General features: G+C 42.7%; 1 long non-coding RNA gene across 1 annotated transcript; it reads left to right on the forward strand.

Annotated features, from left to right (window-relative positions):
- Window positions 1-3,811: 3,811 nt before the first annotated feature.
- On the forward strand, window positions 3,812-35,727 carry LOC103891400 (uncharacterized). Its single transcript, XR_655644.4, has 3 exons — window positions 3,812-5,519; window positions 35,010-35,106; window positions 35,426-35,727. It is a non-coding gene; the product is annotated as an uncharacterized LOC103891400 (long non-coding RNA).
- The last annotated feature ends 36,362 nt before the right edge of the window (window positions 35,728-72,089 follow it).

The following is a 72,089-nucleotide window of genomic DNA, read 5'->3' on the forward strand; positions in this document are numbered from 1 at the left end:
ATGGATGAAGCTGGAAACTTTTTTTTAATAGAAGGGGCAGACATCAATTTTTTAAAAATTTCAATCTCTAGGTTTTGTTTTTAGGAACATTTCTCAGAGGTTTTTCATCATGGATATTTGAAAATGCTGATGTAAAGAGACACATCTCAATTTCAGTGCTGTCACAGCCATGTTGTCCTTCTTTGGAGAGTCTTCGAACTAGAGTAAGCCATGGAAGATGATAATATACAATGTGGTTGCCTATGATGACTCACCGACCTGTCCGGATTTGTAATCTGCATATTTTAATGTAAATTGAGTAGTTGATTTAGAGACACAAATTATTTTAAAAACCAGTAGACTATATTACAACAACAACAACAACAACAACGGCACCCTAGGATTTCAGCTTTTTCAAACTTCAAAGAGTACTGAAAACTGGTTTAGGCTCTTGTTCTGGGGATGTTCAGCTATGCAGAGGAGATGCTGAGATTTCTGGCAGCCATCTTGTCTACTACATAGTGAGACCTTATATGGAGAATGAAGCCGAGGAAAACCAAGAAAGACACAATCCTGATAGATGTCTAGGAGTCCCCAGACTCAATGTAAATGGAGCCAAATTAAGACAAGCAGAGCAGAGAGATCAGAGGGAGACATCCCTGATAATTCCACTGGAAGTCCAAATCCAGCCATGCTTGAAGTTATTGCATCCCTGGTTTTCCCATTTTCCCAGTTTTCTGAGAAATAAATTCCCCTTTCCTCTCTCGGTTCTGACTTTAACTAGTTTGATTTCCGATGTAATCAAATCACCTGTAACTAAAAACATTCTCTGTAATAAGCTGCATCACGAGGTTATTGGCAGGATAAATTGAGATTATATACATAAAGCAATTCTTGGCGCATAGTAAGTGTTCAATAAATAGACTTTAAAAAATAAAATCTATTATAATCTGAGAGTAGCTCTTGTAACTAACATAGGTCAGAGAGCAAGTAAGAAGTAGCCAAGATTTCACAGTTTAAAAGTTCAATACTTATAATTTCAGCAAACAGAAAGGATCTGGGATGGAGCCAATAATATGTGGTAGATAGAACTTGGGTCATAGAGTCAGATAGACTTGAGTTTGAAGTCCAGCTCTGCCACTTTGCCATCTGAATGACAATGAGAAAATTGCAAGCAATTCTGAGGCTTTATTCCCTCATCTTATAAGATGGGGATAACAGTGATAGTGGCAGGAGGCAGTCAAATGCCTAGGAAAATAGGGGCAGGTCCCTGGTGAAACTGGACCTTCAAACCAAAGAGAATTTAAAGCCTGAAAGCCAAGCTACAAGTCTCAGATAAATCCACAGACTGGATTGAGATCTTCTCTTCCTATTTGGTGTGCTTTCCTCTGGTTGATCCCCACCCTTCACCTATTTTACATATACCTACCCTTCCCTAATTTGTTATTTGCACTGTCATGCCCATCCTTGAGTGGTGCCTTTTTTCAGCCTTTTTTTGTATATTCACAAACCAATCAGCATGCACTCCCCCATTCTGAGCCCATAAAAGCCCCAGACTCAACCACACTTGGAGGACCTCCTGCCTTCAGGTGGGTGAGACTCCCCAACTTTGGGTAGGGGGAGGCCAACTCAGTCCCCATCTCCGCTGAGAGCTGTTTCATCACTCAATAAAACTCTTCATCTTGCTCACCCAACAGCTGTTAGCATAACCTCATTCTTCCTGGGTGTGGGACAAGAACTCAGGACCCGCCAAATGGTGAATGTGAACAGAGCTGTAACCCTGTAGCACTCCCCTCCTGCTCGCCAAGCAATGGGAGAGGGAGCTGCTGGGTGCCACATGCCCCAGTTTGTTGGGGCAGGACTGAAAGAACTGTTAACATGCTGTAATACCCTCTTAGGGGCTTTGGGGTAGCTGGCATCCCAGAGTTTTTCAGTTGCCACCATGTTCCCCTCGTCCAGATGCTGGTGCTGAAGGTGGGAGCAGGTCAAGACATGCCCGGCCCACCCACAGGCTGGAGTGGCAAGCCAAACACAGCTGCCGGGCCAAGTGGTGGAGTATCTCCTGCGGCGAGCCCAGAGCCAAGCGTGGCACTGGGCAGGGGCATCGCTGGCTGCAGAGGTCACCAGCTGGTGAAGCGACACCCAAAAAATCCTGCATCAATAGTACCTCCTTGTAATAATTAAAATAATCAAGAATGTAGCATTATTCCTGGCACATAGACTTTCAGCAAATGCTGGCTGCCTCCCTCCTCCAGCATCTGCCACCACTACAGGCTGGTCCCTTTTACAGGTTAGAATTTTATTTGTCAAAGCTAAGTACAAGGTTTACTGCCCCAAAGTATCTTCCCTTATGATGCTTCTGAAGGTGTGGTAAGGCTGTTGAAGAGTTGTAAAGAGGGGTTTATTGTTTTATATCCAAAGTGCTTTCTAATGAATATTTTATGATTTTTCTCACTGTTTGATAATTTTGTAGGATTCAAACAAGTGAGGAAACTTGATTTGTTTTGGAGAAAAAAAGAGAGAGAATCACTATAACTAATAACAGAGCCCATCTGTTCTGGGTACCAGAGAGCCCTGGTTAGTGACCCCATCCCTGACTGCAGCATTAAGTCCTGAGTCATCTATCCCAATCAGCTCGTAGCATTCTTCTTAATGTCTCCTATTGTTTAAGCATGGTCATTTGCCTAAATTGATACAATAAGACTAAATTAAAGGATATATACTTCAGTATTTTACATGCTTCAAGTAAAGATTTCTCACCCTTGCTGACATGAACATGGAGCACAAAGCTTTAAGACCACGGATTTTTTAGCTGCTGTCTTGGCACTATGAGGGGACCCATCCTTAGGATGAAGCCAGGTGCTGAGGACAGCAGAGCACAGGAATGGAAAGAACTCACGTCTATGATAACATCTTTGAACTGGTAATTATACTGCACCTGGATGCCTCTTACCTCCGGACTTAACGTTATGTGAGGCAATCGATTTCCTTATTCTTATGAAAACCAGTTTCTGTGAAACTGATCAGTATCAAGCGTGAAGCATGCTTCATGAAGCAGCACCAGATGGTAGAAAATACCAGGGCAGCTGCAGGTCACAGCCCTGAAATCTGGCCACTGGGGTTCATATCCTGCTTCCACTTGTGCTAGCTGTGTGGCCTTGGGGAACATACTCAACCTCTGGCGGCTTCAGTTTCTGCATCTGAAAAACAATGATAATAATAGAGTTCCTCACAGGATAAACGTGCGTAACACACATAATGTAGTGCCTGGCCCGTGGTAAGTCTCAATAAAATCTGACTTGTAATTATGGTTCCCTCTAGATGTGAAGATCATCTCAGGATCCACAGATTGATTCAAAAGTGGATTCCCAGTCCTCTTCCTTTCTGTTATTGACTCTGTGTCTCTTTATTACTTTGGGTTTTTCTGACTTTTCCTTTCCTAGTCTTCCTCCTCTCGTTCCTTTAACTAGCCAGAATTGGGATTGATTTATAGCTTTATTTGTTGTATTTTAAAATATGTAATTCTACATTTTCTCTTTTTAATTTAAGAAGTCAAAAGAATGGAACATTTTATATTTCCTTCAATAAAAAAGAATCTTTTTATTTGATTTTTTTTATATATCCCAATTAAATTTCATCTGCTTGGCTTTGGTCCAGTGTTCCACCCTGTCAGAATCATTTTCCATCTTGACACTGTCAGTTATTGGCTTTGCCATCCTTCCTGGCTTTATTTCATCTGCCTTTTAAACCTTCACCAAGATCTTGACAAAACCTGCAATTAAGGACGGCTCTATCAGTTATCAGGTGAGGTGTATGTGCTGAAAAACTCTAAATCAATGCTCCTCAAACTCCAGTGACCATAAGAATCACCTGGAGAGCTTGTTAAAGCACAGATTTGTGGGCCCCTCACCTGAGATTCTGATTCAGTGGGTCTGGAGTGGGGACTTTGCATTTCTAATAAACTCCCAAGTGATGCTGAATAGGGCTGCCACAAATAATAGGGGCTCAGTCAAGTGAGTATAATAGGATTTTTTTCCTCTTATGTTGAAGTCCATAGGCAGGTAGTCCAGCCTAGTACCAAGGTTTCAGAACCTAGGCTTTTCCCCCTCTCCTTCCTGCCTTAAATGGCGTTTGGTTTCCTACTCATGTTTCAGAATGTTTGCTTGAGCTACAGCCGTCATGTCCACATTCAAACCAGTAAGAAAAAGGAAGGGGGAAAGGATGTCTTCTCTCTTTTTAAGGACCTATCTCAGAAGTTGTATGTGACACTCTACTTACATCTTCTTAGCCAAAACTTCCTCACAAATCACACTAGCTGCAAAGAAATCTGGAAAATATAGTTTTTATTTGGGGTGTCATATGCCCAGCCAAAAATCAAGGTTTTATGATCAAGGCAGAAGAGAATGCACTTCTGACATTACTGATTTTTAATGTTACAACAAACCTTTCCCAACTCTCCAGCCAGAGGTTTGCAATCTAAAACCTGCAATGGGCTAGGAAATTCCAATAAAATTCTGAATTTCAAATTCTGATAACCCTTCTACATGTAAGTATTATTTCTTTCATTTCTGTGTTCAGGAAATTGAGTCTCAGAGAGCTTCAGTGATTTTCCTGAGATCTCTCGGTAACTAAATGCCCCAACCAAGATTTAAACACAACCCTGCCAAAGCCCAGGCTTCTAATGCGTCATTCTACATCACAGGAATCCCACATTTGTTTGCAGGATGAGCCTTGACTCAACCAACTACTGTTGCATGCTATGCAACCACAAAACTCTGAGACCTAGACACTTATTTTACTACCATGTCTATGAGTCAACTGGAGACCAGCTGCTCTAGGCTGGGTTGGACTGGACTCCTCCAAGCCACAGCTGGGTCTGGGTCTGCTCCGTGGTTGTCCATCTTCCTCAGACTTGTGGGCCTACCAGCGTAGAGCCTTCTCATGCCAAAAGCAGAGAAGCACATCTCACTGCTGCTTGTGGTGGGTCTGCTTCCATTCCCTTGACTGAAGGAAGTCACATGGCCAAGACAAAAGCTAGGCAGTACAGTCCTCCAGGAGGGAGTAAATATTTCTGAATATGTTCTTATTTACACCAAGCCCCTATGCAGATGCATTGGAATGGGAAGAGCCCCAGACTGAGAAGTAGAAGTCCCTAGTTCTAGTCCCAGACCTGCCATGAATGACTTGTGTGGCCTTGGACAAAATACTAGCCCCTTCTGGGCCTCATGTTTGTTCTAGAGATCTCTAAGGCATACGCAGGCTTTAACTTAAGAAGCTATGGCATGAAAAAACAAATCATTGCCTCTCAAAATTCTAATCTCCTCTGAATGTAGCTTAGTCTTTATGCAAAAATAAACACACACACTAGAGTCTCTTCAAAACCACTGGGCTAATAATGTTCATGATTCTGTTAATGACCAAACTGGAGCACAGTGCAGCTGGTCCTGCTGGTCACGGGAAGACCCCAGAAAGAAATGAAGCCATCAAGAAGCCATTGATTCTGTGACCTTCTGTTGCAGGCTGCTCCTCTACTTAGACAGGTGAGATTTAATTTTGGTGATTTATGATAATGCCTCTAAGGGCACGGGTAAACATGTCACAGTTTATTTTGCAGAATTAATGAAGTCTGATTAATCTCCCGGTCCCCAGCAGATTCTGCTCTGAGAAATGGAGCGAGACTGCCAGGCTTTTGTGCAAATTATGGCAGGAGGATTGATAGCATGAGAATCATCTGAAATCCACACAATCTGACCTTTTTAATCCCATGGATCCTTTAGTTGGATTCGTTGCCATCATACTGGATGACTGCTGGCCAGGGAGAGACCCTTCTATGAACACAGTGTGCAATACCACAATTGCAGCTAAAGTTAATCAAGCTAGTTCCATGCATCAGGTACTTCACATGGTCCTTTATCCCAAGGATTGAAAAAGCACATGCTTTTGACTTGGATAGATGGCAGTTCAAATCCTAGTCCCACAATTTGGAAGCTGTTTGATCTTGGATGTATAGTGCAGGCACTGTTGGTGTCTCTCTGTGTACATTCAACCCTGTGTCTTCTCTATCCATCTGTGTCCTACAGCATGGACAGTTTCAGCATGTTGCCTTTTCATATTTTGGTAGGAGACGTAAATATGTAAGCAACAAATTATATTGGAAATAAAACCCATGGATGACTCTAAGCTGCAGATGGGAAAACTCAGTTTATCCACAACACTGGGGTTAAATCTTTCTTACTAAGAATTGGAGGCCAGGCATGGTGGCTCATGCCTGTAATCCCACCCCTTTGGGAGGCTGAGGAAGGTGGATCACTTGAGCTCAGGACTTAGAGACAAGCCTGGGTAACATAGTGAAACCTCATCTCTACACACACACACACACACGCACATACACACACACACACACACACACACACAGCCAGGCATGGTGGCATGTGCCTGTAGTCCCAGCTACTTGGGGGCTGAGGTGGGAGGATCGCTTGAGCCTGGGAGTTCGAGGCTGCAGGGAGCTGTGATGGGGCCAGTGCACTCTGGCCTGGGCAACAGAGTGAGATACTGTCTCAAAGAAAAAAAAAAAGAATTGGAGATGGTAAAGATTCACAGCCAAATTTAGGGCTTTTGTGTGTTAAAATACACAAACAAGGTGGGATAGATTGTGCTGCAGCAAAAGGAGTGCTGTGATAGCCATCAGGAATCTGGATTTGAGTCTTGATTCTGCTGACTACAAAAGATGTGACTGGGGGCAAAGTTACAAAACTTTTGGAATCTTGGTTTCTTCATCTGTAAAGTGGGAATGATAATGCCTGCCCTGCCTATTGCACAGAACTTCTTGTGGAGATTTCGGAGATAAAAGCTGTCAATGATTAGTAACTCCATTTTACAGATGAAGAAACTGAAGACAAAAATGTAGGCGGTGGAACAGAGACATAGATCTCGTAGTTCTTCTCCTACCTCATCTTTTACCACTGTTTTTCCCACTCACTCTGCTCCAGCCACACTAACTTTTTGTCCTTCCCTTGAATAAAACAAGCTCGTTTTTACCTCAGGGCCTTTGCTGTTTCCTCTTTCTAGAATGTTCTTCCCCTACGTCTTCATGCACTTTGAGGAGGGATTGGCCTTCCTTTCTTGATATGCAGGAGTCAGTACAAACATCTCTTCCTCATAGAGGTCTTCCACAGACCCCCATTCAAGGTGATCTCTCTCCTAGGCTCCCTTTTGCATACCATCCTGTTACATTTTTGCTCTATCACTTCCTGAGATTATCACATTTATGTATTGACTTATTAATCATCTCCCACTACTCTCTCTCCTTGAGAAGAAAGATCCTGAATATCTCATTTTCTGTTACATTGTCAGTGCCAAGAACAGGACTTGGTATATTGTGAGCACACAGTAAATATTTTTTTGAATGAACAAATTAGCATGTATAGACTTATTTTTAATGACTATAATATGTTGCATGAATATACCATCATTCATTTAACCCGAGCTTTAGAGATGGATACTCAATTTTTCTTTTCTGCTTTTACTTATTTTTATTTTCAAATTATTTTGCTACAGCAAACAAATGAGTATAATCTGTGTATACTTACCTGATTTTATCCATAGAGCATATTCTTAGCAGTGGGATTGCTGGATCAAAGGGCATGTGCATTTACAAATTGTGATACGTATTGTCAACTTCCTCTATAAAATATTTTCATCAATTTATGCTCCCATCATCTGTGTATGGCACCACCAGCTTGGGGTTCCCTCTAAGTCCCCGCTAATAACACATTATTGCTGAGAAGCCTTTGCTGCCTTTCAACTTGCTCTCCAAGTGTTTTATCTACTCATTACCCAATGAAAGGCTGTGTGTGCAGCAGCTCTGCTCTGTTTCTCTGAGATCTAAGTGCTTTGGATGGTTTTCTCCTCTCATTTAATTTGCATTCTCTAGACTGCTGTGGCAAAAGAAGGGACATTTAAAATATATGGTAGTGTCTGTAAAGATTAGATTATTGTTCAGTAAATATTCATTCTCCTCCCCCTACCCTGTGGCAGGAAAGTACTTTCTATACTCCCTAACTTTGGCCTTGGCCTCGTGATTAGTTTTGGCCAGTAGGATGTTCACAGAGGTGATATGAGCGGAAGATTCAAATATGCTAGTATTGTTAGGCTTGCTCTCATGCCCTTGTTTTTTTTTTTTTTTTTGCCATGAGAATAACATGCCTTATTTATCTAAATCAGCTAGATCAGTTGAACTCCAGCTGTCATGTAGATGTGTAAACGTCTTGTCATATGACACCAAAATTTTTGTTCTTATTCGTTACACAGCAAAAGCTGATTGATACAAAGTCCAAAATGAAACTAGAGCTTGCATTTTGCAGCGCTTGGCACTTTCTATATTAAATATTAAATATTCCCTAGGGCAGTGGTAGGAGAGGAATATTTGAACCTATTGACATTCATCTTTGTGTGAGTTTAATTGAGTCTTGAAGAAAGTATAGGGCTAAATAAGTCCTAGGTGAGGACTTATAGCAGGAGGAAAGGTATAGAAGAAGGACTGTGCAAGGCCTCTCTTAGGACTAGTGAGCAGACTGAAATATAGGCTACATGTCAAAGAGTATTGTAGGAGCTAAGGTTTGAGTTAGGAAACAAAGAATTTGAAGAAGTTAGAGATAGCTTTTATTCTTTAGCTACTGGTTCCAGCAAAGAAATATAAACTGCAAGGGAACCCTGGATGCCAATTATGTGTCAATTATACCATAAGTCATTGACATTCCGAGGTCAACTACATAATGAAAACAGGTAAGAGCCTAAGAATAGTCTTGCTGTGCCAAATAGAACAGGCTGGCGGGCAGCTTTATTCATACTTGTATCATTTCCATTTAGAACATCATTATTAATTAAGCTGTATTTAATGTAGTACCAGCCCACGTTTTTGCTTCTTAAATATTGTATGACTATGGCTTTGTCTTCACAGAAAACAGACATCAATTGCAGTACTCAGAAGTTATTCTGAATGTAGCCTCATATTTATCCAGTTTTTGATAGCATATTGTTCTTTTTAGACAGGGTCTTGCTTTGTCACCCAGGTTGGAGTGTAGTGGTACAGTCATGGCTCACTGCAGCCTCCACTTCCCAGGCTCAAGCAATCCTCCCACCTCAGCCTCACAAGTAGCTGGGACTACAGGTGTGTGCCACCAGGCCTGACTAATTAAAAAAATTTGTTTTTGTAGAGATGGGGTCTCACATGTTGCCCAGGCTGGTGTTGAACTCGTGGGCTCAAGCAATCGTCCCATCTCAGACTCCCAAAATTATGGGATTACAGGTGTGAGTCATTGTGCCCAGTTGAATAAAATTTTAAACAATTATTTTGTGAGTAGTTTTTGATATTTAACCAAATCAATTGTGGTAATATTCGTTCATCCATTTTAAAATATTTAGCATCATGAGAAGTCATATAGATGCGAGTTTGAATTCCAAGTTCATCACTTACTGGTTATGTGCCCTTGAGCAAGTTATTTTACCTGGATAAGATTGTTTCTTCGTCTGGAAAAGAGGGTGAATAAAATCCACCCCATAAGATTGCTGTAATGATTAAATTAGTCAGTGTGTATGGAGCTGTAGTAGTCCATTTTCACGATGCTGATAACGATATACCCCAGGCTGGGTAACTTATAAAGAAAAAGAGGTTTAATGGACTCACAGTTCCTCGTGGCTGGGGAGGCCTCACAATCGTGGCAGAAGGTGAAAGGCACATCTTATATGGTGGCAGACAAGAGAGGATGACAGCCAAGCTAAAGGGGAAACCCGTTATAAAAACATCCGATTTCATGAGACTTATTTACTACCACAAAAACAGTATGGGGGAAACCACACCCATGATTCGATTATCATCCACCGGGTCCCTCACACAACACATGAGAATTATGGGAGCCTCAATTCAAGATGAGATCCAGGTGGGGACACGTCAAAACCATACCAGGAGCACATAGCATTGTCCCTGGCCTAAGGTAGGCTCAGTAAATGCCATCTCCTGCCATGCAGTTAAACATTTATTGAGAAGCATGAAGGGCTATGAGTCAGGTATCATGCTGGGCACAGTGAAGAAAGGAAACAGAATGTTTGTCCTCAAAAATCTCAAAGGCCAGAGACAAACCAGCCAGGGCTGACTTACAAACATAAGAAGGGAAGTGAGGGATAAGGCCTCAGTGTAGCAGTCCCTGCTTTTTTGTCTGTCTGTTGTAGAGGGAAGTCTGTAAGTAGTAGCCATGATTCAATCACACAGCCATATGCTTGGATGCCAGGTTCTTAAAACCCCGCCATCGTGACTGATCCAAAGCTGGGCACCTGACCCTAATGGGGTCAATCAGTTCAGTCTTCTCCAGAATTTTGTATTTATTCTGGATGGCAAATGGACTTACTCCAGGCTGCAGATCATTCCTTTATCTTAAATTTGATTTTTTGGTTAATAGGAGTATCATATACACCTTGAAAGCAGTACCAGATCCTTTGCTGCCTGCCCTACCTCTGTTCCTCCTTGAGGGGAAATGTGCATTTATTGGTTGGAGCCTGAAGTACAGATTAGGCTACACTCACGAGTGCCACTGGGTGGGTTCATTGTGTGTTGAAGGGTAGAGACTGGTTCTCATGTCCCTCTTCATACTTCCCTTTTGCAACTAGAGCTGGTTGGGTAAACTGAGCTTTGCCTGACCCTCTGAGACAGAGGGTCTGAGACTCTTCTCCCTGCTCTCTTTCTCTCTCGTGTCCTCTTGCTGCAATGGTGGAAATTGCCTACATCTGCACTGTCTGCTATGGAAGCCACTAGTTGTGTGTGGCTTTTGAGTACTTGAAATGTGGCTAATGTGACTGAAGACTTGAATTTTCAATTGTATCTAATTCTAATTACTTTAAGCCTAAATCTAAATAACTTCATGTAGCTAATAGCTCCTGTATTGGACAGCACAGCTATGCCCGATAGAAAAGGCTGGCAGGCAACCTCATTCACAAATTTTATCATTTCCATTTAGGGGAGCAGTATTAATGAAGCTGCTTCTAACATAGTGCCAGCCCACATTTTTGCTCCTTAAATATGGAGGAGAGAGTGAGAAGAGTCAAAATTGGATTTTTTTGGCCGGGGCAGGGGGTGGGGGCGAGAGAGGCTACACTTAGCCTCTGGTCTAATCTGTGTGTTTTAATTCACCTGTACCAGGGAAGATTGAATTCAGGTGCCAGTTGCTGGCTTAGCTAATAATGAAAAGGTTTTTTGTTTGTTTGTTTCCTATATGACCACTGTTTCTTGTAGATCTATCTTTCAGGACTTCCTTACTCAGGAAGGGTAATCGGTGGGGCAGGATTCAGGAATTCCCGTGGGCTCCAGAAATACTACCATGGCTTAGATGATATCACTCGCTCTCAAGTGCGGCTTTATCCAATGTGATGGGACAAGGCAGGCCGAGGAACAAACGTGTCCCAGGAGTGCTGGCCCAGCTTGGGAGTTTGAATTCCAGGTGCACCACCTATTGATTGCATGACCTTGGACAAGTTACTTTACCTTGGTAAGACTCAGTCATGTATTTATTATAGGCTGAGGGGTGGGGTGTCTTTTGTCTTTGCGCCAAAGTGATCTCCAGGTGAGATGACTCCAATTTGTCCAAGGGCCAGCCTCTGGAGAAGGCTGCAGGTGAGAGGTGTTAGCATTGTTAGCTACAACTGCCTCCCAATTTCTAGATCCCTCACCTTATTTCTTTCACCCATTTCTGCCGATCTTGACTTCAAAAATTTCCCCAGATACAATTTCTTATGCTTTCCCCAGTACCAGTTATTTTCTGTGATACCAATTCTTTGATTTAAAAAGTGATTAACACTCCCTAAAATTGTTGTTTGAGTTTCCCTCCTAGACATGAGCTCCTTAAGGGCAGGAATCTTGTTTCTTATCTTCATGTTTTATTCCAGTATGGAGAAATGTGCAGTGAGGCTCCATCATGAACCTGGTTTTCCTGGATTCTGATGTAATCCATACTCAGCTGGGGGCGCTCAGGACCTGTTTGGAATTAAGCAGACCCAACAGCCAATCATGGCTCTGCTGCTAACTAGCTGAGACTGGGTAGATGAGTTGGTGGCTCCAAGTCTGTTTTCTTACCTGTGGAATGCAGATAGATGACAGCTACTCAACAGTGGGGTCATAAGAACGGAATGTCTTCAGGTATGTACAGTACTTAGTAAGGTGCCTGGCACATGGCAGACACTTAATAAGTGGAGTTATAACCATAATTAAACATTTATCACCGCTTGCTTTTGTTAGAAATGAATACTAACATGTTGTCCCTCATTTGACTGTTAGCTCTTTGAAAGCAGTAACTTTGTTTTTTTCCTTTTGGTATCCTTGTTTATCCTTTCCATCCCCAAGCACTCAGCAAAGAGCTTGGGACATGGAGGGGATTCGTAAATACTTATTGGGTTGAAGTCTTAACACATGACAGTTCCTATAATAGGTGGAAAATCGAGTGGAAATAGGGTGAGACAGTTCAGGGAGATAATGTGAAAAGACCTCATGACAGTAGCATCTCCTTAGAAAAATATAGGAATGAACTTATCTATATACTGCATTCCTCAAGAGGAATTTTTGTAAATATACTTAAATGCCTTACGTTCCCTAAAGGGGACTATTTCAAACAGATGCAAATACTTGACTGTGTCTTCTAAAGGACTTGTTTACTTAATTCGAGAGATGAAGAGAGAGGCAGGTGGCTGAGATTTGAAGGCAGGGCTGCCAAGAATTCCATTCTGCGGCTGATGAAATGCAGCACTTTCTTTGATGGATGGTTCTTACTTTTACACAAGAGAGGAAGTTATTTTCAGGGCAGGTATTGTGTCCTTTTCAATTTTGTACCCCCACACCTAGCTCAGTGTTCACGTGGTATAAGATATTTTATGTTAGGTATTTGTTTAATTTTAATTTATGAGTATTGGATCAGTTGGATTGTGTTTCTTCATCTTTGTTTTCATATCCTAAGAAAGGGTTCTCACCCTAACTGCACATGTGGGTCTTCCAGGGAGCTTTTGAGAATACTAGTGCTCAAATCTGCTCTGCAGATGTTCTGACTTACCTGATCTAGGGGAGAACCTGAGCAGGTGATGGTCAGTAGCACCCCGGTGATGCCGCTGGGTGGTACGATGTTGGGATCCACTGGTGAGGACGAAAGTCAGTAGAACTGGGTTCCAGTCTGTGTCACCCACTTGTTATGTGACCTGGGGCAATGACTCTTTCTCTCGGTCTTGGCTTTTTCATCTGTAAAATGAGGGCATTGGATTAGAACAGGCAGTTTTAATTTTTCTAGTGCAGAAGCCAATTAAGAATGAGTTTTCCTTCTCTCCAGGAAAATAAGCATACTTGTGCAAAATTTGCATATATTTCAAGGAATTGATGAAATTTCCTGTATTGGTTAGGATTCTTTTCTTCACCAGTGACAGAGACCCAGCTCAAATTGGTACCTACCAAAAAGCAATGTAATAGTTCATGGTCCTCATAAAACCTGGAGTAGAAGTGGCCTAGACATGCTGGAACCAGGAGCTCAAAGATGCCAGGAGGAACTTAGGTCTATATCTTACCTCTGCTCTCTGAGTTTTCGGCTTTCTTTTTAGGAAGGGTCTCTCCCAGTGATGGCAAAGATGTCCATCAGCAGCACAGGCTGGTATTCTACCCACCTAGCAACCCCAATAGAAAGAGCACAAGCTTTTTTTATGGTCCTGGTAAATGTCTGGCCCAGCCCTGACACAACCCCTGTGGGTAGGGGGTTGGATGCTCAGCTGGCCCCATGCTTGTCACTATTACATGTAGTGGGTGGGCTCCAGTTGATCTTGGTGGAGAGCAGAATGGGGGTGGTTTCCCAAAAGAAAATTAGGCCATTGTTAACATAAGACAGAGGAATAAATACTGGGAAGGCAAGGATACAGATAACATCTTACCTTGGAAGGCTGCACATCTATGGAACCCATAGAGGTGCGTGGCCCCAGGTTGAAAACACCTGAACCCATGAGCTCTGAAGTCGCTCTTAGTAATGTGCAATGATAGATAAGCATGTTGTTCTTATTTTTGAGAGCTTTTGGATATATATATGACATATATAATATATAATTATATATCAATATTATATATATTATATAATCGATATTATATATAATATTTTAAAATTTATATGTAACAAGGGCTATTGATTTTCCTTCCATGTTTAATTTTATATTCCACTCACTTCTGGAGTGCCAGTTATGTGCTAGATCTGTTAACCCCATTTGTTTTGATGGCAGTAATGAAGCTTGGCAGGGGCTGGAAATTTGCAAAAACCCCACAGTGAGGAAGTATAAGAGCTGGGATTCAAATATAGGCCTCCCAATCCAAGCAAAATGCTGCTTCCAAGAAAATACTGCCTGGTGTCCTGTCCTGTTTTTTTCTGTTTTGAGAGATTCACCCTATAGAGTACTGTTCAACTTGAATGAATGGTTCCTCCTTGATCACTTAGGTGAAAGTGCTTTCCTAGCGTCAAAGCCTTGTAACCCGTCATGTGATGAAATGGGGTAGTTTTGTCTGTTTAAAGTTGACCTTTTTATTTTAAGAAAATAATACACCCAGTGATTTTTTGCCTACCTCTTATGACTATACTTATCTAGATCGTATTAGCCCCTGTTGTCTAGTATGTGAACCTCAGCCCAAGAGACATGCCTGCAACCAATGAGTGTGACAATTATTCCTGTGTCCAGAAAACCATAGGTGATTAGTGGAAGAGGGGTTTAGGTTTGGTGCCCTGGAGCACCTCAGGTTTTTTGAAATGCTAAGACCAGGATACATAACTTGTCATTTTAAAGAGAGTATAATTTTAAAAACAGTGGTCTAGCCCAAAGAAACTGGACATGACTTTTGTCTGAACTCTCAAATTAGGATCTCTAATAGTTATCTAATGAAAAAAGATTCACTGCTTAAGTTACCAAAAATGTATTGCTCATCTTCCACAGATAATTGGAGAATGAGTCTAAAGGAAGAACAAAACATGCTGCCTTATTATGTGCAGAAATATTGTTGAAGAAAAGGAATAAAATGAATGATCTAGAAAAAAGGCATTAACTATTAAAGTCCGTGGCAAAGTACATGGACACAAAGTAGAGGTGACTTCTCTAAATAGGTTCTCTAGGCCCATGTCGCAATTCTAATACTCCTTTGCCTTTGAACTTTTCAGGATATTTGGGCACTTACTATCACATGCAAATTCTCGAACAACTCACCCACATCCTCTCTAAACCGGGACCCAGGTTTAAGTCCTAGCTTTTGCACTTAGTAGGTCGAGTCAATGAACCACTATTAACATCTTGTGATATCTCCTTCTAGCCGTTGTCTTTAGCATTTTCAACCATTGAGATATTAGTGCATGATTTTGTATTCTGACTTTGTCACCAAATATAAGTTCTTTATTTTCATATTGTTGAAAGCTCTGTTTTCTATATCATTTTAAATAGCTGCATATTATACCTTTGCATGGATACACAATGATTCTCATGTTTCTTTCTCTGCCATCAGAAGAAGTTCAACCAGGGAGTGACATGATGAGATTTGTGCTGGTAGCTGCCTGGAGGGTGACTGGAAAGAGTGTGGGTTCAGAGGGGCCAGAGCTACTGAGAATTCCTTTCATTAAATGATTATTACAGGAAAGTCTGAGCAGTATCACTGAGGAAGACCCTAAAGTCTATCAGTACAACTTTCTTGATTTGTAATGGAAGAAATGGAGACTCAGATTGATAAAATGACCTCACCAAGGTCTCCCAGCCTTACCTGGGGGATTTCTAACTCTCCGTCCAAGGGGCTCTTTCTATTCAAGTTCAACCTCTACCACAGCCATAACATAACTGAACATAGGCTAAACCAACTCCCAGGGGACTGTTTCAGTAAGAAATAGAGATCTAGTCTTGAAATGCATTTAGCTGTTCATTTTTTTTTTTTTTTTTACAAATTGTCAGTGTTATTAGTGATTTACTGGCTGCTGGCTTCAAACCATTCCTTGCCTATCCAAACACAGCAAATTAAGGAGAACAAATGACGTAACCTTGCTTTTTAAAAAAGCCATTGAAATGTCCCCCAAAGAGAGGAAGCTATTATTATCCCAGACTTATTAATGGAAAGATGGGAAGAGAGAGGCTAGGCAACTTCTCCAAAGTAATCAGCCAGAATTAGAAGTCAAAATTCCTGATGTCCACCAAGGGGCAAGAGCTCTGCTGGCAGTTTGGCTTTGCCCACTATAGGGAGGGCCAAGTCAAACAGGATATAATTAAGGATAGAATTCCCATGCCTTCTCCTGCTCTGTGACCCCCTGACCAAGCAGCTCTTGCCAAGTTTCTTTGCTGCTGCTGACTCTCTTGCTGTCAGCAAGATGAAGCAGAAACAACTGGGCAGGGCTGACTCTTCCACTGCCTCCTAGCCGTGCCTCACCCACCAGTGGCTTCACCTCTTGGATCACAATGTTCCATCTGGAATTGGAGATGAGAACTAATTGCCTGCCCAGCTCCATAATCCAAGACATAAAGTGAAGGCCTGGCATAGGGGCTCACACCTGTAATTTCAGCACTTTGAGAGGCCAAGATGGGAAGATCATTGGAGCCCAGGAATTTGACCCAGCCTGGGTAACATAGGGAGACCTTATCTCCAAAAAAAAGAAACAAAAAACCCCACAAAAACAAAAAAACAAAAAATAAGATGTAAAGTGAGAAGTATGTTTTCAAAAGGCATTTGCCAGGACTTTCTTGGTGGCAGGTAATAGAATGTCAATTCATAAGAGATTAGGCAAAAGATAAATTCATAGCAAGAACTTTGAGCAATTTAGTGCCCACCTTTCCGTGCAAAACATAGGATAATAATAATAATAATCCCTGCTTATAACTGCATTAGATGGGGGCCTAAGCCATGAATGACTTGTCTCATTAAACCCTTGCAAACTCTGCGATGCCTAGATTTGTTTGTTTGTTTGTTTTTTAGAGATAGGGTCTCTGTTTCCCAGGGTAGAGTACAGTGGTATGACCATAGCTCATGGGAGCCTGTAACTCCTGGGCTCAATGGATCCTCCTGCCTCAGTCTCTCAGTAGCTGGGACTTCAGATGTGCAACACCATATTCAGCTAATTTATTTTGTATTAAAAAAATTTTTTTAGAGACAGGGTCTTTCTATGTTGCCCAGGCTAATCTCAAACTCCTGGGCTCAAGCAATCCTGCTTTAGCCTCCCAGATTGCTGGGGTTACATTCATGAGCCATTGAGCTCAGCTACTGACGTGCCTAGTTTTATCAACCTTGTTTTATATAGGGACAAACCAGGGCCTGGGAACCAGAAAGCTGTCAGGCACAATCCAGTCTCTCTATGTATCAGGCTCCAAGCTGCCACTCTCTCTCTGCCTTCTGGATTTGAGGAAGGACAGACACAGGCATTTGTAAGAACCTTGCATCCTGGCATTGTGACAATTCTTTAGAAGTGTGATTATCTCCAATTGACAGACAAGAAAAGCGAGGCTGCCTCTACAAGAAGAAAGTGTTTTATATTTAAAAGAGCATATGGATTATGTTTTTTTCTTTATGGTTTTGGGATCAAACCCAGTCAGGGTGCAAGGGTGTCTATGACTGAGAGGACAGCAGCTTGACCCTGCAGGACTTGTGCTGAAGAGCTGCAAGCTGAGGATGGTAGTTCCCCAAGACTTGCAGGTATCTGTATGCATAAATGAGTAAATTAACATTTACTGATACCTTTGTTGGTCAGACCCTGTGCTGGCCAAAGTCACATTTGCCATCTCATTTAAGGTTCACAGCAACTGTGGAGTAGTAGTATTATTTCCATTCTACAGATGAGAAAATTGAGGCTCAGAGAGGTGACATGACCTGGATCATTGAGCTAGCAAATGGCCAAGATAGAATTTAGACCCACAAACATCACATTCTGGATTTGGGGCTCATTCTGTTTTTTCCTCAATGGTTCTATTTGGAATGAACACCAAAACTTTCTAGGTCATTGGCCAAGAAGAGCCAAACAAACCACAGAAACACTTTATGTCCCACAGAATTACAGAATACCAGAGCTAGAAGGGCTGTTCAAGACTAGGAAGTTTTGTATTCCTTGAATTTTGTGGAGTTTCAAGATGCTTTGACATTTTTCTTAGAAAAATCCACACAGCACAGATACACAAAATCTTGCTTACAAGTCTGGGGGGAAGGATCACCCATTGCTTCATTTGCCTTCATATCCAACATGATTTAACATGATGAAAAGAAGTGGTAAAAAGAAGCTCACCAGACTATGAACTTCTATATTATTAATAGTCAGGATTCTCCAGAGGAACAGAACCAATAGAATGTATGTGTGCAGATTTATATTTAGGAATTGGCTCATGCAATTCTTGGGGCTGGCAAGTATGAAATCTGCAGGACAGGCCAGCAGGTTGGAGACTTAGGGAAGAGGTGGTATTGTAGTTAGAGTCCAAAGACAGCATAAAGGCAGAACTTTCTCCCTCAGGGACCTCAGTCTTTTTCTCTTAAGCCTGTCAACTGATTAGATGAGGCCCACCCAAATTATAAAGGATAAGCTGCTTTCCTCAAAGTCTACTGATTGGAATGTTAATCTTATCTAGAGAATACCCTCACAGTGACATCTAAACCAATATTTGACCAAATGTCTGGGTGTCATAGTCTAGCCAGGTTGACACATAACAATTAACTATCACAGCTCTGCAAAGCAGAGCCTGGGTCTGATTCACTCTGTGTCTCTGGGGCTGAGTGCAGTTCTTGGCAGAGAGTGGCTGCCCCTGACATGTTGGCAAATAAATGAGTCAAATTCCAAAGCTCCCAGAATGACGTTGGAGGAAGCATGGTGGAAGGGAAAGAAGGCTATGCTCAGCCCAGAAGATTAGATGTGATTCCGAGAAGCAATTGGGAAGCAAACAGTTGTGGGTTATCGAGGTGACATTCAGGGACTTTGGCAGAGGTGTGGGCTTCTAGTGACCTTGCAGGTGTGTCTCAGTGGAGCAACCCTGGTGGGGGCTCTGCGCCTGCTGAGATGCTGCAGAACAAGGGCTGGAGTGGAAAGTGGCCTGGCCTGGCAGCGGGAGCTCCGGTCCCTGTGCTGCCCTGGTGATCATGTGCTGTGGGCCTGGCAGATTATCTCATCTCTCCAGACTCAGGTCCTGCATCTATGGAAGGGTCACGAAGTGGCCATGTTCAGGCAGGATCTGACCCACAATCAGATATGTTTGACCCAGGCAACATTTACAAAATGATTTAAATAGTTGCCAATATTAAAACATGGGCAGATTTTGGCTAGGCATGGTGGTTCACACCTGTAATCCCAGCACTTTGGGAGGCTGAGGTGGGCGAATCAGTTGTGCTCACAAGTTTGAGACCAGCATGGGCAACATGATCTCTACAAAAAATATACAAATTAGCCGGCCGTGGTGGTACACACCTGTAGTCCCAGCTACTTAGGAGGCTGAGGTGAAAGCATCATTAGAGCCTGAGAGGCAGATGTTGCAGTGAGCTGAGATCTTGCTTCTGCACTCCAGCCTGGGTGACAGAGCTAGACCCTGTCAAAAAAAAAAAAAAAAAAAAAAAAAAAATTATATAAAACAATTGGCAGATTTCACACAAAAAATGAGGATTTATGGCTTCCCTGAAAATTTCCCTGAAGTCAGGCCAACAACTCTGGGCCTGGCTTTATCTGGTAGCTGCCAGGCAGACAGAGGAGCCACTGTGTCCTTAGCTAGGGATAGCCCTGGTGCTGTCCACTGCGAGGCTCCCATTACTCTGTGTGGTCTCCCTGAGGCGCACGTTGCAGTTAGCTGCCAGTCATCACTGAACTTGTATGGTGGTTTTTCGCTCTTCTATATAACCCCACCAGGCCCTGGAGACCTTGGAGTTTCTAGACCTTGTTCTAGATGCTCTTCAAGGTGTCTAGGTCTCCTTACATGAATGCCAATATGTTCCTCCAACTGGGCCCTAACATGTGTCAGGCATAATGCTGGGTGCATCACAGAGGCAAAACATTCCAAGATTCTTAATTAAAATGCTGGACAGGCTTGGTATGGAGCAATCACAGGGTGGGGCTGGCACAGAGTGGGACGGAGCAGTGAGAGGAACAACATTGTCTGGCTAATTGCATGACTTGCAGTCTGAACAGCACTAAAATGATGTTTTCTCATGGTCCAGCTGCCCTGAGAGTTCTTGCATAACATGCCTTCTAAATATATATCTCTATACCTTTCCCAAAAGAGTTTGAGAAGATTTCATTTATTTCCCTAAGTCCTTCAAATGCCTGGGCTGGACATTTGTACAGACACAGCTGTTACTTCATATGAGAGTGCCCAGGCTGTAGCCTTATTACCCAATGTAGTTGACCATTTGAGGCCCACTCTTGCTCAAGAATCTATGGCTGTACAGTAAGAAGTAAACCTCCAAATTGTATTTTCTATGACTCTTTGGTGTCAAGAAATCTAATTTGAAATAGATCAGGTGCAAGGGAAATTTTATAGGTGAAATTTTACCCATACCTGACTTTAAGCAGTTTGTGGGACAGTGGATGACAAGAAGACATAATCGTAGGTCTCGAGAAGCTTGTGCTCTTTCCGATGGGCAAGGGGAGCCTATAAGAAAAAAAAATTACATTTGATTTTGGCATAGAAAGAGTATGGGATTTGGGGCCAGGAAGCCCTGGCTTTGCCATGTACTGGCTTAGCAAATAGTGAAGTCTCTTAAGTGGGACACTCGTCCTCCCTTCCTCGCATGTTTGTTTTGAGAATGGGCAAGATGTGTGTAAAGAGTCCACCACGTTGTCATCTGTCACGTACTAAGAGCTTAACAAATGACAGCTGTGGTTGTTCTTATTACCATAGTCAGTAGGTGGTCTTGGAGTTGCAGAGACCCCTGTGGTCTGATGGGCCTGGGTGGTTTCAGAAAGGAGCTGGCCTCTAGCTGGGGCTTGGAGGATGGATAGGATGTGGGTGGGTTGTTAGCACTGCAGGTGAGGGAACGGCGTGTGCATGGGCGGAGGCAGAGGTAAGCATGGCATGTTCAGGGGACAGGTCAGACTGGCCTGGCTAGACAAGAGGGTTCACATGGGGGCAAAGGGTTAGAACAATGCCTGGCTTTTGTGATAGCTGGTTAGAATTGCTCCGTGGTCCTCTCTGAAATATCTGCCCCCTTTGCCAAGTGGAAATTGGCATTCCTTGCTCTGGCCAGATACTCTTTTTCTCCCCTGCCTGCCTACCTGTAGGCATAGGCAGTGGAGCCAATGAATTGCCCTTATTCTCTGCCAAGTTTCCAATTAAGAGATTACATACCTGGCGTTTCTATGGAGCCGGCCTAGGAGTGTGTCCTGAGTGAGGGTCAGCCAGGCCCAAGGAGCCGACCAGCATGCAGTGTCCAGGGACAGTGGAGCAGACCAGGCTGGGGATCCTCTGACTTGGGATGGCTGCTTCCCAGGTCTCTCTCCCCCTTTCTGTGTGGATAAGAGAACTGGAAATTCAGAGAGGGAACTCTTCACCCTGGTACACAGGATATTTTACTGGGAAGAGCCCAGAGAAGACATCCAGTACTTAGTCCAACTTCACATCTGACTGCAGAAGACACTGCAGAGCTTTCTGAATAGGTGGTTGCAGCTTCTACTTGCAGACTCCAAATACAGGGGCTCACTCCCTCCACAACAACCCTTGCTTCGGTTGACAGCTTTAGCAGTTTGCAAGCTTGTCCTTATATTGAATTATGTACCAATACTCTGTGTTTTCTTGTACTGCTTTTGTTTTATTTCTGTTTATGTCTAGTTATAAGGATGGATAACATTATCTTAATAGCACTTCATAGAGAGAGCCTAAACTCTAGGACGGGAGATGTGTAAATAAGAAATGCTCTGAAGCCAGCCTGGGCAACATAGTGAGTCCTCGTCTCTACAAAAAATACAAAAATTAGCCAGGCCTTGTGGCATGCATCTGTGGTCCCAGCTACTTGGGAGGCTGAGGTAGGAGGATTGTCTGTGCCCAGGAGGTCAAAGCTGCAGTGAGCATAATCGCACCACTGCACTCCAGTCTGAGCAGCAGAGCAAGACCCTGTCTGAAATAAAAAAAGAAATGTGATGGAGAGCTTGAGAGGGGAAGGGAGTAGGGAAAATTCTGGCTGAGGGTAGAGGCAAGGCTTTCTCAGGTTCCACACTGGGCACTCATCTTCAGGGGTCTCATGGAGGCATGGCCAATAGGGAGAAGACCACTCAAGTTGTGGGAAAGGAGAGTAGGTTTGCTGGGGATGACTCTTCCTAGGTCCCCCTTCCTCCCGACCGTGACAACCATCTTGTTTGTTTTCATTCCCTGGAGCTAAAGAATGAGTGTGGTCTCTCACATACAGGAGAGCTCTTTGAAATTTCCTTCCTTTGGGTGAGTAAGACATAGTCCCTGGCCACAAGGAGATCATAGTCTAGAGAACAAGAGAGATCTAGGAGGAAAAGTATATGAAGATACTCTGTCCTGGGATGGGGTGTATGTAACAGCCAAGAGAAGGAAGATGAAGGCCCCTAATCCACTCTGAGGCATGGATCTTTCCACCATCTCATCTCCACCTAGAGTCTTCTCCTGTACTTTGCTGATAACATCAGTGGTCATTTTTATCTTTTCTGTTTCTAGCACTTTCTGATAGTAACATTTTACTGAATACTTAGCGCATGCTGGGTCCTGTGCTAAGTGCTTTTCATAGATTATTTCACTTAACAACGCACCAGGAAAGGATTGCTCTTCTTCTTCCTTCATGACTGAAGACACGGAGGACAGAGAGGCGAACTAACCTGTTCCAGGTCACACAGCAAGACAGGGCAGAGCTAGAATGTGAATCACAGCCACCTAACCACACAGCTTCCATTCCTTTCCCCTATACCAGTCTGAATACTTGATAGATAATACCACAACAGATTTCTCTCAACAAATTAGGGTTGGTTGGGTAAGAGTTATTGAGAAGAAGAATAAGGGTGTAAATTGTGAAAAGCCTTCTATTTCATGAATTCCATTTGGATTCAATCTATAGGCATTAGGGAAGCATTGCAGTGTTTTAAAGAGAGCAGTTATGTCAGATTTGCATTTAAGGATTATGTTTCTGGAGGTGTTGTGAGGAAATTGATTGCACACAGGAAAGTAGAGGCAGTGGGCACGGTGGCTCATGCCTGTAATCCCAGCACTTTGGGAGGCCGAGGTGGGCAGATCACTTGAGTCCAGGAGTTTGAGACCAGCCTGGCCAACATGGAAAAACCCTGTCTCTACTAAAAATACAAAAATTAGCTGGGCATGGTGGCACATGCCTGTAATCCCAGCAACTCGGGAGGCTGAGGCATGAGAATTACTTGAATCTGGCAAGTGGAGGTTGCAGTGAGCCGAGATCACACCACTGCACTCCAGCTTAGGGGACAGAGTGAGACTCTGTCTCAAGAAAAGAAAAAGAAAGGAAAATAAAAAAGAAAGTGGAGGCAAAGAGATGGCTAGGAGGCTGTTTGGCTTTCCAGGTAAGAGGTAAGGGTGCGAGGGAACACCATTTGGCACTAACTGGGTACCAGGCATGGCACTACACACTTTGCCTGATAATTACATTTGATCTCTATAACAATTCTGTGAGGTGCAAATTGCAGCAGTGTTTCTCAACTCTGGCTGCCCCTGTAATTACCTGGTGAGCTGTAAAACAGTGATTCTCCAAGTGTGGTCCCCGGACTAGCAGCATCAGCATCCCTGGGGACTTGTTTACAACACAAATTCTTGAGTCCCACCCCAGACCTACTGAATCAGAAACCCTGAGGGTGGGGCCCAGCAATTTCTGTTTGAACCAGCCTTTCAGGTGACTCTACGTGAACTCGTGTGTAAGAACCACCGGACTGCAGGTTAGATGTCTTCCCTAACCTGGAGATTAGGTCTCGTTGTTCCTCCCCCATTCCCAAAGCGAGTGGCTGGTCTGAAGTTGTGAAGGGATCGACATTGTTCCAGGGGCACAGAGAGAGCTGCTGGATGGAATACTTCAATAGGAATTTATTAAGTGCCATGTGTGTACTCAATGCCTTGCTACATGCTCTCAGGAATTCAAAAGTCAGGGCTCAGAGCCCACCTTCGAGCAGTTGAAAGTATGTTACTTATTCATCCATCATTCCATAAGTATTTCTTGAGCACCTATCATGGGTCAGGCATAGTACTGGATGTGGTGAACAAGATACACGGTGAATTGTGAACAAGACAGATAAGGTTGCCACGCACAGTGTCTTTTTTTAAAATTTATTTTTATTTTTATTTTTATTTTTTTTGAAACAGAGTTTCGCTCTTGTTGCCCAGGCTGGAGTGCAATGGCACAATCTCGGCTTACCACAACCTCTGCCTCTCGCGTTCAAGCAATTCTCCTGCCTCAGCCTCCCGAGTAGCTGGGATTGCAGGGGCCTGCCACTATACTCGGCTAATTTTGTATTTTTAGTAGAGACAGGATTTCTCTATGTTGGTCAGGCTGGTCTCGAACTCCTGACCTCAGGTGATCTGCCTGCCTCAGTCTCCTAAAGTGCTGGGATTAAAGGCATGAGCCACCATGCCTGGCTCACTTTCAGTGTCTTAATCCTACGTGGGAAAAATAGAAGGTGAACAAGTGAACAACTACATAAATGTAAAATGGTGATATTTACTATGAAGGAGAGGAAGCAAGGTCAAATGTCAGAGAGTAGCAAAGAGGTGGAAGGCAGGGGTGGGTGTCTGTCAGAGAAACGGTGATTTGAACTGAGACCTGAATTATAAGAGAGGCTTGCAAAGATCTGACACAGGGCATTCCACACAGAAAGAAGAAGGTTTGTGCAAAGGCGCTGAGGTGGGTGGGAGCTCCGTGAGTGTGAGGAAGAGGCAGGAGGTCCATGTGGCTGGATTTTGTGGGGGGCAGAGTCAGAAGCTAGCATGGACGAGCACAACAGTTGGGCACCAGTGGTCCAGGTGAGGACTTCAGAGGTCAGCCCCTGAGAAAGCCTGGCACGTCCACACAAGACCCGGAGATTATCCCCAGGCTGGCCAGGCCCCTTCCTGTGATCCCCACACCTGGAAATCATGGGATCTGTCTTTGGTTCCTGAGATCCAAAGAACCTGTGGACTCTTCCAGTCCAAGCTCACTTTCCAGGAAACCCATTTGTGTGCCTTTCTTTTTCTCATTCTCTTTCTCTTTCTTAAAGAAAAATAAACCAGAGAAAGGCTCCCTTCCAGAAGGGGAACCTGGAAGCCTGTTGAAGTTCTTATTAAGGGTCACACTCTCAGAAGCTCCAGTGTTAGAGATGAATCATCTAGTGCCTAAGTCCAGTGTTCCAGTTTTACAGATAAAATTGTGGCCCAGAGAGCAGAGGCTTGCCACTGTAACCAGGAGATTGCTGACCATGTGTTTAAATGTTTTTAGGGATAGAGTCTCACCATGTTGCCCAGGCTGGAGTGCAGTGGCTATTCACAGGTGCACTCATAGTGTGTTATATCCCTGATCTCCTGGGCTGTTTGGCCATGTTTCAAAGTTTCCTCAAGTCACAAGTGGTGCAGCCTGAATGACTTCAGATTCTTTGACTCCAAGGCACTGCCTGTCCTTCCAAAGCCTGACTGCCTGTCCTAATCACAAGGGAAAAATGCAGAGTTCCCACCTTGACTTGTGAAAATGAGGTTATTGTGTTAAGCGATCCTCCTGCCTCAGTCTCCCAAGTAGCACGCCACCACACCTGGCTCTGGCTACAGGTTTAGTACTTTATCTTTTTCTATTGGACATTGAGTTACTGACTCAGCTCCAAACCCACCCTTTGCTACTCTGATTTATGATGCTGGGGCTGGCACTCTGCAAACCACATTTCTACCCTGTCCACTGGCTCTGAATTTAGGTTCTTGGATGGGGGTGTGAGAGAGGAAGAAAGCCTCGGGCATCTCTGCATCCTCTGTCCAAGAATGACCCCAGCAGCAATAGTGGATTCCAGAGTCCCCTTGGTTTCAGGTTGCAGGCGTTGCACACTCCTGGGATCAGCCTCCTTGCACCCCCAGTACCTACCAACTGGAGCCCCTTCTTTAGACATCTGCATTCAAGCTCCAGAGGGCCTCCCTCCTCAGAGATTCTACATTCTAATAATCCCGATCTTTTCTTCTGTTTCCTAGCCCTTGGGTTGGGAGCTGCTTTGACAGTTGCTGCTGTTGTACTCCTTAGTGCTCCCCCTTTTTTTCTATCCAGTACTTGGTTAATGATTCTTTGTATCAAGGTCTCTCTGTTAAAATAACTGGTAGAGTTTCTGTCTCCTGATAGGACCCTAACTAGACACGCTGTTTTAAAAAGCCCTATTTGCCTCCTTTTGCCTCCTCTGGACTTTATTCTTATCTTGTGAAGCAGGGTGTGTTAATGTTATCAGGGAAACTGAGGCTCAGGCAGCTTTGACCATGTTTCGAAGTTCCCTCAAGTTGCAAGTGGTAGAGCCTGAAGGACTCCAGTTTCTTTGACTCCAAGAGCACTGCCCGTCCTTCCAAAGCCTGACTGCTTGTCCTAATTCCAAGGGAAAAATGCAGAACTCCCACCTTGACTTACAAAGATGAGGCAATTGTGTGCTCTATTACAAGCATTATAAAGACTATGTTGTAAATGATATATTCCTTGGAAATGAAAGGGCAAGAACTAGAATTTGTTAGTAAGTCTTCATGATACGTTCCAAAATCTCAATAAAATAGGATTGTTCTATGAGGCTTGCAGTACTAAAAAAATTTCACTGTAAAAATGGTGTAGGTTCTTGTTTATTTTTTGTTCTTTTCTATAAGACATTTTATTGGTTATATATTTTAGGGGCAAGTAATTTAGTTGTATATTTTTCTATATGTCTTGTGTTTTTTCTTTTGAGATGGAGTCTTGCCCTTTTGCTCAGGCTGGAGTGCAGTGGCGCGATCTCGGCTCACTGCTTCCCAGGTTCATGCCATTCTCCTGCCTCAGCTTCCCGAGTAGCTGGGACTACAGGCGCCCACCACCACGCCTGGCTAATTTTTTGTTTTTTAGTAGAGACAGAGTTTCACCGAGTTAGCCGCGATGGTCTCAATCTCCTGACCTCGTGATCCACCCACCTCAACCTCCCAAAGTGCTGGGATTACAGGCATGAGCCACCATGCCCAGCCATGTCTTGTATTTTGAAGTGCATAAAGAATATGTGTGTTCATCTGTAGTATCAAGGAATAGCGTCTCTCCTTACTTGAATATTCTGTTGGAGGGACTGTAATCGTTATATTGGCTAATCATTTGAAAATAATTAGAATAATGTGGCAAATGTAGTATTTACAGTGTGCCATGCACTGTTCTAAGTGTTTTACATGTATTAAATTAACTTATGTAATTTCCACAAAAACCCTGACAGTGGATAGTATTATAATATTTTTTTCATTGATACCATTAAGGCACAGGGAGAATAAGGAACTTGTCCGGAGTCACACAGCTGATAAGTGTGAGAGCTGGGAATTGAACCCATGATATCTGGCTCAAGAGCTCTTGCTCCTGTGCAGTATACTGACTCTGTTTCTAAGATCACTCCTTTTTTGAGTCTGCAGTTGTCATAGTCAGGTTATTTATGAGTGCTGGAATATAAGAAACAGAACAGAGACACCAAGTCTGTAGAGCATATAAACATGATGGTGCAGTGCTATTTTAACAAAGGGATGCGCCCACCCCCAGCGCTTAGAGAGTATGATGGATTGATTGTATTAATAGCCCCGATTATTCATGCCTCTTTTTATTCTACTTTTTGGTAATGCTGTCCCATGCTGACTCTGGGATTAACAGTGTCAACTGCTGTATTAGATGTCTATGTTGTGTAACACATTACTACGATCTTACCAGCCTAAAACAATGTATCTTTCTTATTTCCCACAGTTTCTGTGGGTCAGGAATCTGAGCAGGGTTAAAGGGGCCCTTTATTTAGGGTCTCACGAGGCTGCAATCAAGGAATCAGCTGTGCTGCCTTCCTTTCTGCAGCTCAGGTTCCTCTTCCAAGGTCACATCATTTGTTGACAGAAGTTAGTTCCTTGCAGTCATAGCACTAAGGTCCTCATTTTCTTGTTGGCTGGTAGCTGGGGACAACTCTCAGCTCTTAGATGTCACTGGCTGTTCCTTGCCACACAGCCCTCTTACACTGTGACAGCTCACTTATTCAAGGTCAGCAGAAGAATCTCTTATTTACGTTCGCTATGATGGAGTCTTACAGAACATAATGAGATCATGACAATGACTATTCCAACACCTATATACCATATGAGGGGACTTCCAAAAGTTCACAGAAAAATGGAATTAAAAGATACAAATTTAAAAATATAAACTTTATTTGCCAACACAAGTTCCATCAAGTTCAAGACACCTTTGTAAGTGATTATAAAAGTCATGGCTGGGCGTGGTGGCTCACACCTGTTATCTCAGCACTTTGGGAGGCCCAGGTGGGGCAGATCACAAGATCAGGAGATAGAGACCATCCCGGCTAACACGGTGAAACCCCATCTCTACTAAAAATGCAAAAAATTAGCCGGGTGTGGTGGTGGGTGCCTGTAGTCCCAGTTACTCAGGAGGCTGAGACAGGAGAATGGCGTGAACCTGGGAGGCAGAGGTTACAGTGAGCCGAGATCACACCACTGCACTCCAGCCTGGGTGACAGAGCAAGTCTCCGTCTCAAAAAAAAAAGAGTCATTTAGTTCATCCCTAAAGAACTGAGGGTCCTGGGAATTTAACCATGTCAATGCAGTCTTTTAACATTATTAACTGAAGAAAAATGGATGCCATTTAAGGATTTTTTTAAAGATTAGGATACAAAAAAGAAGTCAGAAGAAGTCAGATCACGAATGTAAGGTGAATGCCTAGTGATTTCCCTTCAAAACTCTTGCAAAATTTTCCTTGGTTGATGAGAAGAATGAGAAGCAGCGCTGTTGAAAGACTCTCTGGTGAAGCATTCCCAGGCATTTTTCTGCTAAAGCTTTGGCTAACTTTCTCAAAACACTCTCAAAATAAGCACATGTTATTGCTCCTTGGTCCTCCAGAAAGTCAAGCAAAATTCCTTGAGCATCCCCCAGAACTGTTGCCATGACCCTTGGTCTTGACCCCTCCACTTTTGCTTTGACTGTAAACTTTCATCTCTTGGTAGCCATGGCTTTGATTGTATTTTGTCTTCAGGATTGTACTGGTAAAGCCATGTTTCATTTCCTGTTAAGATTCTTTAAATAAATGCTTTAGGGTCTTTTTTTTTTTTTTTTTTTTTTTTCCTGAAACAGGATCTTGCTGTGTCACCCAGACTGAAGTGCAGTGGTATGATCTTGGCTCACTGCAGCCACAACCTCTGAGGCTCAAACCATACTCGCACTTCAGCCTCCTGAGTAGCTGTACTACAGTTATGCACCACCACATCTGGCTAATTTTGTTTACTTTTTGTAGAGACAAGGTCTTACTATGTTATCTAGGCTTGTCTCAAACTCCTGGTCTCAAGTGATCTGGTGTCTCAGCCTCCCAGAGTGCTGGGATTACAGGCGTGAGCCACTTTATCCAGCCAGCTTTAGCATCTTGATCCCAGATGTTTAAAATTTCCATTGAAAGTTTTCCTCTTGTCTGCAGTTGATCTGAGTGCAACAGTTTTAGCACCTATTGAATGGAAAGTTTGTTCAACTTTAATTTTTCAGTCAAAATTGTGTAAGCCAAACCAACTGAGATATCTATGGTGTTGGCCATTGTTTCTAGTGTTAATTGTTGGTTCTCTTCAATTAGGATATGAACAAGATTAATTTATTCCTCACGAATTGATGTGGATGGTCTCCCACTGTGGTCTTTCATTTTCAACATCATCTCGTCCCTTCTTAAAACAAGTTATCCATTTGTAATTTGCTGATTTCTTAGGGGCATTGCCCCCATAACTTTTCATAAAACATCAGTGATTTCACCATTCTTTCATCCAAGCTTCACTGTAAATTTGGTGTTTGTTCCTGCTTCATTTTTAGCAGAATTCATGTTGCTCTGATAGGGGCTCTTTTCAAACTGATGTTTTATCCTTCTTAGGGCCTCAAATTAAATCCTGTTCACATGTTATAACAAGGTAGTATGGTTTCATTTTGGTGCAAAAATTTTGAAATCCACACATAGTTTTCTTAAATATGCCATGTGCATAAACTTTTTGAAGGGCCCCTTGTATTCTATTGGCCAGAAGCAAGACCTAGGTTCCACCTGTATCCATGGGTAGGGGATTATACATGGGTGTGACTCATTGGGGGCTCATCTTAGAATTCTTCTTACCACTCTTGTTTTAGCCAGTGGGAAGTGGCAAACTTAACATTAGCAGAAATGTGCTTGCAGGTTTCTGCTGGGCCCCTAACATTGCCCTGAGGCCATGCCTGGGCTAATCTACTGTGAGAGAAAGTGAGAGACATGTAAAGGAGAGCTGAGCCATTCCAGCTGAAACTTAGACCAGCTTAGAGCCAGTCAAACTCCAAAGGTGAGAAAGAGTCTGACCAAAATCAGAGCTGCCTGTCCAACCTGCAGCTGACTGTAGATGTATGAGAAAGCCCAGTCAAGACTAGAATCATCAGCTACCTCATAAGTTTGTGAACAGTAATAGGTGGTTGTTGTTTTCAAGCTGCTGAGTTTAGGTGATTTTTATGCAGCACTGTGCTGTCAACAGATAACGGATACAGTGTTACCATTCATTGCATACCCATTTCTTGCCGGGTATCATATTAGTTTTTCCATGCTTACTTTCTCATTTAATCCTCAAAGGAGCCCTGAATGAGGGTATGTGTCTAATCAGTATTTTCATTGTAGACATTGGTGAGGACGTCAATATTATGATTGCTAATGGCCAAAAAGCTCCTGAAAAGATGCTCGACATCACTAATCATTAGGGAAATATAAATCAAAGCTACAATGAGATACCACTTTGCAATCATTAGAATGGCTACCATTAAAAAAAAAATAAAACAGAAAATAACAAATGTTGGAGAGGATGTGGAGAAATTGGAACCCTTGGGCACTGTTGGTGAGACTGTAAAATGGTGCAACTGCTGTGGAAAACAATATGGAGGTTACTAAAAAAATTAGAAATAGAATTACTGTATGATCAAGGAATTCCACTTCTGGATATATACCCTAAATAATTGAAAGCACGATCTCAAAAAAAGTCTGTGCATGAATGTTCACAGCAGCATTATTTACAACAGCTAAAAGGTGGAAGCAACCCAAGTGTCCATCAGCAGGTGAGCAAATAACCAAAATGTGACATCCACATGTAATGGAATATTATTCAGCCTTAAAAAGGAAGACAGTTCTGACACATGCTGCAATGTGAATGAATCTTGAGGACATTATACTAAGTAAAATAAGCCAGCAACAAAAATACATGTACTGTATGATTCCACTCTATGAGGTATCTAGTGTAGTGAAATTCATAGAAACAGAAAGTAGCATGGTGGTTGCCAGGGGCTGGAGGGGAGAGGAGTAGGGAGTTATTGTTTAATGGGTACAGTTTCAGTTTTGTAAGATGAAAAAAGTTCTGGAAAAGGATGGTGGTGATTGCACAACCATGTGAATTTATTTACTGTACATTTAAAAATGGCTAAGATGGTAAATTTTATGTTATATGTATTTTAACCACGATTTTAAAAAGCAGATTATGGCTGGGCACAGTGGCTCACATCTGTAATGCTAGTACTTTGGGATGCCAAGGAAGGTGGATTGCCTGAGCTCAGGAGTTTGAGGCCAGTCTGGGCAACATGGTGAAACCCCATCTCTACTAAAAATACAAAAATTAGCCAACATCATGGTGTGCACCTTTAGTCCCAGCTACTTGGGAGGCTGAGGCATGAGAATTGATTGAGCCCAGGAGGCAGAGGTTGCAATGAGCCAAGATTGCACCAGTGCACTCTAGCCTGGGTGACAGAGTGAGACTCTGTCTCCAAAAAAAAAAAATTAATTAAAATAAATGAATGAATAAATAAACAAATGCAGACTATGATTACTGTCTCTTCTACTTGTAGTGCAAATCCTCCTGTAAAAAGCCTACTTTTTTTTTTTTTTTTTTTTTTTTTTTTTGAGACAGAGTCTTGTTTTGTTGCCTAGGCTGTAGTGCAGTGTGGCACAATCTCGGCTCACTGCGACCTCCACCTGCCGGGTTCAAGTGATTCTCCTGCCTCAGCCTCCTGAGTAGCTGGGATTACAGGCAAATGCCACCAGCCCTGGCTGATTTTTGTGTTTTTAGTAGAGACGGGGTTTCACCATGTTGGCTAGGCTGGTCTTGAACTCCCAACCTCAGGTGATTCACCCATCTAGGCCTCCCAAAGTGCTGGGAATACAGGTGTGAACCACCGCACCTGGCCTTATTGTTCTTCAGACTACTTTCTCCAAGTAGCCCTCCTTGCTGACGTGTCTCTCTTTTTTTTAAATATTCTAGTTTATCTTTTGTTAGTAAGACCCTATATTTAAGGGTAAGTGATGCATGGGGTTTGCAAAGTCTGTAAGTTCAGAGCCTCTGATGTTGGACTCCCTGGGTTCAAATTTGGACTCTACCCTTGACCAGCTATGTGGTCTTGGAAAATTTATTTGATCTCTGTAAGCAAGGTTTTTCTCATATGCAAAGTCAAGATAACAGCACAACCTCATAGCATTGTTGTGAAGATTGAGTGATGAGAGACATGTAAAATGCTAGGCACAGCGTCCGGCAAGAAGTAAGCACTCAGTAAATGTCAGCTGTTGTTGGTACCTGATAAAAGATAATACCTGCCTAGTGATCCTAAAAAAACACAATAGATACTCATCGTTATGTACAACGTAAAGAACATAATTAAGAACTTGGCAACTGAAAAAATATAGCATATGGTTTCATACCTATTGTATGATCCTAAGAACAAACCATTTGTCCTTATCCATTTAGTTCGTATTCAAAATTAAGGGAAAATTGCCTACAATTGAAATCTGGGCATTATAAAAATGGGTCACAGTACAAAGCCTTCCACAGTCAAATGACTCAATTAGTGTTGAAATGGCCACGTCGCGGCGTTAGTGGCTCTTCCCTGCTCACCCTCGCTTACAGTTGTCTCTCCCCTCTTGAAGATTGTGGTATGGTGTGTCCTGTATGATCAGTGTCGTGCAGTCCTATGTGGCTCAAAGCAGGGTGAGCTTTTTGAGGGATGGGGCCACGTCTGATTCACCCCCGATATATCACTGTGCTTGACACAAAGAAGTCTCCCATGAGTATGCACGGGATTGAATCAATGATTTTGTGGGGAGTTGGGGTCATAGTTAGAAGTTTCCTAAGAATCGGGAAACATACATCTACACATGGAGAGTTGAACTTTAAATTCCACACTTAATGGATCAGAAAGGAGTGGTGCAAAATGTAGCGGTTTTAGCATGAAGACACTCAGGCCACCTGTCTTGATTGGCCAGGGCAGCTATAACACATCATCATAGACTGGCTGGCTTAAACAACAGAGAATATTTCTCACAGTTTCAGAGCCTAGGAAGTTCTAGATCAGAGTGTCAGTGTGATTGAGTTCTGTTGGGGGCTCTTTTTGTGGTTTTTTGACGGCTGTCGTCTTGCTGTGTCCTCACATGGTGGACAGCACAGAGAGAGGAAGTAAACTCCTATCTCTTCCTATGAGGGCACTAATTCCATCCTGGGGCTCCACCATCATGACCTAATTACCACCCAAAGACCCCATCTCTAAATACCACCACACTGAGAATTATAGTTTCAAAATATCAATTTTTGGCAGGGGGCAGGGGACACATTTAGTACACAGCCACTTAACACTTAGGTTTAACCTTTAAAGAGAAAGTGGGGATCACACCATTGCACTCCAGCCTGGGCAACAGCGCAAGACTCCATCTCAAAAAAAAAAAAAAAGAGAGGAAGTGGGACCATGAGAAGCTGGCACTGGCTGGTGGTTGTCAGTGGTGGTTTGTCGGACTTGGAGGGATGGCAAAGAGAGTCACAGATGATAAATATCACCAGGACCCTATCCAGCTTTCATCAGGGTGGGAGTCATACTGGTTTCTGGGTCCATTGGTCAAGTTATGCCCATGGTGGAGGTAGATACCATTGACTGTGTAAGCCTGACACCACCTGGGCTCCAGTTGCATGCTCACCAAGCCTGTGGGTAAGCCTGCCTACGGGGAAATCATGGAGTGGTGAAATGGACTCAAGTATTCTTGTTCTCATGTGTGGTAGGTGGAACCAAAGATGTCCACATCTTCATCCCCGGGAACTGTGACTATGCTGTGTTACACGGCAAAGGCAAATTAAGGTTGCAAATGGGATTATAGTTTCTAATCAGCTGACTTTAAATTAGGGAGGTTATTCTAGATTATCTGGGTGAGCTCAAGGTAATCACAGGGGTCCTTAAAAGTGGAAGAGGAAGGCAGAAGAAGAGTGAGGTTGGAAGGATGTAAGCTGAGAAGGATTCAGCCCACTGTTACTGGCTTTGAAGATGGAGGGAGGGGCCATGAACCAGGCAATGCAGGAGGCCTCTAGAAGCTGGAGGAGAAAGAATAGGGATCCTGCCTTAGAGCCCCCAGAAGTAATTTTCCTGCCAACAGTGAGACCCATGCCAGACTTCTGATCTGCTGAACTGTAAGATCATACACTGGTGGTGTTGTAAGCCACTAAATTTGTGGTTTTGTTACAGCAGCTGTTGGAAACTAATACACCAGAGCAGTGATTTCTCAGTGTAAATGAGTAAATTAACATTTTTATTTGTTTCAGCTTCAAGGTATGTGGTTTAAACTCTCCACGGGATGATACAATCTGATTTCTGACTCTGCAAAGCTGACCAGACTTAGCCCCTTGCAATGAACTGAATGCTTGTGTCCCCCCAAAATTCAAATGTTGAAATCCTGACTTCAAATGTGATATTATTAGGAGGTGGGGCCTCTGGGAGGTGCTTAGGTCATGAGGATGAAGCCCTCATGTATGGGATTATTACCCTTGAAAAAAGGACCCCAGAGAGAACTCTCATTTTTTTTTTTCCATGTGAGAATACAGGGAGAAGATGGCCATCTATCAACCAGGAAGCCCCCACTAGACACCAAGTCTGCCAGCACCTCGAACTTGGATTCCTCAGTCTTCACAACTGTGTGAGGTAAATGTTTGTTGTTTAAGCCACTCAGTCTATGGCATTTTTGATATAGCATCCTGACTAGACTAACATATGCTTGGCAGGACTCTCCACTAAGAGATCATAAGAATCGTCATCATATATTGGGAGCTTCTATGTGTTGAGTGCTTTACCAGTGTGTTGCCTAGAGTTATCTCTATCACCCTATGAATTATATATGGTTATTCTCGTTTTATAAATGTGATAACTGTGGTTCAAGTTGAGCCACGCAACCTCAGATGATGTGATGTCAATATAAACCCTGGTCTGAGTTCCCCACTCATGTTCTTTCGAACCCCCCTAGCTGCCTCACCACCATGCTGTCTCTGAGAAGACTCCATCTCTCGGAGAACAATCTGCCTTGTTCATGGCATGATGCATGAAGAAAAGCAGCTGGGCAGGAGAGGGACAGAAAAATCTCCCATCTTCCTGCATAGCTGAGGCTTTCCCCACTCCTAGGGAGAAGGCACTGGAGTGAATCCCATGAACATTCTCAACTGTTTCCAAAATGTTGCCAATATACTTCTGTGTATTGATATTTTGAAATCCCTAATGTGGTGGTATGTTGTATTTTAGCTGTTTTGCAAATTGTATATGTTTCATTCTAGCTTGGTTTCTGTCATTCTCCATGATTTCTTTATTTTCTTAAATATTTCTGAATAAAAGGGCCTCCTTAGTTAACCTAAGACAGGTGTATTTAACCTGAACCAGGTATGGTTAACCTGAATGAAGAGAAGGCAGCTGGCAAATGGTCAGAGAAAACTGATAAGGAAACAAACATCCGGTATGGTAGAGGTTCTTCTTTATCATACACACAACTCTTGATGAAATGAGAATACATAAAATCAGCACCAGCAAACCTGCTTGGTTTCACCTGCTGCCTCCAAGATTGTGATTGATCTGCAGAGCAGAGTTGAGAGCGGATATCATTTGTTTATGGTCTGTTCCAGTAGAATCATATGACATGTAATATCTGACTATGACTGCCCAAATCTTCCCGACTCAGTTTGCCAAAGAGGGAACTAGGTCTTCAGGGTTGGAGTGACTTACCTAAGGTCATTCTATGGCAAGGTGGCAGGGCTAGAATTTAAACCCAGACTCTAGGTTCCAAGTGCACACCCTTTCTACTGTACTATCACAGCCTCTTGTTTCCCTTCAGTACTTAGTTCTTTGAATATATTAAGAGTCAGCTTTGTAAGTGCTTCCTGAATGAAGCTGAGGTTGTGCACATGAGAATAGTGAATACGATTTTTTGTTTTCCAGCAGTTTTGCTGGGTGACTGCAGGAAGCGCTTGGCTTTCATCATTGGCCAACTGGGAAAATCCACCCCTGGAAGTCATTTGATCACTTAAGCTCCCAACTCACTCAAGAGGTAGCCTGCAAGGGCCTTGCAGCTTTGATCCAAATTTACCATCCAAACAGCCATGTAAACGGAGAGGCTCCTGATTCCAGCCAAGGCCCAAATTGCCGCTTCTTTCTCAATGAAAAGAAAGAAAATGTGTCTTCCACTGTGGCTGGGCTACCTGAACAGATCAAGTGCTGGAATGCACTGATTGCTTTGAGGAGCAGGATCCTTTTTGGCTTCATCTTTTCATTTTGCTGCTAGGCTTATGGAGACTCAGAGTTTATTGCTTATTATAAGCCTCACCAGAAAATATTTCAATCTCTTCATCTTCCCCATTCAGGCTAAGGCCAGTGAATGCAATTCAGTCCCAGAAACAGTAATCGTGCACCATCGTATCCAAGCACTGTGTCAGGAGTAGGGATGTGGAAGTCAGTGTGGGGCCATCTTCTCTCAGGGAGGGCACAATATCTGGCCCAGCAGAGGAAGAGTTAATCCAAAGCAGAGTTGTGTGTGTTAAGCTGTGGCTGAGTTGCCCGACATGAGCATGAAAGACAATTCCTTTTCTGAATTCACACTGTGTGAAGTCTCATGTCAGCTGCCAGATGCTTTCATGACCTGAATCATCTTTGGCAAACTCTGTGACAGGAGCAATGTTCTTCCCATTGTACAGACGAAGAAACTGAGGCCCAGAGAGAGGAGCCAGAGCATTGGAGTGGAAGGGTTCTGGGGGACCTGGGTTCAAACCTTAGCCACAAATCCTGAGACTTTGGGCACTTTTCTCAGCCTCTCTGAGCCTCTGTTGAGTCATTTGTAAATGTAAGTAAGTGGTTGTGAGGTTCCATGGGTAGGTGCAGGTGTTAAAGGGGTTAGCTCAGTGCTGGACAGAGTCACTGCTCTCACAGCTCAGAAGATCCTGTGAGCGACAGAAGCTCAGGCGCCCCTCTCAGCTGAGTCTCATTGTTTCGAGACTACCACTGGGTTATCCTATCAACCCTGAGGAAATGCCCAAATGGATTCTGGATGAATGTGTTTATTGGTTGTGTTCTTCATTATTGATCTCTCTGGAGGGATGTCTGCATCGCCCCTCTCTGGCAGGCTTGGAATTGATGGATGAGAGGGGAGGGAAGAGCAGCCTGGATGGTCTCCCTGCAGGAGCCTGGCCCAGAGTCTACTTGCTTAGGGGCAGCCACCCATGCAGTGATGGTCCTGCAGATTCCTAAACTCCTGACCTGTCTTACTACTCCTGTTTCCCACCTGGGAGAAGGTGGCTGAAAAACCCACTTGCCTGGACTGTAGGACACTGTCTGGCCCTGGTTTTGTCCTGGATGGCGAAGGGACTACCTGGGGAGACTTTTGTTGATTTGGGATGGTTCTTCTTTTCCTTCCTTTCTTGTCTTATTTTATTTCATTCAAGTGATGGGCTTTCTTCCCACTGCCTTTGAGACAACCCTCCAGAGAGTCTGGCCTGGGTCTTCCTCACTAATGCACGTTGGCTCAGGGCTGCTTTGATGGATAGAGGCAATTTTCCTTGGAAATTGGCTGCAATATTGGCAGTTCCATGGGACATACATTACATTCCTCTCAGAGATTTTCTGTGGGATCTTGAGATGGAGTGATGCTGTTCAAGAGGGGTTGGGGGAAGTCCAAATCACCTGAAAGGAAAGGCATCTATTTCAATGTTTGGCATAGCTGTATCTCCTGGCGTATGGGTCCAGCCCACTCTTGCAAAGTGGCTCCTTTTAGAAAATGAGGGAACTTGTCCATGGCTTGTTAAAGGTAGATAAATTAAAAAACGAGGAAACAGGAGTACGTCCAAGTAGAATAGAGCTCCTGCCAGGTGCAAGAGGACTCAAAGGCCCCCAGAACTCTTGGTTTTCAACTGAGATAAGAGAGACCCGTTGATCAAAGGATGTGTCACACATGGTGGAAGGTGCTGGGCACTTGGGAAGAACAGGGCACAGTCACACTCCTTTTCCTACTAGAATTGACAGTTCCTCTAGGGACACACACATGCACAAATAGCCCTCTTGATATAATAGGGCAAGTATTAATAATAACAGCTAAAATTTATTCATAATCTGTAAAAGCATTAAGTAAATGACATTCACCAAAATTTTTCAAGGTGAGTATTGTAATTATCATCTCCATTTTACAGACAAGGAAACTGAGGAATGGGGAAGTGAAATAATTTGTCTCAGGTCATCCCTAGTAAGTAGAGGAGCTGGGGTACAAATCCAGGCCCTTTAGTTCCCTTGCCCCTGCTCTGTGCTGCTGTGTTGCTCTCTTGCTGACCTCTGAAAATGCAGAGCCATCTGAAAGCTTCCAGAGGTATATTTGCTGGCTCTTAAATCCCAGATCCCTGTTCCATCAGCCCAGCACCCTTTCCCCCAACCTCACTTCTTCTTGGAAACTTTGCCTCCTTCTGTGTGTCTTGTCTTGTTGTGGTCGAAGGGCAAGGTCTGGAGGCAGCAGGGTGTGGGGTAGGAGGGCAGAGACATTGATTCAGAGGAAGCTGCAGGCTTCATCCTGGGAGCAATTGTTCGAGAAATCTGGGCCCGCTCTGGACCAAGCTCTGTATTGGGCACTAGGGATGTGCCGGTGAAGGGTCCCTGTTCTCTTGGATCCCTGCTCTCTTGGATCTTACTGTCTTGCTGGGGCACCAGACAATAATCAAACTAACACATGGAAACCCAGGTGGATGCTATGCAGAGCAATAACACTGGATGCTGTGAGTAGGGATGATGAGTGTCTATTTTGGGTTGGATGACCAGGTGAGGCCTCACAAAGAAGTGACACTGAAAATGAGATCTGGATAATAAAACAGAGCCAGCCCATGGATCATAGGAAGGAAGGGTGTTCCAGGGAGAGGAACCTGTGTGTGCCAAGGCCCAGGTAGGAGCAGGATGGGCAGGGAGAGTTTGAAGACAGAGGCTGTGCAGTTGGGAGCATGGGGGTGGGGAGGGCAGTGGGAAAGGAAATAAAAGAAGAGGCTGAATAATCATGTAGGGCCCTGTAGATCATGAGGAAGAGTCAGAGTTTTGTTCCAGATTTATTAGGAAGCCACAGAGGCTGGAAGATGGAGTAGGGACGTGATCTGCTGAGATGCTGCCATTCCATGGACACCAGCCCCTTGACCTTGGTTCTAGGCATTCCAGCAGGTAGAAACCTCATGGCAAGATAGTGAGTCCTGACAGCTAGAGCCCTGGTCAGGGATCAGAATGGTGATTCCACTCATTCTCTTGTTCTTTATCCAGCAAACAGTGTTGGGGCATTGATCATGTGCCAGGTACTTTGCTAGCTAGCACTGAGGATACCAAGCAGTCTGGGATAATACACCCCCAGCCTCCAGGAGTGCCCCTTCTGTAGGTGAGACAGGGAAACGATTGGTTTAGCACAGGCCAGCAGGGGTGTGACAGTTGGTTTCCCCGATGGCTAAAAGACACAGGCAGATCAAGCCCTCCAGCCTTTTGTGAAATGCACATGAGATACATTCAAAAATAAGAGTAATCTTCTAAATATGAAGAAATCTTAAGACAATACAAACAATTACAACACAACGTAATAAATATTAATGGAACAATTAAGTTTGTCTGCTCTGCTTGAAGAGACTCATAGGGAAGTGAAATTAGTAGAAGCTGGTTAGGGTGAGAAAAGCTTCGGGGAAGAAGAGAAGGTGCTCAGGATCCTCTTACTGGAGCACGGGAGTGGGGAGGAGAGGGAGCAGGTCATCCTTAGAAAAAAAATCTTTGTCATTCTTTCATATGAATGTCACAAATGAACATTTTAGCCGAGACCCTTTAATGTGCAGGGATATTAGGAATGCTCAGAATGAATCAAATCCCTGGATGCTACAAACTTAGAAGACCTTGCTGAAGATCTGGCCTGGTAAAGAAAGAAACAAGATTAAAACCAAAACCAACTTTCTTCTAAATGCCAACGTGTATTGGACTTCCCTCTAGTGGCTACATGCAAAATGACAAGCCTATAGTTGCCAAACAGAATGTTGCCTTGTTCTTTACACTGTTTACTTAGCAGTCAACATATTTACTGTGCTTCACTCCATGTACCTTCCATTCAACACCTGGCAAACACCATATCTTCCATGATATTCTCCTGTATCTAGAAATAACTTCTGCCTTCTCAGTTATCATTGGTCATCCACCCAACTCTCACTTGTCTACTGAGAAACTGTTATGTGCAGGACCTGCAGATGTTATGTTTCAGCCCCTGCCTTACATTTGCACTATCTGGGAGGACACGTCTGTCTTCCCTGGGTACACTATGAGCTCCTGGAAGGCACCGAGTCTGATATATTACCCTCTGTGTTTAATAGAGGAGGAAAAACATTAATTAGAACCAAAGCAAAAGTGGCTGGCCACTAGTGCCTTCAAAAGGGATGTGTGTGTGTGTGTGTGTGTGTGTGTAACAATTCACACAGAATTGGAATAAGAAATAATTATGAGTTGATGCTGCTGCTAGCTAACATTTATTGAGTGCTTACAGGCCTGATGGCTTAGCCTTTCTCTGCCTCAACTTATTCATCTGTCAAATGGAGATAATAGTTCTTAGTGCACAGAGAGCGGTGCAAGAGTTAGCTGAGTTGCTGAGTATGCTGTCTTGTGGTTAAGAGGGGCCTGTGTCTGAATCCTGCTCTGCCATTTCCTTGAAATTTACCATGGCTTACGGGATTTTAATAACCAAACTACCTATCTTGTTGTGATGAATAATGATGATAATGCCTGGCATATAGGAATAGCCCAATAAGCATTAAATTACTATAACAGTACATGCCATGAAAAAATAAATGTAAGATATTAATCTCACCATCTCATTTACTTTGCCCAACAAAACATTGAAATACTGCTATGATTAGGCTCGCCATGCAATGAAGAAACTCAAGCACAGAGGGGTCAAGAGCTTGCCCAAGGGATGAACCAATCTTTGAACACAGTGCCTGATTACAGAATTGCCCTCTGCATCACTCTCTTCTGGCTGATATGACTGAAGAACATGGGTCATAATATTAGAACATATTGGTGAGTCCTTGGGGTGCAAGTATGCAGACAGAGCTAAGTCATGGGGTATGGGCTGGAGAGAGATGAATTTCTCAGATGAATAAAATAGTTATTTGATGTTGTTGCTGGTGGTAAAGGAGAGATAGAAGAAGAGAGGGGGGAAAGTAGGCAATGCAGCAAGAGGCTAGTATTTGAGGAGATAAATACTAAATAATTTATGCTTACATTCTAAAAAATTGAGATATAATTCACACACCAAAAAACTTACCCTCTTGAATTGTGCAAATGAATGGTTTTTAGTATATTCACGAAGTTGTGCAACTATCAGCTCTATCTAATTCCAGAACATTTTTATCTCTCTAAAATGAAACATTGTACCCATTAGCAATACTCCCTATTCCCCCACCTCACCCTCCAGGCCCCGGCAACCGTGAATCTGCCCTCTGTCTTTACACATTTGCCTATTCTAGACATTATGAATAGAATCACCAATATGTGGTCTTTTGTGTCTGTCATTTTTCACTTAGCATAATGTTTCTAAAATTCATCCATGTCGTAGCATGGATCAGTACTTCATTTTTTTTAATGGCTCAGTAGTATTTCCCCGCATGGAGTGACCACACCTTGTTTACCCATTCATCAGTCGACGGGCATTTGGATTGTTTCTTCCTTTTTTGCTATTCAAGTAACACTACTATGAACATTCCTGTCCAGGTTTAGTGTGAACATATGTTTTCACTTCTCTTGTGTATACTTAGGAGTGGAATTGCTGGGTCATATGGCAACTCTATGTTTAATTTTTTGAGGAAGTGGCAAACCATTTTCTAAAGTGGCCACACCATTTTACGTTATCACTAGCTATGCATGAAGGTTGTAATTTCTCCACCTCCTGGCCAACACTTGTTATTTTTAATTAAAAAATTATAGCCATCTTAGTGTGTGTGAAGTAATACCTCGTTGTGGTTTTGATTTGCATTTCTCTAATAACTAATAATATTATCTTTTCATGTATATATTATCCATTTGCATATATTCTTTGTGGAAATATCTACTTAAATCTTTTACCCTTTAAAAATGGAATTATTTACTTTTTATTGTTGACTTGTAAGAGTTTTTTTTTTAATATATTCTGGATACAAGTCCCTTAGTAGATACATGATTTGCAAATATATTCTCTCATTCTGTGGGTTGTTGCTTTTCTTTCTTGATAGTGTCATTTGAAGTACAAAAGTTTTTAGTTTTGATGAAGTCCAATTTTTTCACACTCATGTTGCTTGTGATTTTGGTATCACATCTAAGAAGTCATTGCCTAATCTAAGGTAATGAAGATGTGTGTCTCTTTCTTTCTTCTAAGTGTTGTTATAGTTTTAGCTCGTACGTGTTGGTCTCTCATCTATTTTGAGTTAGTTTTTATATATGTGTAAGGTGAAGGTCCACATTCATTCTTTTGCATGCATGTGGATATCCAGTACCATCTGTTGAAAAGGCTTTTATTTTCCCCATTGAATTATCATGGCACATGCTGAAAATTAATTGATCATAAATTTAAGAGTGTGTTTCTGGGCTCTGAGTTCCATTCTTCTGCATGTCTGTCCTTATTCCGGTGCTACACTCTCTTAATTACTATAGCTTTGTAATATGATTTAAAATTGGTAAGTGTGAGTTCTCCAAGTTTGTTCTTCCTTTTCAAGATTGCTTTGGCAACTCTGGGTTCTGGGCATTTCAATATGAATTTTAGGATCAGCTTGTTAATTTCCGCCAACATGAAAGGTAGCTGTGATTTAACTGGGCCGCATTCCATCTGTAGGGGGCTCTGAGGAGTATGCGCGTACTGGGGAGTGTGGCCATCCTCACAATGTTAAGTCTTCCAGTCTAAGAACATGGACTGCTGTCCATTTACTTAAGTCTTTAATTCTTTTCGACAATATTTTGCATTTTTAAATTTACAAATCTGGCACTTCTTTTAAAAAATTTATTCGTAAGTATTTAATTTATTTTGATGCTCTCATAAGTGAACTGGTTTTCTTAGTTTCATTTTCAGATGATTCATTGTTAGCATATAGAAAGAAATACAACTGATTTTTGTATTGATCTTATATCCTGCAACATTGCTGAAATCATTTATTAGCTCTATTTACAAGACAGTGTCATCTGCATAAAGATAAACTCACTTCTTTCTGTCCAATCTGGATGTCTTTTATTTCCTTTTCTAGCTTAATGGTCCTGGTTAGAACTCCCAGTACAATGCTCGTATAAGTGGGGAGAATGGACATTCTTCTCTTATTCCAGATCTTGAAGGGAAAACTTTCATTTTTTCATCATTAAGTATGATGTTAGCTGTCGCTTTTTGTAGATGGCCTTTAGAAGTTGAAGAAGTTCCCTTCTATGCCTAGTTAACTGTTTTTATCATGAGACGATTTTGTTGGAGATAGAATTCTTGAGTTTTTTTCTTTCAGTAGTTTGAATATGTCACCCTACTTCCTTCGGGCCTTCATGGTTTCTTAATAGAAGTAAAATTATTAATTAATTCATTATATTATTAATTATACTTCTTTTAAGATTTTCTCTTTTGCTTTGAACAATTTGATTATGATGTGTGTAAGTGTGGCTCTCTTTGAATTTATCCTCTTTGGAGTTTGTGGAGCTTCTTATAGGTGCAGATTAATGTATTTAAATCAAATTTGAGAAACTTTTGGTTGTTATTTCTTCAAATATTTTTATGCACTCATCTATTTATCTTTAACTTTTGGGATTCTTATTATGTGCATGTTGATACACTTGATAGTGTCCCACAGGTCTCTGAGACTCTGTTCATTTTTCTTCATTCTTTTTTTTTTTGAGATGGCGTCTAGCTCTGTTGTCCAGGCTGGAGTGCAGTGGTGCAGTCTCGACCCACTGCAAGCTCTGCCTCCTGGGTTCACACCATTCTCCTGCCTCAGCCTCCCGAGTAGCTGGGACTACAGGCACCCGCCACCACGCCCGGCTAATTTTTTGTATTTTTAGTAGAGACAGCGTTTCACCATGTTAGCCAGGATGGTCTCAATCTCCTGACCTTGTGATCCGCCTGTCTCGGCCTCCCAAAGTGCTGGGATTACAGGCGTGAGCCACCGCGCCCGGCCCATTCTTTTTTTTTTTTTTTTTTCTGTTCCTCAGACTGGATAATCTCAACTGATCCATCCTCAAGTTTGCTGATTTTTTTCTTCTGCCCATTCAAATCTGCTGTGGAATCCCTCTAGTGAATTTTCCATTTCATTTGCTTTGTTTTCTAAACTACATCTCTTAAGTTTGGGACAGTTATTATAATTTTCATCTCCAAAATTTCTATCTGGTTCTTTTAAGAAAATAATTTGTATTTCATTTTTTTGATAGAATAACACTCCCGTCCCCCTTGTTCACAGGGGATATGTTTAAAGATCCACCGTGGACCCCTGAAAACATGCATAACATCAAATACTATATATACTATATTTCTTTCCTACATATATATCTATAGTAACATTTAATTTATAAATTAGGCACAGTAAGAGATGAATAACAACAATAAAATAGAACACTTCTAACAATATACTGTAATAAAAGTTATATGAATGTGGTTTCTCTCTTTTTCTTTCAAAATATCTTATTGTACTGTACTCACTCACTTCTTGTGATGAGATGATACAATGCCTATGTAATGAGATAAAGTGAAGTGAATGATGTAGGCATTGAGATGTAACATTGACCTTCTATATTCCTTAATCTATGTAGCCATCCCTTACTTGCTGTAAATGCCTTGGTGCCACTTGTTTCAGGGACCTCCTTGCTGAAGTCTTTGTATAGGCTCAATACTTTCTGGAACAACACATTGTCATCAGTTGGAACATGTTTTCTGTTCATGTCTTCCACTCATAAATTTAATGTGTTTTTCCATCTTAACTAAGCATTTAGCACATATTGTAGCTGCAACTTTTGCAGTGTGATGTATGACAGCAAAACTAGTATGAATTTCTTTCTCCTTCTCCACAGTTTCCTGGATAGATTTGTTTGTATTGTGGATCTTACCAATCAAAGCATACATCTTTTTCCTTTCCTTATAAATTAGAGAACTTTCACCTTTTTACTTAAAGGAAACCGTTTACACCTTCTCTTTAGCATAGATGAATTGTTATTAAGTAAAATAAGGATTACTTGAACATAAGCACTGTGGTGCTGTCAGAATTGATTTGATATATGAGACAGTTCCTAAGTGACTAGTGGGCAGGTTGCCCATACAGTGTGGACACCCTGGACAAAGGGATGATTCATGTCCCAGGTGGGATGGAGTGGGATGGCATGAGATTTTATTGTGCTACTCAGAAAGGTGCACAATTTAAAACTTATAAATTGTGTATTCCTAGAATTTTTCACAAATTTTTGGACCACAGTTGACCCTGGAGAACTGCAACTGTGGAAAGTGAAACCTAAGGTATTTGCATGAATAGCACAGTAGCACAGGCATCATCATCACCATCATCACCATCATTATTTAAAAGACTTCTATACCATTTGGTGGCAGTCTGTGACCAAAGGTGACATTAAGATGACAAAACTTAGCCTGGGCAGCATAGCAAGACCTTGTCTCTACAAATAATAAAAAATTGGCTAGGCATGGTAGTGTGCACTGGTGGTCCCATCTACTCAGGAGGTTGAGGCAGGAGGATTGCTTGAGACCAGGACACTGAGGCTGCAGTGAGCCGTGATTGTGCCACTGCACTCCAGCCTGGGTAACACAGTGAGACCCTGTCTCAAAACAAACAAAAAAGATGACCAAACTTATGAATTGTTTATTTCTGGAATTTTTCACTCAATATTTTTAGACTGCAATTGACATAGATGACTGTAACTGCAGAAAATGAAACTGTGATTAAGGAGTAACTACTTACTTGGTAAGATGTGGCTAAGTACTTCCTTTATAATTCTTAACATTGCATTGTTTCCTTTAGTTTTTTTTGTTTTTGTTTGTTTGTTTGTTTGTTTGTTTTTTTGAGGCAGAGTCTCATTCTGTCACCCAGGCTGGAGTGTAATGGCACGATCTCAGCTCGCTGCAACATCTGCCCCCTGGGTTCAAGCGATTCTTGTGCCTCAGCCTCCTGAGTAGCTGGGATTACAGGTGCCCACCACTATGCCTGGCTAATTTTTGTATTTTTTAGTAGAGACAGGGTTTCACCATGTTGGCTAGGCTGGTCTCGAACTCCTGACCTCATGTGATCCACCTGCCTCGGCCTCCCAAAGTACTGGGATTACAGGTGTGAGCCACCATGCTTGGCCTCCTTTAGTTCTTTAAGCATATTTAAAATAGCTAACTTAAAGTCTTTTTCTAGTAATTCCAACTTCTGGGTTTCCTTAGGGATAGTTTCTAATGACTACATTTTATCCCATGTGTAGGCCATAGTTTATTGTTTCTTTTTATGCTTCATATTTTTTTTTTTGTTGAAAATCGGACATTTAAAATAATAAGTCATTTATCAGTTTCTTTCTTTCTCCAGGGTTGCTTGTTGTTGTTTATTAGTTTAATTACTTTATTATTGTTGCTGTTTGTTTAGTGACTTTGTTTATTGTTGTTGTTGTTGTTATTAATATTTTGAGATGGAGTCTTGCACTGTTGCCCAGGCTGAAGTGTAGTGGCGTGATCTCCGCCCCCTGTAACCTCCGCCTCCCGGGTTCAAGCGATTCTCTTGCCTCAGCCTCTCAAGTAGCTGGGATTATAGGCGCCCAACACCATGCCTGGCTAATGTTTTTTTTTGTATTTTCAGTACAGATGGGGTTTCACTATGTTAACCAGGCATGTCTTGAACTCCTGACCTCGTGATCCACCTGCCTCGGCCTCCCAAAGTTCTGGGAATACAGGCGTGAGCCACCGTACCCGCCATTATTATTTATTGTTATTGTTGTTGCTGTTGGTTTGCTGAATGACTTCCCTAAACTAATTATATAAAGTCTCTATTCTTTGTTGTTTGGGGCCATTGCCATCTCCACTTGATTAATTTAGTGGTCAGTGAATAATCAGAGAGTTACTTCCTTTAATGCCTGGGACCAATGAGTCTCCTAGACTATACTAGAGGGCTCTTTGTGTGTTTGGGACATGCATTCAATGTTTGTTTAAGTAGCTTACAATTCTGCCTTAGCCTTTACTTCCTGTTTGCACAAAACCTCAAGGTGAGTCAGAAGTGAGAGCTTAGGGCCAACCTGGGTCTTTCCTGGGCATGAGCACAGCCCCACACATGCATGTGACCTTCTAGATTCCCAGGAACTTTGCTAAGCCCCCATTGGACATCTCATTCCCCTATTTTCCTTTTTTAAGTTGGTCAGCCTATTGTTTGTCCCAACTGTGATTACTGCCTCAGGCAGCTACCATGTTTAACAATTGCCACTAAATATTTTTCACAAATGCCCACTGGGAAAGCTCTGAGTCAGTCAAATAAAGACAAGTTCTGCAAATAAAGTTTTCCAGTGAAATACCACAGAGGCCAAATAGTCTCAGTCTTTTCAAAATGAGCATTTGGAAGAGCTTCAGTCCCATTCTACTGCCTTCCAGTGGCTTGCAGGCTGCTGTTTTTCACTGTGATTTAGGGCTGTTGGTTTTCAAGTGTGGTATGGAGCAGAGGAATGGGGGAATGGAAATAGGGCAGGTTAAGATTCTACGTGGCTCACGTTAAAAAAATAATAATAAGATTCAGCCACTTGAGTAAATGCTTCCCGGCTTGCTACAAGCCTTTGTTTAAGAGTCCTGAAAAAGTTGATTTTGGCAATTCTTGCCAGTGTTCTTGTGGCTTTTATGGAAGAGTGGATTTTTCGAGGTCCTTACCTCACCATTGCCACTGATGTCATCCTCCAAAATAATTTTTAGGAAAAATTAACTTGCATTTTTTGCATTGTGTGTAATACTCCCTTTCTTCTCTCCTCAAATATTCAGTAAATTCCTCCAGAGAGTCACATACCTCATACAAGTAAGTTTCTTTGTGCAAATCAAGAGGAAGGGTCAAGGGTCCCATCTAGGGCAAGAGGGTACAATACAGGGACAAGAAGCAGGAAAGCAGGAAAGTAAGAACTTAGAGCCAGGGACAACGAAGAAAACAAAAACTCTTCTTTACTTCCTCCCTCACTCTTCTCCTAAGTCCCTAAAGAGATTGCAATGGAGGTGAAGCTTAAACACATTTCACTTAAATTTCAAAAGACTGAGAATAAGGCAGATATCTTGGAATTTACCAAAAGAATATTTGCTGAGTACACACTGCAGCCAGGGACTGGGTGTCCAGAGATGAGTACAACACAGGGTTTTCTTTTGAACACCTCTTGGCTTAGTGGAGAAATAAAGATCTGTGATTATGACAGATGAAATCTCACTGAAAATTCAGTCACTTAACACCACAAATGTTTATTTTTCACACACATCACTTTCAGATGCAGGGTGTGTCAGGGCGGGTCCCTCACAGACATTCAGAGACCCAGGTTCCTCCAATCTTCTGGCTCCGTTCTTCTCTGGGTCCTTGGAATTCTCTCCATTCAGTTTGATAGAGAGGAAAAGGAAGTCAGAATTGTGACTGGGAGGGCACAGTGGGTCAACTCAGATGTGTACTTCACTTGCTCATATTCCCGTGGCCTGAACTCAGTCATGTGAACACACTGAATTGCAAGCGAGGTTGGAAATGCAGTTTTTGTGCTCTGGGAGAAGAAGAGAGCACGGATGCTGGTGCATACCAGCAGTCTCTGCCACCTAAGTCAGGCACATACATGGCTGTGATGCAAGCTTGGAGGGGCCAAGTGTCCTATGAGAGGGATCATGGGCAAGTTGGTGGGAGTTTCTGAGTGAGGAGGGGCAACTTCTAACTGAGAGCCCTGGGAACATTTTCTGGAGCAAACCATCCTCTTAGCTAGGCCTCAGTGGCCCAGGCTTTATGGTGTAGACAGGGGGTAAATGTGGGTGGCGTGGGCTTCACATTCAGCTTAGGTATCATCTTCTCTAGATGAATTAAGAATCCTCCCTGACTGATCGTGGCAGCCAGGCCTCGGCAATATTAAAGTAATTTTAATTGTTTCTTTACTTGTGCATCAGTTTTCAGACTCTGTCAGTTGCAAGGGATAGAAATAAAGTAGCTTAAGCAAAGAGGGGCTTTATCATGTAAATGGTGTTGCATTAGGCTACCATAAAGAGACAGAAATCCACAAATACACATGAACAGGGTCACTTTGATATAAAGAAGCATTGATTGTAACAAGGGATTAGAGTAATGAGGCATTGGCTTGGAAAAAGCAAGAGAACTGAAAGGATATAGCGCTAGCTGATATAAGGAGCAGCCATCACTCCTGAGGCTGAGATCAGAACTGGGTTGGAAGTCGCTTGGCTGAAGCTTACTGAAGAGCAGAAAGTTGCTGCCATGCCAGTGTTACTGGAAACAAGCCCTCCAGAACTTGCCAGAAATCTCTGCTCTCAGGGTTTCAAGGAAAGGTGCTCACAGGGAGGTGTCTCACCAGTGGCACTGTGCTGCAAAGTCACCTGAGGGCTGCCAAGGGATGCTGCTGCACCCTGCAGGAGCCAGGCACTGGGGAAGCCATCTGTGCTGCTGGAGCTAGACCCAGAGGGAAGCTGTGTGTGTCCTAGGAGTTGGCCCAAGTTGTATCCTGGGACCAGGAGGAAAAAAAAAATTCACTCCCTCCTGTAGTGTCTCTCCAACCCCCTCTACTGATAAATCTTAATGTTATACCAACTGGCAAAGAGAAGGGTATTGAAAAGATCCGGGTCTATTTTTGCAGAGTAGGTAATGGAGAAGACATTTGATGCTGAAAGGCAATAGATAGATGATTGGCACAGTAATCAGTGGAGATTCGTGACCTCCAGGTAAGGCTGGATCCAGGGTAGTTTAAAGACATAATAAATAAACCTTCTTTTCACCTCTTTGTTCCACTTGTCTTTTCTGGATTTCATTTCACAGGCAAGTTCTTTCCTATGAGTTGGGCTAGGCAGCTTTTGGCAGCCCTAGGCTCGCGGCTTCTCAGCTTAGGCACGTCATAGGAAGAGAACTTTTCTGTCTGCGTATCAATCCCATGGAGGAATCTAACTGGCCCCACTTGGGCTGCAACCCATCTCTGAACCAATAGCTGAGGCTTCGTCAGACTGAGTCATTTGCCTTTGCTAATGCGTACCATGACTGATGAGCCCACCAGGAACACTCAGAAAAGAGGAGTCCTCCCAGGAGCCAGTAATATGGACTTTACAAGGCCAACACTGCACTCCCGATCCTCCTCACCTCACCTCACCCATAGGTTCCTCCATTTTACTTACTAGCACCACCATCCTTCTCGTTGCTCAGGCTCCATACGTTGGGGTCATCTTGCTGTATCTTTTGTCTTCACACTTCACACCTGATTGGACAGGAAAGTCTCCTGCCTCTGCTTCCACTGCTGCTCCCTGCCTATCCGCCACTGTCTCTGATTAGATGCTTGCCACAGCCCCCAGACAACTCTTGCCTCTGCCTTTGCCCTCGCTTGTCTATTCTCTTCACCGTAGTCAGTTTCTGTGAATTTGTAAGCCAGCACCTATGTCCTGTAAATTTTAAGTCAGGCCATGTCACTGCTCTGCTCTAAACATTCCAAAGGCTCCCACATCCTCTTGGTGTCTAGACAAGTCTAGAAAAGATACACAAGGATTAGTGAAGCAAACCATATATGAGTCAGCCTGCTGGGGCGATTCAGACCTTCATCTCCATAGCACTGAGGTCCTCAGTTGCTTTGTCCTCATCAGGGTTTGGTTGGTGGGATTTCTGCAGCTACTCTTGGTCTTGGAGACACCAAGACCTCCAATTGTTCCACCTGCCTTGCTCCTCTTAGAATGAATTCCTGAAGCACAGCTTCCTGCCTCTATGGTAGAACAAACCTACTTCTTCATGTCAATTAGTGTATTAGTCTGTTCTTGTACTCCTATAAACACCTCCTGGAGACTGGGTAATTTATAAAGAAAAGAGGTTTAATTGGCTCACGGTTCTGCAGGCTGTACAGGAAGCATGACTGGTGAGGCCTCAGGAAACTTGAATCATGGTGGAAGGGGAAGCAGGCAGGTCTTAGTGGTCAGAGCAGGAGGAATAGAGCAAACAGGGAGGTGCTACCCACTTTTAAACAACCAGATCTCATGGGAACTCACTCACTATCACCAGAACAGCAAGGGGGAAATCTGTCCCCATGATCCAATCACCCTCCTCCAACATTGGGGATTACAATTCGACATGAGATTTGAGCAGGACGCAAATCCAAACCACAACAATCAGAATCATTCACCCTCTGTCTGTATGCTAATGACTTACCTGGTAACAAGACCCAGACCCTCACCAGTGTGAGTCTGAGCTTCTGGTCACCATGTCACCAAGCTCTTTTCAGGCTATAGCTGTTGCCCTTTACCATCAACAGTTAACCATTTACCATCAACATAGGGTTTGGGGAGTACCAAGGAAATTCTGAGTGGATCATCTGGGTGCTAAGTTTATTTACACCCGTTCCCATTGCATAACAACAGCTCTACCCCTTCTAATGATTATAACCAATGACACCCCTGCCAGGATGATGACGCCGTTCTTTGCCTGTTGGTCTCTTGAAATGAAGATGCTTAAGTATTAGGGTGGTGGACAAATCATAAAATTTAATAGGACTGTCGCTGTGTGGTGGAAGCACTTTCTCTGAAAGCCAAGACCTCCAATCCACAGACCCCAGAACAGTGGGAACAGGAAGCGCATAATCCCCCAGTAGGTTACTGAGAGTGATGGTAAGTGGGGTCACTCATCCTTCCACCTCTTGGTTTCCAAACCTATGGTTTGGGACTCTAGTTGTATAAGACTGTTGATTTAGAGTACATGCTGCATTCTGGGAGATGGTGCCTCGTCCTAACGGGACATTCTTTTCAAGTTGGTATCTAAAACAGGCTGTTCCACTGCTCAGTCAGACCAGCAGCTGCAAAGTGATGTGGTATATAATAAGACTGGCAGATCTTGTGGTTAGTGCCTACTAATGTATCTGTTTAGGTCCAAGGTGATGTTATACAGGTCTACATGCCAGTAGATCAAATACTTTGTAAGTCCTCATGTAGTGGTATTGGCTGAGTGGTATTGACTTACGAGGACAGGTAAAGTCATACTTGGAATATGTGTGTTGATTGCAGTGGAGATAAATTGGTGTTCCCTCCAAGTGGAAGGGGTCCAATATGGTCAATTTGCCATTAAGAGGCTGGTTGGTTTCCTTGAGGAATGATGATGTATCAGGGGTTCCATGTTGTTCTCTGTTGTCCATGTCTTTATCAGATTGGTGAGTCTATCAGATACAATTGAGCCCATTCATAGCCGTAATTCCTGCCACCATAACTGCTTCACTTAGGTACCCATTGTTCCATTAATGAATGGCTGGTAACATAGTCTGAATGACATCAATGGGCTGAGTCATTCTGTCTGCTTGTTTAGTGCTTCATCTGTAGTGAATATTCTTTGTTGTCTCCTTGGCTGTCATCTGACTTTGCCATTCATCATGACAATTGTGCTCAACTTGCTTCTGGTGGAAAAGTACCACCACCCAGCCCCTATTATTTCAAGATCCTATTATTTCCATTTTGCCAGGGAGCCCAGATATGTAACAGCATTTCCTATCCTCCGCCATACCTTCAGGACTACAGAGGAGAGCCACCATTGGGCTTTGTAATGATGCTGCTGTTCCTCTAATGAAGAGTCTTTCAGGCCCTCCCATGATGCATAGTCATCTGGTGGGGTTCTAGTCTTAAATAGTATATATGCTTTAGCATGGCCATTTCTATGAGCCTTTTGATTTATTCTTCTTCCAGCTGCCACATTTCAAGTACTCAATAGCTGCATGTGGTTACTCCCTGACATATTGAACGGTGCACCTCTCTGGAATCCCAGTTCACCCCTGGCGAATTTTTCACAGTTGCATGGCTACTTTGCAGGAAACCATGAGTGTTCCATTTGCTACCAGCAACGGGTCCTCTTTGTTGGCCAGCAGATGATACAGATTCAAAGTTTCCTTTTAGAATCTGCTTTCTTAGATCACCCCTTATATGAATAGGAGTGTGTCATTTAGGAATCAAGCTTTGAGATAGAGATTTGAATATAGGAAGTTCTCTTGCTGTCTCCCTCTCTCCTATTATATTTTGTTCTGACCTATTTGAGAGTAAGTTGTAGATACAACGCCTATCTCTCTCTGAATATGTCAGTTTGCATTTCCTGAAATCAGGGCACTCTTTTACATAACCTACAGTGTAAACATCAAAATCAGAAGACTAACATTGATGCAATGTTATCATTGTACTCTTCTATCCACTGTCTCCATAATGCCCTTAGTAGCAAAATACAATCCAGATCTCTCATTGCATTCAGGCTACATTGCTGTAGCCTCCTTTAATCTGGGACACTTCCTAAGTCTTTATGACACTGACTTTTTTTCTTTTTTAATAAAATTATTATTTCTTTTTGAGACAGGGTCTTGCTCTGTTGCCCAGGCTGAAGGAGTACAGTGATGCAATCATAGCTCATTGCAGTCTCGAATGCCTAAGTTCAAGCAGTCTTTCCATTTCAGTCTTCCAAGTAGCTGAGACTACGGGCATGTACCCCCACACCCAGCTAATTTTTAATTTTTTTGGTAGAGATGGGGTCTTGCTATGTTGCCCAGGTGGGTCTTGAACTCCTTGCCTCAAGCTGTCCTCCCTGCTTGGCCTCCCAAAGTGTTGAGATTACAGGCATGAGCCACTGCACCAGACTGACATTGACATTTTTGAAGGGTGCAAGACAATTATTTTGTAGATTTTTCCTCAATTTGCCTGGTGTTTCCTTGTGATTAGATTAAGGTTTCTTTTTGACAAAAAAGACCACAGAAGTGATGCTTTATTCTTCACTGTGCTTCATATCAGAAGGCACATGATGATTTTTTTTCAATAATTGGGGATGTTAACTTTGATCACTTGGTTAAGGCAATTTCTGCCAAGTTTGTCTGCTCCAAAGTTGCTATTCTGGGGAGATTATTAGAAACTTAGGTAATTATCTTGTTACCTTCAACTTTTACCACTAGTTTTAGCATTCATTGAGTCTTGCCTATCAATTCTGTCTTGTTTGAATGTTAATATTTTAGGTCATTTATTACACTTTTTACTTGAAGATAACTTTTAGAAAAAGAAACTGCTGTAGATATTTTCCTAATTCTAATAAAATCTGCGTCATCTTTATACTACTGAGATATTAAAATCTAGAGTGAGGTCATAGGCAATGGGTTAACTATCACAAAGTTGATCAGGATGACTTTTCCTATTTATGGAAATTTATGGGACTCACCTACTTATGGCAAACACAGATGACAGCTTTAAGTGAATGAACATGGTTCTCTATAATTAAGCATTCTAGCACATGTAGCTTCATATAACAAATATTTATAGTCCCAAGGTTACAAGTTGATGACCCTTGGAATCATTAATATTATTGGAAATAATATCCCTTGGTAAATAGGTATAGGTAAAAATGTAACCTGATGACTCAGCTACAAAAAAGTATAAATTTAACTTAACTTTGATAATTGCTATATAAATATTTGCAAACTTTTTCTTTGTCTTTTTTTTTTTCCTAAATAAAAGGTAAAGGTTAATCCAGCACTTCAAGTTTTCAAAAGGATTTGGGTTAACAGCTTCTCGTTAAGATTCTTAGTAAAGAGCAACGTTTGTGGTGTCTAGTTGTACTTTAGTTTTAATCAAACTTTAAACATAAGAGCTAAAGAAAACTCATTTCTACCCTTTTCAGAGATGGTAAAATTTGTTTAATAAATTGAATGAAGTAAGTATATGGCAGAAATTGACTCTGATAACATTTTCAAAAGACCTCAATGCTGCCACTGTGGGAATGTTATGTGGGTTGCCACAGTGCTTGGTGAGCTAACTCTTTTCTTGGCAAATTGGTAGTAAGCTCAGCTTCTCAGAACCGTTAGCAGCAGGAACAAAAGAATGAATAATCGGGCCTCTTTGACTTGCCCTGATGGAGAACTAAGTGAGAATAGCTACGTAGAAGGGAACAGAGCATTTCCTGTAGTTGCCAGGTCCAAGGACGGTCTAGCTTCAGGTACAGCTAGATCCAGGGGTTCAGTTGAAGCCCTCAGAGCTCTCTTTCTTTCCATGTCTTTTCTTGGCTTTGTTCTGCAGGTGGCCTCTCTCCATATGCTGGGTGTATTAATTTCTTAGGGATGCCAAAACAAATTATCACACACTGGGTGGCTTAAAACCAGAGACTTTCTCTCACAGTTCTGGAGGCTAGAAGTCCTAAATCGAGGTGTGGACAGAGCCACACTCCCTATGAAGACTCTAGGGGAGGATTCTTCTTTGCTTCTTCCTGGCTGTGGTGACTCCCAGCAATCCCTGGCTTTCCTTGGCTTGTAGACGCATCACTCCAGTCTCTGCCTTCATCCTCACATAGTCTCTTCTCTGTGAGTATCTGTGTCTTCTTCTCTTATAAGGAATACCAGTCCCACTCTAATCCAACAGTAAACTTCATCTTAGGTTCACTAATGCCATCTACAAAGACCCTATTTCCAAATAAGCTCATATTCCGATGTTCCAGGTGGACACAAATTTTGGGGACACGTTGTTCATTCTACTGTACTGGGCTTTTTATTATCATCTGCATACCCCCAGTGCCTAGCCGGGGCATATAGTTGGTACTCAAAATGTTTGCTGAATTGAATTGACTTGATTTCGAACAGAAGTGTGCTGAAACCACATAAAGATGGTATCAGAGAGAGGGTGGATTTATTCTCTGGTCTTCTGCTCCTGTGGACCCTGGCAGAAGATACCTCATGTCTCAAGCTGATGGAACATGCCTGCTCGTGGGGCTTTGCCTGCTCTCTCTGACCTTGCTGGGTGCTTCAGGTTTTAGGGTATTTTCTTGCTGGGCTGCCAGGAGAATGCAAAGTAAGAAAAGAGAGAAAGTGACAAGCCACTAGACAGAGTGCTTCAGGGGCCAGCCCTCAGAACTTTTCCCTTTTTTCCCAACAGCTCATCTTCTTCAACTGGCTTTGAACCTAATGCGGTTTGAAGCTTGGAGGCGTATTCATTCCCCTCCTGCTCATTTCCTATCCTCTGAGTCACTAAGGCTTATCTGTTTTCCCTCTAGAATGCCTCCCGAGGGTTTCTCCTCTTCTCAACTGACTAGTTCAGTCCTGAGGATATCTTCTCATGGAATCTCCTGCTTTCAATCTCTCTTTTACCTCAAACCATCTTTCCTGTGGTCCCCAGGGAGATCTTTTTTTTTTTTTTTTTTTTTTTTTTTTTTTGAGACGGAGTCACACTCTGTCGCCCAGGCTGGAGTGCAGTGGCACGATCTCGGCTCACTGCAAGCTCTGCCTCCTGGGTTCACGCCATTCTCCTGCCTCAGCCTCCCGAGTAGCTGGGACTACAGGCGCCCGCCACCACACCCGGCTTATTTTTTTGTATTTTTTTTTTTTTTTTTAGTAGAGATGGGTTTTCACCGTGTTAGCCAGGATGGTCTTGATCTCCTGACCTCGTGGTCCACCCGCCTCAGCCTCCCAAAGTGCTGGGATTACAGGCGTGAGCCACCACGCCTGGCCCCCCAGGGAGATCATTCTTAAACAAAGGCCCAAGTAGGGCTCCTTCCCCAAAGCCCCAGTTGCTTCCTTCTGTGGCCCAACTAAGCTCAAGTTCATAAGACACTCCTCCAGCTCCTCAGAGATCTGGCCTTCACCTGCTTTTGTAGCCTCATGCTCACTTCATCCTCAAGCTTCAGCTCAATGTAACCCGGGTCTAAGTCCTGTTCCCTGTTCCTTCCCTGGCTGCCCCAGTTCTTCAAGGCATGGTGCAAAGAGTGGGCTGTTTTCCTGATGTCCCAACACCAACTTGGTCCCTCTTTTGTGTTCCTGGAGAATGTTGATGGTCTTTTTGTTGGTTACTGAATTTATACTTACAAAAATGTTGTGGCTTTCTCTTCAGCAGAGGGACCTTGTATAGTAGGTGGATAGTTTGTAAAAAGTAGAGTTTGGGACTGATTTGGATGTCAGTCTTGGCTTTGCCACCTACACTGTCTGCGGCCTTCTTCAAGGGCTTTAACCTCTTCCAGGCTGCAGGTCCTTGTTGGGATATGGGGGTAGTGGCCCCTGTTGTAAGGATTCATTTTTGTATTCACATACCCATAGCCCTACTAGACCATGGGATCTTGAGGCAGAGTCTGGGTTTGATTAAACTCCAGGTGCTTATTTATTCCCACAGAACTTGTCCTGCTCACATATGCCAGCTAGAAAGGGAACTGGAGACTGATGAACCTACGGTGGGGCCATGGCATTTGGCTACCTTGCTCCTGCTACCTCTGTCAGTGGGTCCCAAGTCTGGCATATTCTTGCCCACTTTTGCAATGACCTCTATGTGAATCCAGGTCTCTGTGGGGGCACAGGGTGTCACAAGGTAGATGACCTACCCCCTACAGCTCTACCAAGCATGCTCTTCCATGCTCTCTTTCATCTGACTTTGCATGTTCTCTCATTGTTCTTGTCTTAGCCTGAGGGTAGACCACTGGCCTCTTCAGACATGGTCCCAGCACCTGCTCCTTCAATCTAGAACCTCCCCTGGGCCTTGGGGTTGAGCAGGTTGTCCCAGTTCTTCCTTTGTGTTGGGCTTCCTTGTGGTTCTCTTTCCTGCCAGGGGACCTTTTGTGACCATCTTAGTTTACAAGAGAGGTTCCAATAGCATTGACTCTTCAAAAGGAATGTGTGGGAATTTCTGGTCTCCTTGTCTCTTGGCGAATGAGCATCTCTCCCAAGCCTTGTCTACAGAGGAGGGGCACTTGGAGAGACAACCTTTGTGATGTCACCAAATAGTCGTTATATTTTTTCCTCCAGGGACACATTTATATTACAAAGAGGGGCCACAAAAGTGACCATTTGTAGAACAAAGAGGATTTGCTTTAAGCTCTTTCTGAATCCATCTAGACCAGGAAGCAAGGCCACTTTTTCAGAGGGAGTCTCTCTTTTTTCAAGATCTACTGCAGGATTTCTCAAAGTTTAAAGCATTTATGAATTGCCTGGGTATCTTGCTAAAATTGAGTAGTTCTGGGGAGGGGCCTGAGATATCCCACATGTTTAACAAGCTTCTGGGTGACAACCTTGGTGCCTGTCCTCGGACTAAGCTTCAGAAACTAGGGTCTGGCTACACCAACAACAACTAAGTGTATCCCCAACACTTAGTATTAGTCACCTGGTAAACAGTGGGCATTGGGTAAATTGTTACTGGGTGGATTAAATCATTAATTCATCCTAATTGTAATGTTCACAATAAAAAACCATTCATTGAGCTTTTAGTATCTTCCAGACACTGTGATTTACATCAGTTCCCACAAGAGCCTGGTGAGGGACTTGTAATCATCACTTTCATTGGCAGATGAGAAAACCAAGGCTCAGAGAGGTTGAGTGGTTGTCCTGGTGATGAAGCAAGAATGTGAACCCACAGCCTGGGCCCTGAACATCTGTCTTATCCGGACTCTCTATAGGAGGGCATAGAGGTTATACTTCTGCATCCCTTGCCAACTCTACAAGTAGCTTTGAGTATGTTGCAGGTGATTGATAATTTCTCTTATTTAATTAATGAATTACACTTATCTTCAAGTTAATGTCAAAATACTTTAAAGTAGAAAATGTTGTCATTTTTCTCTAAGCATAGATTTCAGGCCAGGTGCAGTGGCTCATGCCTGTAATCCCAGAACTCTGGGAGGCTGAGGTAGGCAGATCACTTGAGCTCAGGAGTATGATACCAGCCTGGGCAATATGGCAAAACCTCGTCTCCACTAAAAATACAAGAATTAGCCAGGCATGGTGGTGCACACCTCTAATCTCAGCTACTTGGGTGGCTGAAGCAGGAGAGTTGCTTGAACCCAGGAGGTGGAGGCTGCAGTGAACCAAGATCGCACCACTGCATTCCAGCTTGGGCAACAGAGTGAGACCCTGTCTCAAAAAAAAAAAAAAAAAAAAGCAAAAAGCATAGCTTTCCAAGTGATCAAGGGAGAAAAAACCCTTTAGAATAGGAATTGTTACTTGAGTGCTTGGAGAAGCATGATAGTTTCTGAAAAACTTTTGAATTGTATGCAGCATTTTGCTATATATTATGTGGGTGCATTTTCTGGTGGACTGAATCCATAGATTTCATCAGACTTTCAGTGGTTATGTGACTTCAGAAGAGCTAAGGACAACTCTTTCAGGTAATTAAAATTATATCAAGGATTATGCTTATGTATATAATTTACTCTTCAGAATTGTTACATAGAGGAAATAATTTTGCATGTGTGACCCCCCAAAAAAAGGGCAGAATTGCTGAAGATTTGTTGACCTGATTATGAACTGCTGAGTAGGTCAGGCACTGTGACCTCGTTCTTCTAGTTTCTCTCAGATCCTTCTCAAATAATTCAAGTCTTATCTCTTACTACATTCTGTTCATTATTGATTCTCTGAAGGCTGGGTCAGTGTCTGGCACAGAGCAGGACAATTAAAATGCTGGAGAGATATCTGCTCTCCCATGTTTATTGTGGCACTATTCACAATAGCCAAGACATAGAATCAACCTAAGTGTCCATCAATGAATGAATGGATAAAAAAAATGTGGTATATATACACAATGGAATATTATTCATCCATACAAAATTAAATCCTGTCATTTGCAACAACATAGATGGAACTGGAGGACATTATGTTAAGTGAAATAAGCCAGACGTGGAAAAACAGATATCATATATTCTTACCAACTTATGGGAGCTAAAACAAATTGAACTCATGAAGATTGAGTAGAATGATGATTACCCGAGGCTGGGAAGGGTAGTAGGTGGAGGATATAAAGGTGGAGGTGGAGGATATAAAGGAGATGGTTAATGGGTATAAAAATACAGTTAAATAGAAATAAGATTTAGCTTCAGTAATGCAATAAGGAGACTGTAGCTAACCATAATCTATTGTATATTTCAAAGTAACTAAAAGAGTAGAATTCAAATGTTCCTAATACAAAGAAATGATAAATGCTTGGTGTGATGGATACCCCAGTTACCCTGATTTGATCATTACACATTGTATGTTTGTATCAAAATATATGTACCCCATAAATATGTGCAACTATTATGTAACCACAGTAATTAAAAATAAAAAATTTTAAAAAGACAAAAATGTTGGTGGAACTGTTAAGCTTGAGTAGGTTAGCCTTTCTTTAGAATTTGATATCCCACCAAAAATGAGGATATCCTGTGCTTCCTATGAGCCTGTGATGGTGGCGAGATGAAGTTGCCATCTCTTAGATCGCCACTAGACTGTGCTATTGGTCTGCAGTAGGGTCCCTCTGTTGCCTCTATCTGCTCTGTGATGATCCGTTATTCAAAAGGGTGGTGCAACCAACAGTTAGACTTACTGTGTATAATGTTACACAAAAATGATCAATGCATTTTGCATCTGTGCACAGGGCAGATGATTAGCTGCATTCCACCTCCCTTGTACCTGTTCTTGCGTGATGGTACCTGCAGGACTGAACACCACCTTGCCTATGCCGTGAGTCACAGATTCATTGTGAAAACCCACAGGCTGCTGCCAACTATTTCAAAGGGATATGTCTTCCTTGCTCCATATGCTTCATCATGAGGTGGATGAAAAATGATCCCTCTGGCGAAAGCTGCACCTATTTTCAGTCTCAATTTTAGTTTGGCAACATTAGATTGTATAACTTACAAGAGTGTCCCTGAAGGGGCGTGCAGGACGTTTTAAGTGTGTGGGCAGCAGCGGGAGGCAGACCTGTGGCCACCCCTGGCTAGGGTGGAAGTGATGAAAGTCGCCTCTGAGGCTGCTCCCAGCATCCCTCTTCCCCCACTGTGGCCCTGCCACCTGCCCAAAGCCCGCCTTCCTTGGGTCCCTTGCTCTAGACTGCCCCTAGGCGGCAGTGTCGCATAACGGAAAGCGCTCCGGAGCTTTCGGTTCTAGCTAATGCTGGTTCTGCCTGGAACTTGCACTGTGTGATTTTAGGCAACTCACTTCCCATCTCAGGCCTCTGTATTCTCCTCTGTAAGACAGGGACACTAATAGCCACTCTGTCAGGGTATGTGAGGCTCTTCCTACACTGTGATATGCTTTTCAAGTGGGAGGCCCTTCGAGGAACTGGGAAACCTATGTTCTAGGTCTTGATTTGCCTTGCGGCGTTCAGCAAATCTCTTAACCTTTCTGGGCCTAAAATCACTGATTTGTAAAAGACAAGGTTAGAGCAGATGATGCTTATCTTAGTCCATTGGGCTGCTAGAACAAAATATCGTAGGCTGGGTAATTTATACGTAATAGAACCTTCTTTCTCACAGTTCTGGAAGTGAGGAACTCAAAGATTAATGCACCAGCAAATCTAGTGTCTAGTGAGGGCTCTTTTCTGCTTTACAGATGAGGCCTCTTGCTGAGTCCTTTCAGGGTGGCAGGGGAAAATAGTTCCCTTTCACCTCTTTATTTTTTATTTATTTATTTTTATTTTTTAAATTTTATTTTACTTTAAGTTCTGGGATATGTGCAGGCTTGCTACAAAGGTAAACGTGTGCTATGGTGGTTTGCTGCACCTATTAACCTGTTACCTAGGCATTAAGCTCCACATGCACTAGCTATTTGTCCTGATGCTTTCCCTCCTCTTCCCACCATCCCCCTTCCTCCCCGCCTACAGGCCTTGGCGTGTGATGTTCCCCTCCCTGTGTCCATGTGTTCTCATTGTTCAGCTCCCACTTATGTGGTGTTTGGTTTTCTGTTCCTGTGTTAGTTTGCTGAGGATAATGGCTTCCAGCTTCATCCATGTCCCTGCAAAGGACATGATCTCATTCCTTTTTATGGCTGCGTAGTATTCCATGGCCTTGCACCTCTTTATAAGGTCACTAATCCTGTTCACGAGGACTCTGCCCTCATGACTTAATCAGCTCCTAAAGGTAACATCTCATTTTTAAAAATTTTTAAATTTATTTTTATTTTTATATTTCAATAGTTTTTGTATAGGTGGCTTACAGTTACATGAATAAATTATTTAGTGATGATTTCTGAGATTTCAGTGCACTTGTCACCGAAGCAGTGTACACACTGTACCCAATGTGTAGTCTTTTACCTGTCACCTTCTTCCCACCCTTCCTCTTGAGCCCATAAAGTCCATTATATCACTCTTATGCCTTTGCCTCCTGATAGCTTAGCTCCCATTTATAAGTGAGAACATACGGTATTTGGTTTTCCATTCCTGAGTTACTTCACTTAGAATAATGACCTCCAACTCTGCCCAAGTTGCTGCAAAAGCCATTATTTCATTTTGTTTTATGGCTGAGTAGTATTCCATGGGGCATATAAACCACATTTTCTTTATCCAGTCATTGGTTGATGGATATTTAGGTTGGTTCCATATTTTTGCAATTGTGAATTGTGCTGCTATAAACATGCATGTGCATGTGTCTTTTTCATATAATGACTTATTTTCCTTTGGGTAGATACCTACCCATTGCCAGGATTGCTGGACTGAATGGTAGTTTTGCTTTTAGTTCTTTAAGGAATCTCCATACTTCCCACCAGCACTGTAAAAGTGTCCCCTTTTCACCACATCCATGCCAACATCTATTATTTTTAATTTTTAAAATTATGGTCATTCTTGCAGGAGTAAGATGGTATCTCATTGTGGTTTTAATTTGCATTTCCCTGATAATTAGTAATGTTGAGCATTTTTTCATATGTTTGTTGGCTGGTTGTATTTCTTCTTTTTTATTTTCTATTCATGTCCTTTGCCCACTTTTTGAAGGGATTATTTGCTTTTTTCTTGCTGATCTGTTTGAGTTCCTTGTAGATTCTGGGTATTAGTTCTTTGTCAGATGCATAGTTTGAGAATATTTTCTCCCACTCTCTGGGTTGTATGTTTACTCTGCTGATTATTTATTTTGCTGTGCAGAAGCATTTTAGTTTAATTAGTTCTAATTTACTTTTATTTGTGTCACATTTGCTTTTGGATTCTTAGTCACGAATTCTTTGCTTAAGCCAATGTCTGGAAGTTTTTCCAATGTTATCTTCTAGAATATTTATGGTTTCAGGTCTTAGATTTAAGTCTTTGATCCATCTTGAGTTGATTTTTATATAAGGTGAGAGATGAGGATCCAGTTTCATTCTTCTGCTGTGGCTTGCTAGTTATCCCAGCACCATTTATTCAACAGGGTGTCCTGTCCCACTTTATGGTTTGGTATGCTTTGGCAAAGATCAGTTGGCCGTATTTGGCTTTATTCTGGGTTCTCTAATCTGTTCCGTGGGCCTACATGCCTATTTTTATACCAGTACCATGTTGTTTTGGTGACTATAGCCTTGTAATATAATTTGAAGTCTGGTAATGTGATGCCTCCAGATTTGTTCTTTCTGCTTAGTATTGCTTTGGCCAGCAGGCTCTTTTTTTTGGTTCCATATAAATTTTAGCATTTTTTTTCTAGTTCTGTGTAGAATGATGATGGTATTTTGATGAGAATTACATTGAATCTGTAGATGCTTTTGGTGGTATGATCATTTTCACAATATTGATTCTATCCGTGTATGAACATGGGATGGGTTTCCATTTGTTTTATGTCATCTATGATTACTTTCAGCAGTGTTTGGTGGTTTTCCCTGTAGAGATCTTTTACATCTTTGGTTAGGTATATTCCTAAGTATTTCGTTTTTATTTTTTGCAGTGGTTGTAAAGGGATTGAGTTCTTGATTTGGTTCTCAGCTTGGTTGCTGTTAGTGTATAGCAGTGCTACTGATTTTGTACATTGATTTTGTATCCTGAGACTTTACTGAATTTATTTATCAGATTCAGGAGCTTTCTGGGTGAGTCTTCAGGTTTCTCTAGGTATACAATCATATCATTGGTGAACAGTAACAGTTTGACTTCCTCTTTTCCAATTTGCATTCCCTTAATTTTTTTTCTCTTGTCTGATTGCTCTGGCTAGGACTTCCAGTACTATGTTGACTAGAAGTGGTAAAAGTGGTCATCCTTGTCTTGTTCCAATTCTTAGGGGGAATGCTTTCAATTTTTCCCCATTCAGCATGATGTTGGCTGTGGGTTTGTCATAGATGGTTTTTATTACTTTGACTTATGTCCCTTCTATGACAATTTTGTTCAGGGTTTTAATCTAGGGATGCTGAATATTATCAAATGCTTTCCCTGTGTATATTGAGATGATCATATGATCATAACTCTGTTTATGTGAGCAACACCTCTTAATGATATCATATCAGCGATTAAGTTTTAACACATGAAATTTGGAGGGACACAAATATTCAGACCATAGCACCACTTCAGGTCTTTTCCACGCTGCACTTCAACCTCTCCTGTGGTTGAAGCCTTAAGGCTGTGGTTACAGCCTTAACCTGGAAAATAATCGGGTAGACTAAAGAATACAGAAGCAAGTACACAAATGGGCAATCAGGATGACCTGGATTACTCCTGCAGCATAACTCATCTTTTACCAGGGGACAAAAATGCCAGGACAGTTTCTTTTCCTGGTCTGCTAGAGAGTTACTATTGCAGCTCTGAGACCACCCCACCCCCTCCAACCCCAGTGCCCAGCTTTTTCTAATACCCTCAGCCAATGTGAAGTCTTCTTGATTCTGTGCTTGTTCATTACACCTCACAACACAAAAATTATATTTGTCTTATGTGTGTCTTTGAGTCTTATTTTTTCCGTTTTTGCTACTCTTTTAGTGTGTCATAGATAAAACTTACTTTATATTGTCATTATCTGAACATTCCTGTTTCTCTATCTGTAAAGTGGATATCTATAATGGGACTGTCAGTCATTTCCATACTTTCAGCAGCTAACACAGTGCCTGGCACATGGTAATCACTTGAGAAGAGATTTTTAGATGAAAGAATGAGTAAGGAGAATAGATGACAGAAAGAATAAATGAATGAATGGGACATCTCTAATAACGGGGTTTCCAGCCCCATGGCAATGCTGCTGATTGGGACAGATTTTATGGCCTCATGCAATGTGTTAGGCTGCCTCCTTTACCGGATGAAAACCATCCTTTTTATACTGTCCAAACAATTGGTGTCAAGGTTGTACATTTGCAATCTCAGGCTCAGGTTTTTTTTTTTGGATGTTGTGTGTGTTCAAGTATAGACTTCATGTTCTCTTTTATTTTCCTTGAAGGTTAAACTTTTGCTTTTTTTCTTTTATAAAGGTGTTTTAAAAATCCCATCTTGAAGCTTTAAAGATTTTTCTCCCAGCAGCTAGATATGGATATATAAAATCCACCCACCTTACAAATGAAAATGATTGATACACATCAAAAGTGTTATCAGCATCGGATAATAAAACCCAGCTCAAGTCTCTCTTTAAAAAGCTCACTCTAGGAATTTAACTGAAAAGGCAGATTCCTTAGAGACTCAATGATAGGGAATTTAAGAATGAGGAGAGTTGGTAATGGTAAAGATAGTTACATTTGTTAACTTTTCAGGCACTTTATATGGGATACATTTTCTAATCCCCCTCACATTGCAAGACAACCAGCGTCAGCCCCAGTTTTGCAGGGAAGGAAACTTGATGCTCTGATATGTTAACCAGTGTGTCCAAAGTCATGCATGTCAGTTGGCATTACTGGTCTCTGATTAGGTTTCTGTGCGTGTAGCCTCCACATGAATGATCCCACCATCAAGAAACCCCATGAAAAGGGCTATTGGTAAGACTGTGACTTCATGCGAAAATTATGTGCATCTGTTGTTGCAGGCCTCTTTTGATTGCTTCTTGCACAAGGCTGAGTCCTGGTGCACCTTTGTCATCCACAGAAGAGTGAGGGCTGGCAAAGTGGGCAGACATGGGGTCAAATCCCAGCTTTTCCACTTATTAGCTGTATAGCTTTGGACAAATAACTCTCTTGGTTTTCCCATCGGTAAAATGGTGGTGATGATGTTGCCTGCTTCACAGGATTGTTTTGAAGATTGACATACTGAATAGAAAGTCCTTAGACATGTACCTGGATATAGGAGGTGCCCAGTAAATGTTAACTCAATAAATGGATGTCTTATTGAGAAATTAATGGTGTTTTGAATTTCCCCCTTTTGCTTTGTAATAGACTCCTCCCAACCCCACCTCTAGCCCTAAAGATACCTTGCTGTGAATTTACAAAGTCCTTCCCTCCCTCAGCGTACTCTGTTTTCATCTTCTGGAGATGCTCTTAATAGTTACATCTATGATGACTGTGAATATGAACAGCATTTTCTAGGGTTATACAGTGTGAAACCTCTACAATAGTTCCCCACCACCCCGAATCACTTAAGAAAAAAACAAAGCACTATTTTCCTTTTCCTAAAAGGAAGAGGAAGACTTCATGTCTGGGGGATTGCTCTCCCTTTTTCCAGGGTGGAACTGACCCATGGGTGGAGGCTCAGCCCTTTCCTGGTTGGGGTGGGAGTGGAAGCTGATTTTCCAGAGGAGAGAAGGACACAGGCTGAACCCTGGAAAAGCAGTGTTGAACTTCCTGAGCCACAAGGATGAATATGGGAGGGTGGGATGAGGGGGATGCCGAGGCAGTAAGACCTTGAGATGGGATACAGTGGGAAGGTTCTGGGTGGACTGAGCCCACTTGTGCTGTGGTGTGGGCTCTGGTTGACTTCTCCTGGTAAAGATCTCCAGGTTCAGGGGGAGTGTGGTCCCCAAGGAAGCCTTTCCCTTCAAATGGACCCTAAAGTACTTAACAGGGAGAACTGGGAGCTGCCACGGCAGCCTTGATAGACCAGAGACTCTTCCTCATGTTTTTGACTGTAAAAACCTCACATCACATGTGTTATGGTGTGTCTGTTAATAACATGAGATTTAGAGGCACAATACTTGAGTTGAAATCTTTCTCTATCACTACCTTGACCTTGGGCAAGTTAATCAGTTTCCTCATCAGTTGCATGGAAATGCTAACAGTGCCTAACCCAAAATGTCATGAGGATTAAATGAGTTAATACACATGAAATGGGCAGAACAGCAGGTGGTATACAGTAAGTGCTCAATAATGTGCCAACTATTTGCATCATTTTAGAGTCTCCAGGGAGATGGGAGGTCTCCCAGATTCCTCCACTCATTATCTGAGAATGGGTTCATTGCCAATCTTGGCTAATGAGGATGACATGAATTTATTTTTATTTAAAAATACATGAAAATATGCCATTTCTGGCACCAGAGTGTTAATGAAACCCTTCATAGACACTGCAGGTCTTGTCATCATCACTGGGGTGTGTGGTGTTCTGCAGGCCCAGGGCCTCAGCCACTGTCCTGCTTCAGACGCCATCATGAGGTGTTCTACAGCTCAGTGTTCTCCCATCACTCTCCCATCCCAGCTGTTATCTCAGCTGTTTTCTTGGTTTGTGGTTCTTTATTCCTTCTGAGCTATTCAGAAATGCTGTCCATTTTAGGCTCTGCTTTCTGACTCCTACACACAGGGCTTGGCCTCTTCCTATCTTCAGTCACTTCTTCCCCTTGATCTTCCCTGTTTCCCAAAGACCCAAGAAGTATCCTCCAAAGGCATCTTAGCCACAGAACACAGAGCTCGAGGCAAAGCTTACATGCCAGGGCTTTGTTGTGAAGTGCAAGCCCAGGGCAGCAAGAGAGCGTGAACAGAAGAAAAGTAGACAGGGGGAGAAAATGAAGGCAAGGATGCATCATGGAGCTACTGGAACTCCACAAGAAAACACGTTTTGGGGGCTGGATGTGGTGGCTCATACCTGTAATCCCAGCACTTCGGGAGGCCAAGGTGGGTGGATCACCTGAGATCAGGAGTTTGAGACCAGCTGTTCAACATGGTGAAACCCCGTCTCTACTAAAAATGCAAAAATTAGCTGGGCATGGTGGTGGGCACCTGTAATCCCAGCTACTCGGGAGGCTGAGGCAGGCGAATTGCTTGAACCCAAGAGGTGGTTGCAGTGAGCCAAGATCATGCCATTGTACTCCAGCCTGGGTGACAAAAGCAAAACTTGTCTCAAAAAAAAAGCAAAACACATTTGGTTACTTGGTCATGTAGGGTGTTGTTAGTGAACCACAACTCAGAACAATCCATCACGGGGAGGAAGGGACAGAATATAGCTGCTAGCTCCTTATCTCCTGCCTCTCATTGGTCAAAGTTTGCTTCAGGAGGGTTAACTCTTCTGTACTTTCCGATGTCATATGCAGGTGCTCTGGGGGCTGATGGAGAAACCAGACTCCACGACTCAGAGCACAGTCCTTCATCTTGCATCTTGAAGTGGCTGGGGGGCCAGACCTGGGCTTGTTCTGGTTGAATCTGAATGCCTGAGGTGTTTGGCTCCCGATGCAGAGGGTGTCATGGGGGATGCTGAGGACAGCTGCTGGTGTTAGGAGACGAGGCAAGGAGGGCAGTGCCAGGGTCGTCTTTAAGTGGCCAAGTTGTGTCCTGGGAGGCAGGCAGGTGGGATGAATGTGCATCTGGGTGCGGGAGCTGCCCTCCCGCTAGTGACTGAATGACCTAAGTTTAACTCCATCATGTGCCATCACTGTTGCAACATGTGGCTGTAAAATTCACTGTCCAAGGAAAGAGCATGATGGATGACGCCCTCAGGTTCTTATCTCCTTCACTTGAAAGGGACACATTTCTGCTCATCGTCTGTGGTCCTGTCAATGGCCTTACCCTTACTTCTCGTTAAGCTGAGAAATGTAGGGGGTCACCTGGAGGAGTCTTGTGATTGCTCCCTGTCTCTGCAACACCACCTCCAATTTCCCCTCTCCTGTCCTTCAGTGTTAGTTGTTTATATCAATACTCAGTATTTACATGACAGTGGTCCTGAAGATTCACCACTCCAATCTCTTGCTGTGGTTCCACGCTGCTGTCCTATTGGAACTGCCCCACATCAGGCTTCCTTCAGCTGTCCGCAGTCAAGTAGTACCCAATGCGTGGGTAGTAATTCTGGCCCCTTTCTTCTAGGTGTGAGACTCTTAATGAGGAACTTTGGCTGGAAGACTCCCTATTGGCCTATCCAAAATGTTCTTGTTAACTTTATTTTTTTCCAAAATATCAGAACTGCCAGGTCTTTCTCCTTTACAGGTGTTTCCTCCAACACATCTCTTTTACCTCTTGTAGCATACACTTCTCAGAGAACCGCAGCTAACACATGCTTCATGATACTTTGTAGATGTTTTCCAACTCTGAGCTAAGGAGTGTACTATACTTTCCTGTAGTTAAAAATTGTGTCATGTATTTCATTTAGTTTTCTAAGTTTTTACATGACCTAAAGTCACAAATGCCCTCAACCCATTTTATTTGCCTGAAGACCTTCCTCAGTGTATGTTTTGGCCCCTTCCCCAGTGTAGAGTGGGGCTCCTCCAGGCCTGGATATTGTGCTGTTTAGATCCTCCCTTTGCCTGCATTACATTTCCTATATTCCCCTTGACTTACTTTCTTGTATTGCTCCCGCGTAACCTCCAGTAGCTTTCCAAGAAAAGGTGCATACAGGATAACAAGGTAACTTCTTAGGCTGGGTGTGCAGGCTCACACCTGTAATCCCAGCACTTCGGGAAGCTAAGGTGGAAGGATTGCTTGGGAACAGGAGTTTGAGACCAGTCTGGGCAACATGGTGAGACCCCGTCTCTACAAAAATTAAAAAATGAAAAAAATTAGCTGGCTGTGGTAGTTCGTGCCTATAGTCCTAGCTACTATGGAGGCTGAGGTGGAAGGACTGCTTGAGCCCAGGAGTTTGAGGCTGCAGTGAGCTACCATCCTGCCACTGCACTCTTGGGTAACAAAGCGATACCCTGTCTCTTAAAAACAAACAAACAGAAAAGATAACTTCTTGACTGCAAATATTTGCAAATGTCTTTATTTTAATCCTTCTGTTGAAAATAGTCTGATGGTATTCCGGTTCCAGTTTCTTTGTACATGACTTTGTTTCTCGATGTGGAAGTTCGTAGGATCTTAGAATAATTTGTCTTAGTGTGGGTCTTATTTACTTTACTGCACTAGGCATCGATAGCCCTTCTCCATCTGAAGATTCAAAAGTTACTAAAAGATGAATATGAAAAGTCAGTTTCCTCCCTAACCCTGTCTGCTGGCTGTGTTCTTTCTCATCCCAATCAGTTACTCGTGTACGTCTGGAGCTCAGCCATTATGCTCAGGCAGCTTTGTCCCCTGACATTTCCTTCAACATTATTAACATTTCCTCAACCCATTAAAAAGTCTTTGCAAACATCCTTTCAGTAGCATCTCAATATTCTAATACATGGATATACCATAAAATTTATTTAATCAATTCACTCATGTGAAGTGTCAGGCTCTGTCTACTTTTTATATTGTAAATAGTGACGTGATGAGCATGCCTGTAAATCTTCATGTATGTTTCAAATTCTTTCTCGGTATTCTGTTTTCAAAGTATATTCACATGCATGATCTCAGTTTTGGGGTTAGAGTGGACATGGTCTCCTGTGGTTTGATATTCAGTTCTCCCCATAGACGATTAAGGATGGGGCCTCATTTTACAGGTAATCAAGCACGAATGTCAGGGAACATTTGGTCATCTCTTGCCCACACGCAGAGTGCAGAAATTCCCTCCCTGCAAATCACTTTTTGCTAAAGGGAGGCTTTCTCACTCATACCAGATGACATCATCTCCAGGCCCAGCTGTCCACAGAAACTCAAAGCTGTGAGGCTTAGAAGTCACGATTTTCCAATCCTACTTTGAGCTTCTAAAGCAATGACAACAAAAAATTATACACCTTGTTCTTCCTCTCCACAAGTTCTGAATGCTTAGAGAGTTCAGACGGTTTTAGAATTCTGCTCTCAGCAAGATCTGATGCATGCAGGAGAAGTACTGTATTATATTGGTTGGGTCGTTTTCCTCTTTAAAGCATTTTTATATCTGGAAACACATTTGATCCCCACTCCACCCCTGCAAGGTCTCAGAGCCAGGCTTGCTGTCCCTCTTGATGATTAAATGGTCTAGAGTGGGGTCAAGGTCACACAGTGATTTCGGGGCAGATCTGGGTCCTGATCCCTGGCCTTCCAAGCCTACCTCCAGCTGGTTTCACTAGGCAGCATAACTGGGGTGCTTTTAGAAAACAGAAACAACATCAGAGAATCAGGTTGAGTTACTGGTTAAAAAAAAAAAAAAAAAGACTTAGGATCTCTGGAGTCAGGAGTGACCTGGGTATCAATCCTAGCAAATCTCTTCCTGTCTGAGTCTCATGGTTTTTTAATTTTATTTTTATTTTTCCTGCAGGGAGAGAATAATGCCACCTATCTCCAGTGTTGTTATGAGCATTAAAACACGAGCATGAGAACATCTATCATAGTGCCTGTCATATAGCTAGTATCAACCCTTCTGAATGTCCTATTCAACACGGTGGCTCACAGCTCCCAAAGGCTTGCATCCTGACACAAAGTGGGTAAGCCAGGGGGATGCCTACCATGCAGCATCACTTCTGCCACATTTTATTGGTTGAGGCAGTTAGAAAAGTTTGCCTGGGTTCAGTGGAAGATAACAGTGATCCTCCTTCTTGATGAAGGAGCATGACACTGTAAGAAGAGTATACGTGATGAGATTTATATTGGTGCAACCATCTTTGGAAGCACTATCTACATCT

This window comes from Pongo abelii, chromosome 7 (genome assembly GCF_028885655.2).
Source record: "Pongo abelii isolate AG06213 chromosome 7, NHGRI_mPonAbe1-v2.0_pri, whole genome shotgun sequence".
Taxonomy (NCBI): Eukaryota; Metazoa; Chordata; class Mammalia; order Primates; family Hominidae; genus Pongo; species Pongo abelii.